We start from the raw sequence: 72,089 nt of genomic DNA, 5'->3' as shown, positions 1-72,089 counted from the left end.
GCTAGCTTAAATTAGTAGAGATATACACTACGGGCAAGCTATGGTACGACCGCGGGATGCATATGAATTCTTTGTGAGAGTGAGCGAATTTTGTTCAATTGTGGGATGTCCTTAATCTATATTCAAAAGTATATTTGAATGTGTGGACTAATCTATATTCACTCTTTTGTTTGTTGGTGAGGTCACATGATCTCATGAATGATTGGTAATAGTGTAAACTTTCTTGTTGGGTGAGTACGTGAATTGAGGTTGCTTAGTGGTTACAAGTCGGCTTGTAAGGTTGGGTGGTAACAAATAGGTTGTTGAAATTGATTGAATTGAAGGGTTATACTTGGGCATGCTTAACGGGAAGAATGTGAAATTTTGTGTGTTCATGCTTGTGTGCAAGTATTGATCATAGTCAAGGGTATAGTGTGTGGTTAAAAGTTAGGGGTCGTTTGGTAGGAGGTATTAGAAAAAATAATGCAAGCATTAGCTCTATGCATTACTAATGCCTTGCTTGGTACATTTTTTCAACATGTGTATAACTAATACTTGTATTAGTTATACATCATACTTGGTATTATCCTATGCATTAGTAATGCATAGAAAACCATGGCATTAGTAATACCAAGGCTATTAATGCATGCATTAGTATGTTTAAAGACAAAATTGTCCTTAAAATCCTTTAAAGCTAGAGAATATGGAGGGCATTTTTGTAAACAACTATTTTTCTTAAAAATTATGCAATGCATTATAATTTTAATACACCACACCAAACAGTAGATAAGAAATAATATATGTACAACTAATGCTTGCATTACTAACACATGCATTATTAATCCATGCATTACTAATACACCTTATTCCGCATTATTCTTATACATCCTACCAAACCACCCCTTAAAGTGCTCCTCTATAATTGAGACTTGTACGTAGTTGGGGGTTTATTGGATAGTCTCATTGCTCGAGGACGATCAAGAGTTTAAGTGTGGGGTGTTGATGTTGTGCTTAAAGTATATATATTTGTATGGATATCACCTCATATCTTGCTTTTGTTTCGTGGATTTGGGATGTGAAATGTGTTAATTTATGTTAATTTGATGTGTTTTCATGTGTAGGAATGATTCGGGAGCAATCGAGGGCAGAATGTGCGAAACTAGAGCCAAAACCAACAAAAACAGGGAAGGAGCATATTGCAGCGCCACAGGTGGCGCCCAGTCCTACCTGTGGCGCCAGAAACAGAATTTGAAATTTGGCAGTGCCGTGGAGGGTGCCTGGCGCTATCCAGGGCGCCAGTGACATGATTTTCTCTAATTTTACCCGGGACAAGGTTATTTCGGCCCTAGACCTACCCAACACGTATAAAAGCAAGACTAAACTTATTTGTGAAAGAGAGATGCCACTTTGGAGAGGGAATACACACAAGAAACATTCAGGAGCAAGAACATCTCAGATTTCTTCATATTTTCTTAGTATTTTCAATTATCCAAACTTATGCAATTGTTTGCTAGTGTCATGAGTGGCTAAAAAACCATTATTCTGGGGTTGTGATTTAGCCATGAATATTGTTGTTTAATGTTGACTTAACCTTGATTATAATTCACTAATATATGGTTGTTTCTTCAATTCTGTGATTAATTGCTTAATTGTCTGGCTAGCAGTTAGGTTTTATTTACTATCTATGCTATGCTTGGGAAAGTCGTGTTTAGATTAGAGAAGAATTGAAGAGAGCATGATCTTAACCCTTGGGGGGGAGGGGGCTGATTTGTGGTTAGGATAGGTGAAGGTGTTGGTTTATGTTTAGTCAACAATGGCATGCCAATTAGAAGAGTTGGTGGAAAGAGTTGGTGTGGATGCTAGGAGGAAGCTTCCTCCTTTGATGTCACCCATGACATCAAGAGGAGGTAGTTTGATGTCACCAATGACATAAAAAGGAGGTCTTTACCTCTATAAATAGATGCACTCCTTCATTTGTAGAAACCATCCCAAAAATAATACAAAACATTTTAGTGAGTAGAGAGTTAAGAGAGAAATTCTCTTAAGTGTAATTGGGAACTCTCCCCTTCCTTTGTTAATATTAAAAAGGCAACTGTTCTCTGGTGGACGTAGGATTATTTTGATCTGAACCATGTTAAATCTTGTGTTCTTTCTTTTACGTTTCCGCTAACAATTGGTATCAGAGAAACAGGATTCTTTAACGATCCAAGGAGGAAGAATAAGCAAAGATGAGTTCCATGAAGTTTGAAATTGATAGATTCAGTGGACGCAACAACTTCAATATCTGGAAGATCCAGATGATGGCGTTACTACGGAGGGAAGGTTCAATCCATGCTATTGACGGAAAGTATCCTAAGGATATATCAGCTCCCGACAAGGAGAAGATTGAAGGGGATGCATTGAGTGCAATCCAACTATCCCTTGCACCTAACGTGCTTTGTGAAGTGAGTACGGGTACCGAAGAGACGGCCAAACAGTTATGGGAAAAGCTAGAAGGGCTATACCAAGACCGATCAGTGACAACAAGGATGTTGTTACAACGGCGTCTTCACACATTTAAGATGGGGTCAGGTACTTCGTTACAAGATCATTTAGATGCGTTCAATAAACTTGTCATGGACTTACAGATTGCAGGAATTAAAAAGGGAGGAGGAGACGCTTGCATGTGCTTTGCTATTTTCATTGACTTCAGGATATCGTGATATTGAGAATTCAATGATGTATAGCAAGGAGCCTATCAAGCTTGAGCAAGTGCGGCAGGCACTTAACTCTAGTGATGTGCGGAGGCACATTGAAGGAGATAGAGATGACCAGGCAAGTGGGCTCTTTGTGAGAGGCCGGACTAGCCAATAGGGAAAGAGCAAATCAAAGCACAGATCAAAGTCTCGTGTGAACAAGAAGAATACAGAGTGTTGGGGTTGTGGCAAGAAGGGGCACTTTGAACGAGACTGCCCAATGTCAAAGTCCAAGGAAAAGGCGAGTGCATCCACAGTTGAACAGGTACATGATTTTGATAATGATTATGTACTAACAACATCGTGTAATAATAATAGTAGTTATGGAAACAAATGGGTGTTAGACTCTGCTTGCACTCTGCATATGACGTTCCGAAAAGACTGGTTTAGCAGCTATGAGAAAAGTGGAGGAACCGTAGTAATGGGCAATAATGCAACTTGTGCAATAGTTGGCATTGGCTCAGTTCGGGTTCGCTGCCATGATGGAGTCGTGAGGACTATTACACAAGTCCGTCATGTTCCTGATCTGAAGAAGAATTTGATCTCCCTGAGTACTCTGGATGAACAAGGCTACAGGTACATGAGCGAAGCAGGAACTATAAAGGTGACTAAAGGTTCTTTAGTCATGCTGAAAGGCAAGCTGGAGAACGGCCTTTACACATTGGCCGGAAGCACCATTGTTGGCTCTGCAAATGCATCTACAGTGCAGTTATCTAATGATGACAAGGCAAGACTATGGCACATGAGACTGGGTCATATGAGCGCACGTGGACTGGAGATGTTGAGCAATCGTAAACTTTTGGAAGGTGAGAAGATCAGCACGCTTGACTTCTGTGAGCACTGCGTTCTAGGGAAGCAGAAGAAGGTCAGCTTCAGCACTGGCAAACACAAGACAAGAGGAGTGCTAGACTACATCCATTCAGATTTATGGGGTCCTTCTAAACTTCCATCGAAGGGCGGAAAGAGGTATCTTCTCATTTTTATTGATGATTTCTCACGAAAGGTTTGGGTGTATTTTTTGAAGGCAAAAAGTGATGCTTTTGAAGCATTTAAAGAGTGGAAGATTTTGATTGAAAATCAAATGGAGCGGAAAATCAAGTATCTTCGCACAGACAATGGCTTGGAGTTTTGCAATGAAGAGTTTAATGAATTCTGCAAGGTTCATGGGATCTCAAGACATAGGACTGTCAGGCATACCCCACAGCAGAATGGAGTTGCCGAGAGAATGAACAGAACTCTTCTTGAAAAGGCTCGTTGTATGCTCCTACAAGCCAAAATGTCCAAAGTATTTTGGGCTGAAGCAGTTCACACTGCTGCTCATATTGTCAATCGATCTCCAGCATCGGCAATTGACTTTAAGACTCCGAATGAGGTATGGTCAGGTGAACCCTCTAACTATTCATACTTACGAGTATTTGGGTGTCCAGCTTATTATCACGTTAATGAAGGAAAGCTTGAACCAAGGGCTAAGAAGGCCATATTCGTAGGGTATGTGGATGGAGTAAAAGGGTACAAACTTTGGTGTTTGTCTTTACTCAAATTTATAGTTAGTAGAGATGTCACCTTTGATGAATCCTCTATACTTGATCCCCGTAAAGTTTCCGTGGAGTTTTCAGGAAACAAGAACGACGAGCAGGTGGAGCTTCCGGTGGAGCTTGCCAAGGAAAAGGATCAAGAGACTCAGGTTAAAGATGAGTCAGAAGATGTAGACCTTGAAGAACTTGCTGTCAATGAACCATACACAATTGCAAAGGGGAGGGAGAAGAGGCAAACACGAGAACCGGAACGCCTTATAGATCAAGCAAACTTGATTGCATATGCGTTCGTAGCTGCACAAGAAGAGATTAAGGATCTGGAGCCCTCCTCGTATATTGAAGCAACTTCTTGCAAGGATGTTGTACAATGGCGGTTAGCCATGACTGAAGAGATGGAGTCTCTTCACAAGAATCAGACATGGGTCTTAGTGAAAAGACAAAAGGGGAAGAGGACAGTTGGATGCAAGTGGGTCTACCGAAAGAAAGAGGGAATTCCTGAAGTGGAAGATGCTAGGTTCAAGGCGAGATTGGTTGCAAAAGGATTCAGTCAGAAGGAGGGAATTGACTACAATGAGATTTTCTCTCCAGTCGTGAAGCATAGCTCAATTCGCGTGCTACTAGCATTGGTTGCCCAATTTGACTTGGAGCTTCAACAGCTTGATGTCAAAACTGCTTTCTTACACGGTGATCTAGAAGAGACAATCTATATGGATCAGCCTGAAGGTTTCCTAGCTGAGGGAAAAGAAGATCACGTATGCCAACTAAAGAAGTCTTTGTATGGTTTGAAGCAATCCCCTAGACAGTGGTACAAGAGGTTTGATGCATTCATGACTACACATGAATTCTCAAGGAGTGCATTTGATAGCTGTGTGTATCACAAGAAGATGTCTGGTAACTCAATGATTTATTTACTGTTGTATGTTGATGATATGCTTATTGCTGCTAACAACATTACAGAGATAAATGCTTTGAAGAAACTGTTGAGTAAGGAATTTGACATGAAGGATTTAGGAGCTGCAAAGAAAATCCTTGGTATGGAGATTTCAAGAGAAGACGGTGTTGTACATCTTTCTCAGAAGAGGTATATTGAAAGGGTTCTCAAGAGATTCAATATGCATACGTGCAAGCCTGTAAGTACACCATTAGCTCCTCATTTTAAACTTTCAGAGTTACAAATGCCTCAGTCCGAGGATGAGGTGGAGCATATGTCAAAGATTCCTTATGCCAGTGCAGTTGGTAGCATTATGTATGCTATGGTATGCACACGTCCAGATATTGCTCAATCTGTAAGTGTGGTAAGTAGATACATGTCCAGCCCAGGAAAGAGGCATTGGGAAGCTGTCAAGTGGATATTGAGATATCTCAAAGGAGCTTCTGGTGTTGGTCTGACCTTTCGAAAAAGTGGTGGAGGTATTTCAATTCTCGGTTATGTAGATTCTGACTATGCAGGAGATCTTGACAGAAGAAGGTCCACAACTGGATACATCTTTACCCTCGTTGGCAGTGTCGTTAGTTGGAAGTCGACTTTGCAGTCGATTGCCGCTTTGTCTACGACAGAAGCAGAATACATGGAAGCAGCGGAGGCGGTGAAGGAAGTTATCTGGTTGAAAGTTTTAGTAGCGGAATTGAGTTTGGTTCAGCTGGAATCAACTTTTAGATGTGATAGTCAGAGTGCTATTCATCTAATGAAAAATTAGAGATTTCATGAGCGCACTAAACACATTGATGTCAGATTTCATTTTATTCGAGATGTTGTTGAAGAGGGAACTATCAAGGTCGTGAAGGTTATCACAGACGATAATGATGCAGATATGTTGACCAAGATAGTCTCACTCGCTAAGTTTGCACACTGCAAGGACTTGGCGGGGGTGTGCATCAACTGATGCAACTCCGAAGAGAACAGTTGTTAGGTGGATGTGGTATGTTCAACAATGGTTTGATTTTTCTTGTTTCTTACAACGGGGTTGCCCAGTAAGCTTAGAAGTTTCGGCCAGAGTTGTTCACACGCACGCTCGAAACGTAAACCAAGGTGGAGATTGAAGGTGTTGGTTTATGTTTAGTCAACAATGGCATGCCAATTGGAAGAGTTGGTGGAAAGAGTTTGTGTGGATGCTAGGAGGAAGCTTCCTCCTTTGATGTCACCCATGACATCAAGAGGAGGTAGTTTGATGTCACCAATGATATCAAGAGGAGGTTTTTACCTCTATAATAGATGCACTCCTGCATTTGTAGAAACCATCCCAAAAATAATACAACACATTGTAGTGAGTAGAGAGATAAGAGAGAAATTCTCTTAAGTGTTGTCACACCTCCTTTTCACCGCCCCCACGAGGGTGCAAGGGAGTTTTTCCCAATTAAAGGACAGTCGAAACGGGATTTATTTCTTTATTTCAGAGTCGCCACTTGGGAGATTTAGGGTGTCCCAAGTCACCTATTTTAATCCCGAATCGAGGAAAAGAATATGACTCTGTCTATTTAACAGTCTGTGCACCAGAAATCCGGATAAGGAATTCTGTTAACCCGGGAGAAGGTGTTAGGCATTCCCGAGTTCCGTGGTTCTAGCACGGTCGCTCAACTGTTATATTCGGCTTGATTATTTTGATTTGTTAAATACATTTTTATTGCATGATTTTATTGTTACCGCTTCTATTTAGATTTAAAGACCCTTCTTTGAATCGAATCACGCGTACGTATATTCGTGTTATAAATTATATTTTTTAAAACATGCGGAGTTGTGTCACGCGCACGTGTACACAATAATATAGATAATATTTTTATTAAAATAATTATTTTCGAAATTATGCTTTATTATAAAAATAGACTTAAGTTCGAAATTGTGCTTAAATAAAATTAAGAACGTCTGTCGCTCTTGTATGATTAAATAGTGAACTGCACATCTCGGGTTATATGAAATTAATATTGATGATCTCCGAAGAACCCCTTTTTATTAAAAATTTGCTCGAAGTTGCGCGAACGCATAATCCGAATCGCCTTTAGAAGTATAATCAAGTCACGCGAACGCATCCTTAATTATGCAAATATTCTTGACAGTAATATAAATTCTCTACAAATGTTTATTGCATCCATCTATTTTAAATGTAAGAGTCATGAGAAATCACTATTTGAGATGCCTCTAAATTCCTTGAAAAGAATTCACAATTCATTAAGTGTTGACCGCAAATTATATTTTTTACGTGTGAATTATATTCCTCAAAAACCATGAGTTTAAAGAGTAAAATAAAAATAAAATAAAAATAAACAACGTGTGATTAATACTACCATTTTTATGGTAAATACAATATTTATCTACCCAAAAAGCGAATTGCGTATAAAACTTAGGAAAACAATTGATTTAATAAATGAAGTAATATTTTTTGAAGAATTTTCATTGTTATATTTGGAGCAAACGCTATTTACACATTTTTTGACTTAAAAAGTTACAATCTATAAATCTCATCCTTCTTTTACACCACTTGTTTTTAGTCCGAGGTTATAATTGTTTGGTTAATTTTGCTTACGAAGATTGGGTTTGAGATAAATAAACCAATTCTTATATTCTGCCTATGCGAATATTTGCAAACACTAACTCTATATTTTGTAAAAAATCATTGACATTATTTCATATATTAAAAGAAATGAGTTGATCGCGTTCCTAAAATAACTAAGTCATTTGTTATTAAGAAAGAGAACTAATCTACCAATTGATTTAATACTATATTAACCAACTAAAACAAAACTGAAACTTAAACTAATAAAATTTAAATGAGTAGAAAACATCCTTATAATCAAACTTCATTTACTTGCCATGTTGAAGCTTTTCATGACATGAATTTTCAGATATGTACCTGATATTGGAAGCAAAAGAAAATGATGATGAGAATCAGCAGCAATAATAACAGTACAATAGCAACAACTGCCCAGCAACAGTAACAACCCAGTAACAGACCGGTGGAGTAGTAATCCCAAAAACAAAAGCTTTAAGCTTTAAATGAAACAACAACCATTAATACTAATTTCAAACAAAGAAAGAAAGCAGTAGATTTTTTTTAGTTTTATTTTTATTTTGAAAGCTTAAATATTTTTCGGAATTTTTCTCTCTATCTGTGTGTGTATTATTTTTCGTATCTCTCTCCCTATTTCTCTCTCTGTATTTCTGTTGTGTCTTGTGTTCAAGACTTCACATATATATAATCTCATCCCATAAATCTTTTAATCAATTAAATCAATACTTTTTCTCTACCCAACCCATTATCTTTCCACTCATCCCCATTACATTAAATAAACATATCACACCACCCCATTATATTTTGTCCCCCATGCTTTATTTAAAATAATGCAAGATTCCCCTTTAATTTAAATCTTGTCCCCCCTTTATATTAAATAATCATATCACAACCCACCCCATTTCATTTTGTCCCCCATGCTTCAAATAAACAATTTCAAAATGTACAATTCCTAAACTACCCCTTCCGACCTTACTGAAATTACCAAACTACCCCTGAACGTATTACAAATTTACCAAACTACCCATCAGCTATAACACATCAATTAATCAAACTTAACCAAAATATAGACAATATGATCAATTTCTAACAATGTTCAAACAACAATATGAACATGGATGAACATCATAACAACAATATCACATGAACACGATTTTAACAACATTTCAACAACAAATCACATGAACACAAATTGAACAACAAAGAACAACTAAAATTTGATTGAACAATATTTTAGCAACAAACAATCCTATTTTCGGATTCAACAACAACAACAAACAAAGTATGAAGATTTCTAAATTCAATCATATTGAACTTAACATCAACTCTAACAACATTACAACAAACAATTCTTATATTAAACTTTAAACAAGATTATGAGAACAATTCAAACAATAATCATAAATGGTAAACAAGAAATCAAACTATACAAAATTCGGATTCAAGATCATCCAAACAAAGTATGAACATGAATGAATCTATTTTAACACAAGCATGATGGATTTAAACGATTAAACCAACATATTTCTCTAACACAACTAAATTCTTTAAACAAATAACAAGATCGACGAAGAAACAATTATGAACTTAAACTTGAACTTAACAATATTAACAATTTCTAACAATACATAAACACATGAAACAAATTGAAGAAATAGTTAATTAAATTTCAATTTGAATCTAACAAACATCAAACTAACAAATTCTTACCTAAACAATAAAACAAACATGAAATAAACATGAAAAACCACTTAATTAATTTATCATTTGAAATCTGAAAATTAATTCAATCAAACACATGAACACACTAGAAAATTATTTCAACGATGAACAACGAACAAGACAAGAATTGAATCATTTAACGAGTTTGGATTCGGAAAATATCAAACAAAAATATGGACAAAAATAAAACTTAGAACAACTAACCGTAAATGACCAACGACGAACATCGAACGAACTCTAAATGAAACCAACGAAACTTTGACATAACGAAGAAGACGAAGCAAGAGCCGAAGCATGGAACGTGAAGCAGCAGCGCCGGCAGCAGCAACGACGACCCAGCTCCGGCGAACTAGCAACGGTAGCAGCAGCACGATGGAGGGGACGGAAACAACTACCACGACAAGACAGCCATGGTTACGAGCAGCAGCAGCATGATGGAGGGGACGGAAACAAACTACCACGACTAGGCAGCCATGTGCGATGGAGGTCGAAGCTAAGGCAGCAACTCGACGCCGGAGAAGACGAGACAGTAGCCATGGGGTCTGTTTGGATGTAGCAAAGCTGCTGGGCAGCGACTGAAGAAGGTGAAGCAGCGGACGACGTTACAAATCGTGGTTGAGCTTTGGTGTTAAAGGACTGTGGTCGTTTGGGGTTATGTCCGGCGGTGAGGGGTTGTTCGGAGGTGACGAACGTGGAGTGGGGTTTACTTGGAAGCTTGGCCGGCTGTGTGGGGGGGGGAGGAACAGCCATGGCTGCTTGAGGTTGGGGGTTGGAGGTTGGAGAAGATGAAGCAAAGGGAGGGGGGGCGGATGTGTTTCTTAGGTTTTTTGGTTTTTTCTTTTGTTTTGTTTTGTTTTTGTTTTGTAAAAAATGAAAAAATGAAAATGAAGAGGGGGAGTTGGGTTATGGACTGGGTCGACCCAGTTCGAAATGGACTGGGTCGTAGGGAAGATTGGGCCATTTTTTGGGCCTATGGCTTGAAATTGAAGAAGAGGCCTAATTCCGACTTTCTTTATATTTTCGCTCTCTTTTCTTCTTTTATTTTCTCTAAAACTAAATTATAAAAATACTTAAACTATTATTAAGAACTAAATTAAGTTATAAAAGCGCAAATTAACTCCCAATAACAATTAACGCACAATTAAGTATTAATTAAGCATAAAATTGTATATTTGGACATTAAATGCTAAAAATGCAAACGATGCCTATTTTTGTAATTTTTAATTTTTGTAAAACAAATTTAATTACTAACAATTGTAGAATTAAATCCTATATGCAAAATGCGACATATTTTTGTATTTTTTATTAATTTAGCAAATAAACATGCACAGATAAATACAAATAATTATTCAAAATATCACAAAACATCACAAAATTGCACACCAAGAAAAATTACTTTATTTTTTGAATTTTTTGGGAGTAATTCTCATATAGGGCAAAAATCACGTGCTTACAGCTGCCCCTCTTTGCCCGAAGACACGAAGGGTTTTCGTGCAAAGATAAAGCGAGCGATTTTTGCCCATTCGAGTACTCCGTTGAAGCATTTTTTTTTGAAAAAGATTTGGCCGAACCTTTGCTTCAAAGGTTTCCTACATATCCTGGGCTAAATAGGAATCAGGTCAATGTAGTTCGGGAAACTTTGGTAGCTGGGACTATCGTTGGACTGCACTGTTACTGTTGTTGCATGCTATTACTACTGCTTACCGATTTCCTTGTTACAACGTGCTTAAAAGAAAACAAGAAGCTAGGCTAGAGTACAATTTGTTTTTGTTGCCTTGCTTCCTTGTCTGCTTGCATTTCTTCCGGTACTTTTCTTCTTTTGACACATGCACTTGAATTTGTGCTGTGACCTCTTGTTGCAACCTTCTGCTTCCCGGTGCCGGGGAATTTTATTGTTTCCTGCTGGGGATTCCTATTGTAACCCTCTGTTTTATTGTTCTCTGACTTGATCTTGAAATGTATGCCTCTGTTATCTGGGCGGGCTCCCAACTTCAATACTTGAAAATTAAAGACTTGAAATGTATGCCTCTGTTATCTGGGCGGGCTCCCAAGTTCAATGCTTGAAAATTAAAGACTGAAATGTATGCCTCTGTTCTAGGCGGGCTCCTGACAACAACTTTGAAAATAATCGCCATTCCTCTCTTCAGGCGGGCTCCTGACTTCAAATCATACATCGCCATTCCTTTCTTTAGGTTGGCAAGATTTCAACAACTTTTTTTAAAAATGCCTTTCCTCTCTTCAGGCGGGCTCCTGACAACAACTTTGAAAATAATCGTCATTCCTTTCTTCAGGCGGGCTCCTGACTTCAAACCATACATCGTCATTCCTTTCTTTAGGTTGGCAAGATTTCAACAACTTTTAAAAACGCCTTTCCTCTCTTCAGGCGGGCTCCTGACAACAACTTTGAAAATAATCGCCATTCCTCTCTTCAGGCGGGCTCCTGACTTCAAACCATACATCGCCATTCCTTTCTTTAGGTTGGCAAGATTTCAACAACTTTTAAAAACGCCTTTCCTCTCTTCAGGCGGGCTCCTGACAACAACTTTGAAAATAATCGCCATTCCTCTCTTCAGGCGGGCTCCTGACTTCAAATCATACATCGCCATTCCTTTCTTTAGGTTGGCAAGATTTCAACAACTTTTGACAACGCCTTTCCTCTCTTCAGGCGGGCTCCTGACAACAACTTTGAAAATAATCGCCATTCCTCTCTTCAGGCGGGCTCCTGACTTCAAATCATACATCGCCATTCCTTTCTTTAGGTTGGCAAGATTTCAACAACTTTGAAAATAATCGTCATTCCTCTCTTCAGGCGGGCTCCTGACAACAACTTTGAAAATAATCGCCATTCCTCTCTTCAGGTGGGCTCCTGACTTCAAACCATACATCGTCATTCCTTTCTTTAGGTTGGCAAGATTTCAACAACTTTTAAAAAAACGCCTTTCCGCTCTTCAGGCGGGCTCCTGACAACAACTTTGAAAATAATCGTCATTCCTCTCTTCAGGCGGGCTCCTGACTTTAAACAATATATCGTCATTCTGTTCTTCAGGTGGACGCCTGACTTCTTCTTTAATTCTTCATCCTCATTCTCCAGGTGGACGCCTGACTTCTTCTTCAATTTTTTTTTTTTCATCCTCATTCTCCAGGTGGACGCCTGACTTCTTCTTAAATTCTTCATCCTCGTTCTCCAGGTGGACGCCTGATTTATTCTTAAATTTTTTTTTCATCCTCATTCTCCAGGTGGACGCCTGACTTCTTCTTCAATTTTTTTTCATCCTCATTCTCCAGGTGGACGCCTGACTTCTTCTTAAATTCTTCATCCTCGTTCTCCAGGTGGACGCCTGATTTCTTCTTTAATTTTTTTTTCATCCTCATTCTCCAGGTGGACGCCTGACTTCTTCTTAAATTCTTCATCCTCGTTCTCCAGGTGGACGCCTGATTTCTTCTTCAATTTTTTTTCATCCTCATTCTCCAGGTGGACGCCTGACTTCTTCTTAAATTCTTCATCCTCGTTCTCCAGGTGGACGCCTGATTTATTCTTAAATTTTTTTTTCATCCTCATTCTCCAGGTGGATGCCTGATTTCTTCTTCAATTTTTTTCATCCTCATTCTCCAGGTGGACGCCTGACTTCTTCTTAAATTCTTCATCCTCGTTCTCCAGGTGGACGCCTGATTTCTTCTTCAATTTTTTTTTCATCCTCATTCTCCAGGTGGACGCCTGACTTCTTCTTCAATTTTTTTTCATCCTCATTCTCCAGGTGGACGCCTGACTTCTTCTTCAATTTTTTCATCCTCATTCTCCAGGTGGACGCCTGACTTCTTCTTCAATTTTTTCATCCTCATTCTCCAGGTGGACGCCTGACTTCTTCTTAAATTCTTCATCCTCATTCTCCAGGTGGACGCCTGACTTCTACAACTTCTTCTTTTTTTTTTTTTAAATTCAAACTTCTTCTTTTTTTCAAATTATCCTAGGAGAAAATTCATCAAACTAGGATTTGATATCTTATCTTAGGAGAAAGATTCATCCGACTAAGATTTTATCTTGGGAGAACAATTTCATCAGACCAAGATTTTGACTCTAGGAGATAAATCGTCAGACTAGGTCCATTTTGTTGTGATCTTAGGAGAAAGATTCATCTGACTAAGATTTTATCTTGGGAGAACAATTTCATCAGACCAAGATTTTGACTCTAGGAGATAAATCGTCAGACTAGGTCCATTTGTTGTGATCTTAGGAGAAAGATTCATCCGACTAAGATTTTATCTTGGGAGAACAATTTCATCAGACCAAGATTTTGACTCTAGGAGATAAATCGTCAGACTAGGTCCATTTGTTGTGATCTTAGGAGAAAGATTCATCCGACTAAGATTTTATCTTGGGAGAACAATTTCATCAGACCAAGATTTTGACTCTAGGAGATAAATCGTCAGACTAGGTCCATTTATTGTGATCTTAGGAGAAAGATTCATCCGACTAAGATTTTATCTTATCTTGGGAGAAAAATTTCATCGGACCAAGATTGTATCGGGAGGTAAATTCATCAGACTAGGACTTTTTATCCTAGGAGAAAAATGTAGTAAAGATCAATGATTTGAGAAACTTACCTTCGTAATTTCTTCTTTTCTTTTCTCCTTCCTTCGCGCTGCTTTGTTCTTGCTTGCTGGGGATAATACCACTGCGGTAGTTTTCTTTCTTCCCCTCCTTCAAATTCAATTTTTTTTTCAGAATTTATTTTCTCTCAACACTGCTGGGGATAAAAGTGTTATCTTCTTGGGATAACGTCGTTGAGGATAACGTTGCTGGGGAATTTTATCCCTTCAAATCGATGCTTCATTCTTCTGGAAGCTCCTAGGGATGATAATGGCTTTTGTTTTTCTGAGCACAAATGTCATCCCTTTGTTCTGTCTGCTGGGGATCAATTTCCTCCATTGGAAACTTATTATAATGGGGCAACACTGGTTCAAAGACCACTTCCCTTGAGACTGGTGTTATTTTTTATTCTTCCTCAAATGGGTACCTGACTTCCAGAAAATTTTCCAAATGAAAGGAAAATTTTCTGCCCCAGTTTTACAGTCTCCCTTATGGCATGCATTTCTGTCATCAATGCCATTTCTTTTACCTGTTTCAAAACAAAATTTGTTAGCTTAAAGCGTGGTAGTTGGTTGTGATACTCCACTGGGACGGCTTTCCCCTTTCTCCTTCCTTGCTCTGCATTCCACAAGGGACGATATTATTTGCTGAGGATAATCCTTTTCTGCTAGGGATATCCCTCTTCTTTCGTGGCATGGCTCGGAGACTTGCATTTTTCCGACCTTTTAGTCTCGCATGAATTTTCCATGTCATGCTTATTGCTCTCCTTGTTTGTCCACGGGCCTTGGCCTTGAGGTTTTAATAACCTCTGATTTTGGCAAGGATATCCCTCTTGACACTCGTCAATCCTTTTGTCAATTCCCTTTTGCTGGGGATATCTTTCTTGACACTGGCCTTGTGCTCGTTCCTTGCTGACTATACCACTTGGATGTACTAGCCATATCTCATCTTGCATAATTGGAAAGCTGATGGCCTATTTTGAAGTCATTTCCCACTGGTTCTGACCAAACAGACTCTACTGGGGAATTTTCTATGAAAGGAGAAAGATAAAAAGGAACAGAATAAAAGACAAAGGAAAAAGATGACTCTTTAACAAAAGAAATTATAAATAAAAACCTATCAAACGCAGACACCGACTCTAATGGTCATGACATGCATATGTGGCCTATCCTCCGTCGTCAATCGTCTTTCAAGATCTTCCCTTGACTATCCTCCATCTGATTCCCAATCTTATTCGACTTGTAGTGCCCAAAAGGTTTTCACCATCAAGTCTCTCTCATTTTGGTTTTTCTCTCATCTTTCATCGCCTTATGGTGTCCGTGAAGATTTTCACCGATAAGACTCTCTCATTTATATCACTTTCTAGCTGGGGATTTGGAGTGTTTCCGGTATGACTCTCTCTGCTGGAGATTAGAGTCCTTTTTGCTGTGGAACAGAATATTATGTTCGCCGGTAAGACTCTAATTTGTCTGACTTGGCATCTTTTGCAGACTGATCAGAAGGTCTTTCTTTGGACCGTAATGTGGGTTTTTTGGATAGGCTTAGAAAGAAAGGGTATTAAAGGCTCAAAACAAATCAATTTGGGGTTCAAAATTACAACCTTCGAAATCATATTTGTTTATAACAAGCGCAACCCTTGCCCCAGTTTATTGCTTGGGGATTATTTATTTATTATATATATATTTTAAATTTTTTGTTACACGATGCACACCATGCATACTATGCACACTATGCACCCTATGACCGAGCCGTGAGGCGCCTACGTATCCTCTTTGAGGAATCAGGTCAAACGTAGTTCCCAATTCCTCTGTTTTCTTCTGACTTTCTTTTATCATTTTTCTTTTATTTTTCGTTTTTTTTTTTAATATTATTATTATTTTTATTTTTTTTATTGATTTTTTCTTTACCTTCCAGGCTCGTATTTCCTAGTCGTTGCTATTGATTCCGAACGAGGGGTATGAAAGAAAATAAAATAAGGCTCAAAAGGGGTAACGAAGGATAAAGTGTTTAGGTAGCAGAACAAAATGCCTTCGTCATTCCAGTCTTCAAAACATGCCAAGTGCAAACAACACAATTGAACATAGATTTATAGTCTCTTCCGACGGTGCTGGACTTGACAATTATGTTAAACACTTGCTTTTTCATTTGTCATTTCTAAAGCACTGCTGGGCGACACTCTCACTCTCATGCACGACCCTCATGCCAATTTGGCGAATCTTGCATTTAACGGTTTTCTTTATGTTTTACTTGCCCCAGTTCCACATGACTCGGGCTTCAAATAATCTCAAACCGTTCTTATTTCCTTTAAATGCTTTGATCACCTTCCCAGGGTTTTATGATTAACTTTATAGACTAGGCCCAAACTGTGTGCGCATGTCATGTCCCTAGAATCGGCATTGAACGAAAATGACAAAAGGACTAAATAAAAAGATGACTGGAAATAATAAAAGACCGGCTTTTGTATTAAACTTCCGGCGAAATGGTTAGAAAAACAAACAAAACAACCCGAATAAAATCTTAACACAACATTAACGAGACTTAAACAAACTGATACGACAAAAATGGAAAGATAAGAAGGTTTGACACAAGACAATATTCGGATTACAACCCTAAGAATAATCCGGATAACAGAAATGACAACAAAATAAACCACCAACAGCTTCTCTCTTGCTAACCAAGGAACGGAGCGTCCTCCCATTTTATCAAAATTGGCATCTTAGCCACTAAGCTTTGCATTAGTATTGCCAAGACCATTATCAGCTTCCATATCATCAACCTCCGTCAACAAGTTCTCGATAGGGTTCGAGTGCTCCATGTTACTGTTATCGATCACAATCCGCCCTTCTTGGATCATTTTCTCTACTTCCCTTTTCAAATTACGACAACTCTCAATGTTGTGCCCTATGACATTGGAGTGGTACGCGCATTGCGCTGCCGGATCAAAGTTTCTTGCATGTGGATCTGGAGTATATGCGGGGAGCGGCTCAATCAAGCCAGCATGCTTTAGCCTTTCAAACAGACTTGCATAAGATACTCCGATAGGGGTGAGAGCCTTTCCTCGTTTCAGCAACCTTTCGTTCCTAAATGCTTGATTGGGCCGGAAACCTGATCCAGGGGGCTTCCGGTAGGCTTGTGAGGGTGGATAGGCCTTCTGTGGAACTGGGTATTTGGAAAGTGAAGCCCATCTTTGGGAATCTCGTGGAGAGAAGTAGCATCGAGGAGGGGAGTAGCGTGGGCGAGTGATGGAGCTACTCAGGTAGCTAGGAAAACTGTCATAAGTGGGTTGGGATGGAGAGTATGGGGGATGGGTAATGCCAGAGTTTGAAAAGCTTGGCGGTGGTGGGGGTGGTGCTTTCCCAGTTATCCATGCTTGATACATGTCTGCCACATGTTGTCTCAGCATTTTCACTTCTTCTACCAACCCGTTGTTCTGTTCGACCAATTGTTGTCGGTCATCAGTACCGACCCATCCTGTTCTGAGGTTCTGTGTCATTTGCTTTGCGGGGAGGAGTTACCACAACCAACCACTTTTCTATATATGAACACAGCAAAGGGAAGCCATCATGTTAGTGTCAGGGCATTTGACAGATAATCATATATTAGAGATGCAATGCACTTAAGCAGTTAAACTGTTCTATCAGAAATGCGATGCACTTGCGCTTTCTTTTATTTTTATTTCTTCCTTTTTTTTTTTTTTCAGTGGTGGTCGAATCTTATAGAGATTGCCTACGTATCATGACCCCGCATGAATCAGACCTTGCGTAGTTCGGACCAATAAAATATAAACAATACTAATCATTTTTTTTCAATTTTCATATTGGGTTTCAAAGGTTTAAAAAATGACCTACAAACTTGAAAATCAAACGTACCACATATTCTAATCAAAAGATTTATAACCTCAAAACAAAAAAGGCCAGCTTCCTTTCCCCGTATGACAAATGCAACCAAACGGCTATTTTTGCAAATGTGACCCCTTCCAAATTTTGAGGCCGGAGAGGATTATTTTATGACACTTTACACACTTGTCCGTTCTTTTACGAAAATAGCCTTTCGACAACTGAAAGATACTCTGAGGCTATTTCGGCAAGAACGGTTTAAGACGCGGTCGAAGCTGGCTCGACTTATTTTGACCAAAAATCTAAACTGTATTCACCTGACCGTTGACTCTTTGTTTTTGTTTTTGTTTTTTTCAAATTACAATAAAAACCAGGTGTTGCAACACGACCCTTCAGCGCCTCGGGGACGAAGATTTTTTAAGGTTGTGTGGGTCAACTGGACCAAATTTTAAAAAATGACCCAAAGGTGGCTGTTTATGCAAAGTCAGCCTTCCGGCGTCCCTTTCGGGAACATTCGGCTATGTCTTGATAAAACAGCGTCACCCGACTTCTTTATGACAAAATTAAAATTTGACATATTTTTTTTTTGGCTATTTTTAGCAAAAGGGGAGGTTGGACACCACCCGACTTATTTATGACAAAATTAAAATTTTGACACGTTTTTTATTTATTTATTGGTTTTTAGCTTATTATAGCAAAAAGGGGGTTGGACCCGATGAGGGTTGCCTACGTATCTCACATCCGGTGAGAATCAAACCCGCGTAGTTCGGGCAGGTCATGAATAAAGTAAATAAACTGATTTTAAATTATGATTATTTTTTATTTATTTATTTTTTTTAAAAGAACTGCTTTAAAAGAAGAAAGGAAGTATTTTTATATTTTTTTTGGATTTTTGATTGATTTTCTTTTTTGAAAGAAAGACTTCTAAGAATTCCTTTTCTTTTGATTTGAACTTTGAGAATTTCAAAAGTAAAAGGAAGATATTTTTTTTTTGTTTTTTCTTATTCTAAGAAGAAAGAAAATATTTTTTTTTTGGAATTTTACCTTTAATAAAAGAAATGCTTTCTAAAAAAAATATTTTTTTGAATTTTGAATTTTATTTTCAATTTTAAAGAAGAAGAAAAATATTTTCGAATTTGTTTTATTTTATTATATATATATATATATATATTTTTTATAATTAAAAAGTCTAAAGAAGTCAATAACGGAAAAAAAAAATTTGGATTTTTTTTTTGTTTTGAAAATTGAGAGTCTAAAAAAAACTTTTCTAGACTTTTGGCACGACAAATATTTTTGCAACAAATAAAGATATATATACATTTTTTGGAAATAAAGAACAACTTTTTTGGATTTTTATATATATACATATTTGCAACAAATAATAAAACCACTTTCGACGCGACTCTTTTTATTTTATTAGTTATTTTTATTTTGGTATCTAAACAAATAAATAAATAAAAACTCATTTTAAAACAAGACTCTTTTTCATTTTCATTTTTTTTATGGCAAGACAAACTATTTTTTTTTCTAATTTGTTTTTTTAAAAACAAGACAGAACAACGACTCTTTTTTTTCTTTCTATTTTTCCTTTGCTTTTAATAAAACAAACTAATAAAACATTTTTTTTTCATTTTCTCAAAATTTCGGCAGAGTTTTGACAGTTATTTGGGCATTGGTTTTTTTTTCCAAAAATAAACAATCAATTCCCTAACCGCTATTTTTTCAATTTCAAAATATTATTCCTGATATTCAAAAGTCAGTCAACACAAAATTCCGAATCAAATAAATGCGCAAATAGCAGCAAGTAAGATGCATCAGGATGGTCATTTTCATTTTTTGGTACACCTGTCCTAGACAGACCCAACCCCTGTGTTGAGCCTCCAAAGTCAAATGCACGTGATGCAAACAAACGTTCCTACTAGGGATCCGGCATGAAGCTGAGTTATTCTAGGTTCATAACCTGGGTATTTGTTCTAGACTGTGTACCCGAGCGGACAACTTGAGCCGAAATGGGGGCAACGTACCGGGAGCACGAAAGTCTGTCCGGCCTAGTTACTTGTCTCAACTTCGTCTTATTTGGTATGACTTCTAACAGAAAGGTGGGTCACGCGCACGTGTACACCATAAATTTAGAAGACTCAGAAAGAAGAAGGGTTTCGTAGCAGTTTTATACACAATTCAGATAATATTAAAGCGGTAAAAGCATCATTTAGCATATTAAGCATAAACATGTAAAAATCAGATAATAAATAAAGCCAACTATAACAGTTATTTTAAGCTCGAATTTCTAACCCTGAACCAGTGGTTCTGGGTTTCATCCCCAGCAGAGTCGCCAGAGCTGTCACACCTCCTTTTCACCGCCCCCACGAGGGTGCAAGGGAGTTTTTTCCAATTAAAGGACAGTCGAAACGGGATTTATTTCTTTATTTCAGAGTCGCCACTTGGGAGATTTAGGGTGTCCCAAGTCACCTATTTTAATCCCGAATCGAGGAAAAGAATATGACTCTGTCTATTTAACAGTCTGTGCACCAGAAATCCGGATAAGGAATTCTGTTAACCCGGGAGAAGGTGTTAGGCATTCCCGAGTTCCGTGGTTCTAGCACGGTCGCTCAACTGTTATATTCGGCTTGATTATTTTGATTTGTTAAATACATTTTTATTGCATGATTTTATTGTTACCGCTTCTATTTAGATTTAAAGACCCTTCTTTGAATCGAATCACGCGTACGTATATTCGTGTTATAAATTATATTTTTTAAAACATGCGGAGTTGTGTCACGCGCACGTGTACACAATGATATTGATAATATAATTATTATTATTTTCGAATTTTTTTATTATTATAAAAATAGACTTAAGTTCGAAATTGTGCTTAAATAAAATTAAGAACGTCTGTCGCTCTTGTATGATTAAATAGTGAACTGCACATCTCGGGTTATATGAAATTAATATTGATGATCTCCGAAGAACCCCTTTTTATTAAAAATTTGCTCGAAGTTGCGCGAACGCATAATCCGAATCGCCTTTAGAAGTATAATCAAGTCACGCGAACGCATCCTTAATTATGCAAATATTCTTGACAGTAATATAAATTCTCTACAAATGTTTATTGCATCCATCTATTTTAAATGTAAGAGTCATGAGAAATCACTATTTGAGATGCCTCTAAATTCCTTGAAAAGAATTCACAATTCATTAAGTGTTGACCGCAAATTATATTTTTTACGTGTGAATTATATTCCTCAAAAACCATGAGTTTAAAGAGTAAAATAAAAATAAAATAAAAATAAACAACGTGTGATTAATACTACCATTTTTATGGTAAATACAATATTTATCTACCCAAAAAGCGAATTGCGTATAAAACTTAGGAAAACAATTGATTTAATAAATGAAGTAATATTTTTTGAAGAATTTTCATTGTTATATTTGGAGCAAACGCTATTTACACATTTTTTGACTTAAAAAGTTACAATCTATAAATCTCATCCTTCTTTTACACCACTTGTTTTTAGTCCGAGGTTATAATTGTTTGGTTAATTTTGCTTACGAAGATTGGGTTTGAGATAAATAAACCAATTCTTATATTCTGCCTATGCGAATATTTGCAAACACTAACTCTATATTTTGTAAAAAATCATTGACATTATTTCATATATTAAAAGAAATGAGTTGATCGCGTTCCTAAAATAACTAAGTCATTTGTTATTAAGAAAGAGAACTAATCTACCAATTGATTTAATATTATATTAACCAACTAAAACAAAACTGAAACTTAAACTAATAAAATTTAAATGAGTAGAAAACATCCTTATAATCAAACTTCATTTACTTGCCATGTTGAAGCTTTTCATGACATGAATTTTCAGATATGTACCTGATATTGGAAGCAAAAGAAAATGATGATGAGAATCAGCAGCAATAATAACAGTACAATAGCAACAACTGCCCAGCAACAGTAACAACCCAGTAACAGACCGGTGGAGTAGTAATCCCAAAAACAAAAGCTTTAAGCTTTAAATGAAACAACAACCATTAATACTAATTTCAAACAAAGAAAGAAAGCAGTAGATTTTTTTTAGTTTTATTTTTATTTTGAAAGCTTAAATATTTTTCGGAATTTTTCTCTCTATCTGTGTGTGTATTATTTTTCGTATCTCTCTCCCTATTTCTCTCTCTGTATTTCTGTTGTGTCTTGTGTTCAAGACTTCACATATATATAATCTCATCCCATAAATCTTTTAATCAATTAAATCAATACTTTTTCTCTACCCAACCCATTATCTTTCCACTCATCCCCATTACATTAAATAAACATATCACACCACCCCATTATATTTTGTCCCCCATGCTTTATTTAAAATAATGCAAGATTCCCCTTTAATTTAAATCTTGTCCCCCCTTTATATTAAATAATCATATCACAACCCACCCCATTTCATTTTGTCCCCCATGCTTCAAATAAACAATTTCAAAATGTACAATTCCTAAACTACCCCTTCCGACCTTACTGAAATTACCAAACTACCCCTGAACGTATTACAAATTTACCAAACTACCCATCAGCTATAACACATCAATTAATCAAACTTAACCAAAATATAGACAATATGATCAATTTCTAACAATGTTCAAACAACAATATGAACATGGATGAACATCATAACAACAATATCACATGAACACGATTTTAACAACATTTCAACAACAAATCACATGAACACAAATTGAACAACAAAGAACAACTAAAATTTGATTGAACAATATTTTAGCAACAAACAATCCTATTTTCGGATTCAACAACAACAACAAACAAAGTATGAAGATTTCTAAATTCAATCATATTGAACTTAACATCAACTCTAACAATATTACAACAAACAATTCTTATATTAAACTTTAAACAAGATTATGAGAACAATTCAAACAATAATCATAAATGGTAAACAAGAAATCAAACTATACAAAATTCGGATTCAAGATCATCCAAACAAAGTATGAACATGAATGAATCTATTTTAACACAAGCATGATGGATTTAAACGATTAAACCAACATATTTCTCTAACACAACTAAATTCTTTAAACAAATAACAAGATCGACGAAGAAACAATTATGAACTTAAACTTGAACTTAACAATATTAACAATTTCTAACAATACATAAAACACATGAAACAAATTGAAGAAATAGTTAATTAAATTTCAATTTGAATCTAACAAACATCAAACTAACAAATTCTTACCTAAACAATAAAACAAACATGAAATAAACATGAAAAACCACTTAATTAATTTATCATTTGAAATCTGAAAATTAATTCAATCAAACACATGAACACACTAGAAAATTATTTCAACGATGAACAACGAACAAGACAAGAATTGAATCATTTAACGAGTTTGGATTCGGAAAATATCAAACAAAAATATGGACAAAAATAAAACTTAGAACAACTAACCGTAAATGACCAACGACGAACATCGAACGAACTCTAAATGAAACCAACGAAACTTTGACATAACGAAGAAGACGAAGCAAGAGCCGAAGCATGGAACGTGAAGCAGCAGCGCCGGCAGCAGCAACGACGACCCAGCTCCGGCGAACTAGCAACGGTAGCAGCAGCACGATGGAGGGGACGGAAACAACTACCACGACAAGACAGCCATGGTTACGAGCAGCAGCAACATGATGGAGGGGACGGAAACAAACTACCACGACTAGGCAGCCATGTGCGATGGAGGTCGAAGCTAAGGCAGCAACTCGACGCCGGAGAAGACGAGACAGTAGCCATGGGGTCTGTTTGGATGTAGCAAAGCTGCTGGGCAGCGACTGAAGAAGGTGAAGCAGCGGACGACGTTACAAATCGTGGTTGAGCTTTGGTGTTAAAGGACTGTGGTCGTTTGGGGTTATGTCCGGCGGTGAGGGGTTGTTCGGAGGTGACGAACGTGGAGTGGGGTTTACTTGGAAGCTTGGCCGGCTGTGTGGGGGGGGGAGGAACAGCCATGGCTGCTTGAGGTTGGGGGTTGGAGGTTGGAGAAGATGAAGCAAAGGGAGGGGGGGCGGATGTGTTTCTTAGGTTTTTTGGTTTTTTCTTTTGTTTTGTTTTGTTTTTGTTTTGTAAAAAATGAAAAAATGAAAATGAAGAGGGGGAGTTGGGTTATGGACTGGGTCGACCCAGTTCGAAATGGACTGGGTCGTAGGGAAGATTGGGCCATTTTTTGGGCCTATGGCTTGAAATTGAAGAAGAGGCCTAATTCCGACTTTCTTTATATTTTCGCTCTCTTTTCTTCTTTTATTTTTCTAAAACTAAATTATAAAAATACTTAAACTATTATTAAGAACTAAATTAAGTTATAAAAGCGCAAATTAACTCCCAATAACAATTAATGCACAATTAAATAATAATTAAGCATAAAATTGTATATTTGGACATTAAATGCTAAAAATGCAAACGATGCCTATTTTTGTAATTTTTAATTTTTGTAAAACAAATTTAATTACTAACAATTGTAGAATTAAATCCTATATGCAAAATGCGACATATTTTTGTATTTTTTATTAATTTAGCAAATAAACATGCACAGATAAATACAAATAATTATTCAAAATATCACAAAACATCACAAAATTGCACACCAAGAAAAATTACTTTATTTTTTGAATTTTTTGGGAGTAATTCTCATATAGGGCAAAAATCACGTGCTTACAAGTGTAATTGGGAACTCTCCCCTTCCTTTGTTAATATTAAAAAGGCAACTGTTCTCTGGTGGACGTAGGATTATTTTGATCCGAATCACGTTAAATCTTGTGTTCTTTCTTTTACGTTTCCGCTAACAATAGGAATATACCTAATCACCATGCTTAATTAAATATCGTAGTCTTAATGCGTTCTTAATAGATTGATTTCACAGGAATATAGGCGTTAATTTATTTTGAATAGGCGAGTAGTACTTCGGGAGAAGGCTATGAGAGCAATTATCGATTAATTAGCAACCATGAGGGAATTGTATGAGAGGGAGAGTTAACTAGAACACACTAGGATTGGTGAATCGATCACAACCCTGGAATATTTGTCTCTATTGAATACATAACAATCATTTTACTGCTTGATAATTTAGTTATAAATATGAATTATAGTTTAGTATAATCACATTCTTGAACTTGATTGTGGCTTGACTTAATAACAATCTTGGTAATTTTAGTGGGTATACTTGTGTACGAATTTGGGACAAGGGTGGGGTGTGTAGGGATGCTTTTACATGCTAGGGAGTTTGGGTTTGAAGCAAAACATGTTCCTACACCATCTGTCTTATACCATGTATGTTGTAGAATCTTGTAAATTTAACTAATTTAGTGTAGGCTAGTAGTTGTGGAGAGGTGACATGATAGAGTTTTAACTGCTGATAGACCGAATAAATGGGGGATGAATGTCAACACACAATGTATATTGTGCCAGGTACAAGAGGAGACACGAGACCACTTGCTCGTGAAATGTGAACATACAAGGAGAATCTGGCATAAATTGTGGCAATGGATAGGGTTACAGGAAGAAAACAGCATGAACTGGGATGACTTCAGCCGATGGATCATCAAATGCGCGAAAGGAAAATCTCAACAAGCTCAAATCTTTAAATTGGCGTATACAGATACAAGTTATCATATATGGATTGAGAGGAATATTAGGATATTTGAACACAAAAGCAAGAGTTAGGAGGACATTGCCAAAGAGATAGCCTCTGTATGCTGTGCACGAGCCTCTTCTGGGATTGTCCATAAACTTAGGAATTGTCTGTTTTGAAACTTCTTTGTAGCTGAGTAGATAGTATATTGTGAAGAATAGTTCTTTTGTCTCAGTTTTAGATAGCTAGCTTTGTTGGCTTAGCTATGGCTTTGTAAATACTTTACATTGGTGATTAATACAAGTAAATTAGTTACCAAAAAAAAAAAAAAAAAGCTAGAAAGTTCATTTTCCTTCCCTGATATTCTCATGTGTTAAACGTTTTCAACTCTTACAGTAATACTCATTCTCGTAAGCCAATCCATTAAAACATACAGAATGTCAAATAAAGGACTATGTGACGCTTGCAAACTACTTTTTGGTTGTCCAAAAATGCCAAAAGAAAGTGGTTTCCCCAGATGTATAAATCAAATGTTAAATGAAAGCTTCACTTTTTAGAAGAATGTAGCGACACGAATAAGATAACAAGTAAAAACTCAGTAGGATCAAAGTGTTTAACTTTCTGATTGCAGCAGTGTGCAGACTTTAGTAGAGAATTCAAGTTGGCTCCTTTTCATGACATGTCTTTCTCTACTACTCATTCTCTCGTTACAAAAACTGTATGCCAAACACATATAGGGTTACAATTAACAGCTTCTACACATTGGCTGGTCTATGCTCCTAAGACAATCCCAGTTTCTAAAGTTTTGAAAGTCTCTTGTAAAAAATTAAAAAATAAAAAGAATACACTAGCGTTTCAGCTGCAACTTTTTTGTTCTACACGTCTATTTGCAGTTTTTATGACACTCCGCAGTTAAAAAACCTACTAAATCCATATGTTAGGAACCTCAAGAAAAAATTTCATCCATGCCTCTCTACGATATAATGTATGTAATAATGTTTAGCGCCTTCTTGTCTAGCAACTTCAATTGGAAAAACTCCTTCTCTGAGAATCCTACTTGAAACAGAAAAAATGATTTGACAGTTAAAATATGCAGAAATCGAGTTCAAACTGACAATGACAAGAATTTCGCATAGGAATACTCACTTCCAGCAAATAATATGACACAAAGGCTTAAATTCTTCAATCAGCGTCACCTAGTCCATCCTTACCATCACCTCTCTTAGATATAGGGGTAAGATGCGATTTAGGATTTTTCTTTTGAGAAGCAATTTCAGCATTTCTACGCAAGACTGCTCCAGGAGATGGGTATGGGCGCTGCTGAAAGAGAGGACCCTGAAATTTGAAGAACCGTTAAGATCATTGTTAAAGGTATAAAAGGAATAAAAGTATATATATATATATAAAGCAGGAAATTGGGAGCTCAGTGATATGAGGAAGCCACTAATGTCTGTAATGGAAGATGAAACCTTATAACTGCAGCCAAATGGTTGTCGCGCCGAATACAATGATAATAAAGATAAAACCAAATCAAGATTAGTGCAAATTGCAGTCTCAAGGGGTCAATTTTACTTTTGAACAGAATTTTCAACTGATCTCGACTTTAGCCAGTGGCACTCAAAGATATTAATACTTCAAGAATGAAATGTCATTAATTAACAACTGCTAGCAGGTTCCCCCACACATCAGAGATGTCTCCTTATCCAACACCTCTTATGGACGCCCATGAAGGACGTTCTTAATAAATTACAAATAGAACACACAAACCAGCGAGAAATTCTATTATCCTTTTCTGCATTCCTTTTTCTTTGTTTGATAAGTGCTGACAAAACACCTGGATAACTCTACAAAGCAACTACGATGCCCCATCAAAAGTTTTGAAGTCTTAATTAGATATTATAACTGTCTGGCCCATTAAGTGTATAAAATTGGACAAACATGCTCGTGCATGTCAAGCAGCCTAAATGCTTAAAGAATACTAAAGATACGTTAACTGTGTGTCCAGAATTGTTATACAGCCAGCACATGGATGCTTCAGAGAAGCTCCTGACCCAGCTAATGTAACAAGAAATACAGCAATTCAGACTAAACATGGAACGAGACGAACCGGCCTATTATTTAAAGAGCAGACAGTAGAATGGATTTAGTAAAGTATCTACTTCTATCACCAAAACACTTGACCCATTTTAACCACCCAATACTTATATATTTTAAATTATTCTTGATTTGCACCCTTCTTTACTAGAGTCTGCACTTCAATTGGATTTGCGCTTAAAGAACTAACATAGCCTTGTTTATGCTTTTCTCCTCACAATGTGACAAGTCATATCGCTTTCCATGGTGAAAGGAAACTTGGGCACACGACTCTTGGATCAATGATGATAGAATTAGTTGTGATAAAAGAATTCCAGTATCAAGTTTCCTGTACAGAGTACATGAAGGTCCTACTTATATGAGATCGAGTTCTTACCAATTTTAGATAAGAACTGCTTAGTTTGTGAAAACTTCCCAAATAAATCACCAAGAGGGAGAATTGCTCGGGATTAAAGAAAAAAGGCAGTGCTCGGGATTCTAGCACCATGCCTTCACTGTCAAACTCGAAACATTCTATCACCACCATCTACGTATCATGATTTCTAACATTCTATCACCACCATCTGAGAGCCAACACCGCTGCGACCCCAACCCAAAAAAACTTTCCGGCAAACAGTCCCCCACGCGCCCACACGCGCGGTCCCTTTCCGGCGACTTCCCGGCCACGCGCCGGCGCGTGAGCACTTTCCCGACCAGATCTGACCAGGCCGTCTTCAGACAGCCTACTCGTCGTACCATTCCGAGCCTACCCCTCTATTTTTCTCTGAATTCCGACGACTTTCACTATTTTCCGGCGACTGGGGCTTCTTTTTCCGGCAGAAACCAATTTCTCTTACTTCAATCATCCCCTCTGATAGGCTACGAATGAAGGACTCTACAGAGGGAAGTTCATACTTCTCTTTAGAATCAAGAAAGCTAGAAAATATGTCTTTTATCAAAGCTGTCTCTTGGCCAACACTAGAACTTGGGGGAAGATGTAATCGAAAGCTCAATGCAGGGCAGGAGCCGCATTTCTCACTGTCTGAGGACCATACTCTCAGGCGTAAGGGTTTCCTGAAGTCTTGTCTAATTGGGTCTTTTTCCAAATGGGTTGGTTCTCCAGAGGCTGTTAGGAACTAGGCACTAGAGGCATGGAACGTCAAGGACGGGCTAAAGATATCACAATTAGGGGATACACAATATCTCTTTCGATTTATTGACGAGTATCAAGCTTCAGAAATTCTCGTCAGAGGAAACAGATGGTTTGATGGGAACTTCTTAAAGCTAGACAGATGGGTGGAGCACGATGGGTGCCTTGACCCCCGTTTTGCTGGTAAAACTCTATTGGTCAATATGGTCGGTCTCCCGGTGCATCTTTGGTGTCTTGACCTATTCAAGAAGATGGGGAAATCTGTGGAGGTTTTATTGATGTCATTTGCAGCCTACATGATCTATCGCGAGTGAGGATTGTGGTGAGGAAAGGGGGCAGAATTCCTGTCTCCACCGTGGTGGAAGATGGCTACTTGAGTTACAGGGTTTGGTTGAGCCCTGAATTTCGCCCGATATTTATGCCAGTAATACTGGCGGAAGAAAAGGGAAGGTCAAACAGAAGGGAGGGGAGAGGTAATCAGTCTATGTATGGAGGGGAGAGAAATCAGTGGGCTAGCCCAGAAGCAGAATATAGAACTAGGCAAAATTCCAACAGAAGGGTAAGACGCGAATACCCCGGGTTAGTAACGTGGGCTGGAAAGGCAGAATGGGTCGGTCCTCTTCTAATTATCATAGAGCCGAAAAAGTTCCTAGCAAGCATAGGCCAGGGCCAACACACGGGACCGACAACTTTTCCCAACTCCATTAGAATTGACCCCAAAAAGCCGAGTTCATTTCAACATGCATCCTTTAAGGCTCCTAAGCATACGGGAACAACAGCTCCTTCTACTACTGTAAACGGTGCTTCGAATAGTGGCATTTCCTCACCGAGCTCCAGTGACTTGCATCCATCTGATCCAGAGGCAGCACCGGCCAAAGCTGGCGGTGTTGTCCAACAGCCCAAAGCCTCTGAGGGACCAAGCTACAACGCCCCCTTATCTCATCCGGTGATTAGACGTGCCGAGGATTCTCCTCATGATTCTCCGCCCTCTGTGGAGATTGTTGCGTTGACCCCAGCTGCGGCTAGTGCCGGGCCATTATCTCCAGATAATGTGACACACATGGCTCAGTGTACCAAATACAATGCTGGCCCTCACGGTCATCCTAATAGCAGCAAGGTGAAATCTCCAGAGGCTGGTGCGTCCCAACAAAAGGGTGAGATCCCTCCGGCACATAAGGTTGCTAGTGCTAGCAATGCCATGGTCCTGTATTCCCCAGATAGGGGTAAAGAAAGGGCATTAATAGAAGACGCATGTCCAATTTCATCATAGATGGGAGGTGGAGGCATGTCTTTCTGGATGGAGGATAAGCTGTTAAACTTTGGGAAGTTTTTAGGTGTTTCTTTTGAAGGGAAGGAAGATAGGGTGTTAGAATTGTTAAGGGAGATCGAGCAGCAGTCTCTTAATGAGGGCGTAAGGAGGGAGTTGGGTCAGGGTGATAAGCTAAATAGCAATGGGGGTGTAGTGGTGTACCAGAGAAGGGGCCGGGTGTCCGACATGGAGGAAGGGAGCTCGGCAAGGGGAGGTGTGGAGACAGGGGATATTGTTTCTTATGGAAGTTAAGATCCTTTCATGGAATGTGAGGGGGATGAATGACCCAAACAAAAGGGTCATCATCAAGGTGGGAGTTAGAGAGTAGGGTGTCAATCTAGTTTGTCTTCAGGAAACCAAAATGGAAGTCGTGTCGGACGCAATTGTTAGGAGTGTTTGGGGAGGTAGTTGGGTAAAATATGACTGGGTCCCATCAGCGGGAAGTGCAGGGGTATTCTTCTTATGTGGGATGATAGAAGTTTGGAGGTAAAGGAGGTCAAGAAGGGAGGCTTTTCCTTAGCGGCTCTTGTAAAAGATAGGGTGACTGGGGTGGAGTGGGGATTTGGGGGAGTGTACGGACCGGTAGGAGAAGGGTCCAAGGTACTTTTTTGGGAGGAACTAGCAAATGTTATGGGGAAGTGGGACATTCCATGGGTTCTAGGGGGAGATTTTAACACTATTAGATTTCCGGAGGAGAGAATAGGCTGCAATTTGATTTCGAGGGCCATGGAGGAGTTTTCTGACTTCATCAATGATCATCTTCTTATTGACCTTCCTCTGTCAGGGGAAAGGTTCACCTGGGCCAGGGCGGAGGATTCCAACTCAAGGTGAGACTTGATAGATTCCTGATATCGCCCTCATGGGACGAGCTAGTGCCAAATGTGCTGCAGATTCCTTTACCTAGGCTGATTTCAGATCATATGCCTATTTTGCTAGATGGGTGCAGAGGAAGAGGGGCACACGCTCCTTTTCGATTTGAGAACATGTGGTTGACAGTGTCAGGTTTTGGAGATAAAGTGAAAGAATGGTGGACAAGCTACGAGGTGTCAGGGACACCTTCATTCCGCCTTTCAAAGAAACTCAAATTGCTCAAGGGAGATATTATTAGATGGAATAAGGAGGTTTTTGGGAGGGTAGAGGTTAAAATGAGGGAGCTTATGCATGAACAGAGGGAGTTAGAGAGAGGGGAAGGGGTGAGAGAGTTAGATGAATCCGAGAAACAAAGATTGGGGGAGATTAAAAGGGAAATAGTTGAGTTAGCAGTAGCTCAGGAGACTAGTTGGAGACAAAAATCACGGGCGCTGTGGTTAAAGGAGGGAGATTTAAACACCAAGTTTTTCCACAGGGTTGCGGTTGCAAATCGAAGGAGGAATTTCATACAATCTGTAGTGGTGGATGGGGTGAGAATGGAGGGAGAGGAAGAGGTCAAAGGGGCGATAGTGGGGTTTTATGAAAAACTGTACAAGGAGAAAGCTAGCCGGAGGTCTACTTTAGGGGGAATAGAGTTCAACCATATAGGGGAGGGAGACAGTGAATGGCTAGAGAGGGCTTTCGAGGAGGAGCAGGTGCACGAAGCTGTGTCAAGTTGTGCTGGTGATAAGGCCCCTGGTCCTGATGGTTTTTCCTTTGCCTTTTTCCAGGTTTTTGGGACACCATTAAGGGGGAATTAATGGAAGTCATTGAATACGTCCACTTGAATGGTGTTTTCGAGAGAAGCATCAATGCTTCTTTTATTACCACTGTGCCTAAGAAAGAGGGTGCAACTTCTATCACAGACTACAGGCCTATTAGCCTAGTGGGGAGCATTTACAAGATTATTTCTAAAGTGCTATCTAATAGGCTCAAGAGGGTTCTTGACGTGACAGTGTCGTCCTCCCAGAATGCATTTGTGGAAGGAAGGAAGATCCTGGACTCAGCTTTGGTGGCAAATGAATTGGTAGACTCCAGAAGGAAAAATAGAGAACCCGGATTACTATGCAAGTTGGACCTTGAGAAGGCTTTCGACCATGTAAATTGGAATTTCCTGGACTTCATCATGATGCAAATGGGATTTGGGGCTAGATGGAGGGGATGGATCAAGTACTGCATTTCCTCAGTCAGATTTTCTGTTATGGTTAATGGTAGCCCGTATGGTTTCTTTGGTAGCTCCAGGGGTCTCAGGCAAGGTGACCCACTATCACCTATGCTATTCATTTTAGTGATGGATGCTCTGAGTAAAATGATGGCTCGCGCGGCAGGCGGAGGTTTCTTGTAAGGATTCTCAGCTCCGATCGAGGTGCCCAGTGCACAAAGAGTCTCTCATTTGCTTTTTGCGGATGACACACTGATTTTCTGTGACGCAGATATAGAGCAATTGACCTACCTGAAACATGTACTACAGTGGTTCCAGGTAGTATCAGGCCTAAAGATCAACCTTGGCAAGTGTGAGATTTTTCCAGTGGGTGACGTTGCTAACATTAATGCTTTGTCTCTCGTTCTCAAATGTAAGGTGGGCTCTCTCCCCACTAATTATTTGGGCCTCCCTTTGGGAGCTTTGCACAAGGATACTTCGGTTTGGAACCCGGTAATCGAAAGGGTGGAAAAAAAATTAGCAGGATGGCAGAAACGCTACTTATCAAAAGGCGGTAAGGAAGTGCTTATTAAAAGCACCTTATCGTCCATGCCCACGTATTACTTGTCCCTGCTGCAAGCTCCTGTGAGCGTCGTAGAAAAACTGGAGCGACTTCAAAGGAATTTTCTTTGGGATGTGGCAGATGGAACTAGAAAATTTCATCTGGTGAATTGGCAGACCGTCACTTCCCCAAAGAAGTGGGGAGGTCTAGGAGTAAAAGATCTTAGGGTATTCAATACAGCTTTGTTAGGGAAGTGGCTGTGGAGATTCAGGATAGAAGATCATGCTTTATGGAGGGAGGTCATAGTAGAAAAGTACGATTCCACGAGAGGGGGCTGGAGGACTAAGGCAATCACATCACCTTTTGGGTGTGGCATGTGGCGAAGCATCATGAAGAATTGGGAAGACTTTAATGAAAACATCACTTATAGGGTGGGAGATGGAGGGAGAATTAGCTTTTGGAATCATAGGTGGTATGGAGAGGATACTCTGAAGGTCTCTTTCCCCAACGTCTACAGAGTTTCGACCCAGAAGGAATTGATGGCCCAACAGATTCGCAAGGAGCATGAAGGGGGCATAGTATGGGACCTCTCATTTAGAAGGAACATGCAAGATTGGGAGATTGCAGAACTCCATGATTTGTTGGCACTGCTATATGGCCAACATAGGACACACACTTCTAGCGACTCTTGGAGATGGGGGCTGCGTGGAGATGGTTTGTTTACCGTCAAGTCTTATTACCAGAGCATGCTGGTGAGAGATGAGGCCAATTTTCCATGCTCATCAATCTGGATTCCTAAAATGCCCACGAAGGTGTGTTTCTTTGCATGGCTAGCAGCGAGAGGAGTGATCTTGACTGCTGAAAATTTGCGGAAGAGAGGAATTACAGTTGTTAGTTGGTGCTACATGTGTAAAATTTCAGGGAAAGAAGTTGATCACCTGTTACTGCATTGCCCTGTTGCAGCGGGCCTGTGGAGAGCAACCTTGTGCTTCTTTGGAGTTCAATGGGTCATGCCTAGCACTGTTAAGGAAATGCTATACAGCTGGGCCGGTTCCCGTCGAAGAAGAAAGCAAAAGGCGTGGAAGTTCGCCCCCTTAGCTCTCATGTGGATAATTTGGGGGGAGAGAAACGGGAGAGCTTTTGAGGGGATTGAGTCTAGTTTTTCTCACCTTAGGAATAGTCTTTTATCTTTAATCGCATTCTGGTGCACCCATATAGCACCTACGTGTATGGAAGATTGGGCTTCTTTTGTAGAGAATCATGTTCTGTTGTAAATTCTCTACTTTTTTATATACTTCTTGTACGCGGGAGTTCTATCCCTTTTGATTAATACAATTTACCTTATCAAAAAAAAAAAAAGAATTCCAGTACCTATGATGTAGTAATGGGATTCTTCTGTTTGCAGGTCCTTTTTCCCTTTGACTTTCTCTGTGGAAGTCAGGAGTACATTCTTTTTGGAAGCATCTACAGGTTTCGATATTTCACATAAAGGGTGTATCACCATGCCTTCAAAAACTGGAGTATGGAAGCAAATAAGTAGATTATGGCCTGAATTTCAGAAATTCATTTCATTAAAAGTTGGAAATGGAAGCAGAATCAGGTTCTGAACAGATGTCTGGCAAAGTGATGATAAATTGATGAACAAATTTCCTACATTCTATAGTTTAACCAGGAATAAACAGTGTACAGTAGCAGAGTGTCATACAGGGGAAGAATGGAGAATCAATTTCAGGAGAGACTTTAATGATTGGGAAGTTGATGAAATTGGTCAACTTTTACATTGGTTGGGAACCTTTGACCCTTGATGCTAGTAGGTTGGACACTCAGATTTGGGCAGCTGGGAATGATGCAAATTTTCAGTAAACAGCTGTGCTATAGTCTTTTGCAAAAACAAATAGGCCGCTGGGATTTGACTAAGCCATGGAAGATGTTATGGAAATCACAAGCACCTCAGTAGCTTGTTTTGGCTCGACTGCAGCTAGATATGCATGTTTAACTCAAGATATGTTGCAGACCTTTGACCCTTGATGCTAGTGGGTTGGACACTCAGATTTGGGCAGCTGGGAATGATGCAAATTTTCAGTAAACAGCTGTGCTATAGTCTTTTGCAAAAACAAATAGGCCACTGGGATTTGACTAAGCCATGGAAGATGTTATGGAAATCACAAGCACCTCAGTAGCTTGTTTTGGCTCGACTGCAGCTAGATATGCATGTTTAACTCAAGATATGTTGCAGAGAAGAGGAACTCCTTTGTGCAGTAGATGCTTTTTCTGTGAAAATTCCCAGGAATCTGCAGAACGTCTCTTTTTGCATTGCAGTTATACAAAAAAGATATGGGATCTGTTCCTGGCTCTGAGTGGTGTGCAACGGATGATGCCAAAGAATGTGAAAGATCTACTGGTTTGTTGCAGAATCAGAAAGTCAGAAAAAGCTGTAGCAAATCTGGAAGATCATACGTCTTTGCATCTTTTGGACCATTTGGTTGGAAAGAAATAATATATGTTTTGAAAATAAGAAGAACCATTTAGCTAGTGTTAAAAATAGTTGTCTTCATAACTTAATACTTTTGGTGTAGGAGAAGTTTGGCAGAAGACAGAACAGCACATGGATTCTACAGAAGTTTTGAGATTGTAACAGTTTCAGCTGTGCAGTTTTTGTATGCTTTCAGCACCTTCTTGGTACATTATCATGATATTTACATTACCTTAACAAAAAAAAAAAAGACCTTATATATATATATATAGACAGACACACACACACACACAGAGAGTTAAGACCTTATTCATTAACTTGAAAGGCAGTCAACATACCGTTGCAGTGGTATCTGCTGCCCGTGGTTGCACTCCTTTGAGACCTACAACCCTACAGAGTGGTACAGAAATAAAAGAAATCATCAGTTAATGACTTCAGAACTTCTAAGATCTGTGAAATGGGAAACTACGTATCGGAAAAACAAGCAGTACACGGCAAGTAGCACACTGCCCCAGAAGACGTACCAACCGCCCCTAGGAGCATCGGAATAAGAGCTTGGATCCATAGGATCCAATTCGTCATCTTCATCATGTGTGCGTTTCCGTTTGTCTTTTTTGTTACTTTTACCCATTGGTGGTTTGAAACTGGACCTGCAGTCCAAATGATCAGATAATCTTCTTAGAAAATTAAAAAGATTCTCCTCGATCTATATGCATGAACTTGGTTAAACAGAATTCTCAATTAGTTTCAGGTATTGCAGAGAAAAGTTTCCGCTTGAGCTAGTCCAGACGGGCAGTTACTTATTACTACACGCAACATGATGCAATTTTTCTGACATTTTGTTCTGTCATCATCTGTATCATCATCATTTGCCTAGCAAACTATTTAGCTCAAGTGGAAATAAAACAAGTATGAGAATTGCTCATGACAAACAAGATACAGAGCTAGTTTGCAGAAACTTTTTCAAGAAAAATTACTTCCATTGTCATAGATATCTACTGTATTTCACCAATATAAGTTCCAAAATAGTAATAAGGAAAAATGCAGAGATAAAAACATTTATTAATTTAAAGTTTAAAGGGATAAAGCAATTAGTTCATTCACCAACTAGCATGAAGATGCACCACTCTTAAGTGCAAAACAAACATGCAAGGCTTCCATATGAAAAAACTTAAGCATCATTATCGTAGACAAAAAGGACTAATGCTACATCAAAGACCTAAATTTCCTAATTGTATACATATCAGGAAGATTACCTACCGTCAGAAACAAGAAAGACCCCAACTGTGAAGAATCAGGATCTGACGCTCAACTTTAATATTCACGCATGCTTAGTTCCTCTCATTTTCTCTTAAAGATCCAGAAGAAGAAAAAAGTATACAAAAAGAAGAAAAATACGAGAGAAATTTGAATTCTGTGACCTTAATTGAGGACAAGAAACTATACTTTCTGAATCCATATCAGACTTAATATTCCTCCACTTCAATTTCCAGAAAAGGTAACAGGCTCTTTTCTTTCCCCTTCAATAAAATTATCTTCAGGTACACACCTCCCTTAATACCACCAACGAGCCCTTCCCTTGGGGATGTTGGGAAAGAAAAAAGGGATAAAGGAGAGGCTTAATAACAGTAATCAGCACCAGAGAAGCCCAAGGGTTTTCTTTAAACACCAGCAAAGCGTACCGGTAAAGTTGTTTAAAATATTATAGACTTGAACAGTGAACACGCAGCATACCTCTGTCCCTCAAACTTTTTGTCAGTGTCTTCTGTGGCACCTGCATTGCCAAGTGTTTGCTGTTGTCTCTCCACATTTGCTGACAGATAGTGGCTTTGAGGAAGCTTGAGAACTCTGCATCCAAAATAGTATCAACATTCAGAAGAATGATGCATCCTAGATAAGTATGATCGCTGAATTTGAGAAAACCACTCCTTTAAATGCTTAGCTATTAGCCAGGGAATACTTTTATTTATTTATTTATTTAAGTCTACAAAATGCCCCCTCAAATGTGTCTTAATTCTATTTCTCAAGCCAAGATTGTGGAGATATTTTTGTTTCTGGGAGACGGTAAAACTCAAACAGCCTCTCTACCTACACAAGGTAGGGGTAAGATTGCGTACACACTATTCCCCTCAGACCTCACTTGTGGTATTACACTCGGTTTTTTGTTGTTGTTGGTGGTGGTGGTGGTGACAGTCTAAGTTGCTCGGACTCGGGTGTGGGTATCCGATACGGGGACGGATCCGAGTATCGGATTCGGTAAAATCTAAATTTTAAGATTCGGGAGTGCGGATCCGGATATGGATACGGGTGCGGGGATTCGACTAATAAAAAATAGAGCTATAAAAATATTATAAATTTTGAGAGATATTCTGTGAAAAACTTACATGATTCTTTCATTGTCCTAAATCTGTTTTATTTTTGATTTTGAGAAATCAAAATCTCAATTTTTCTCCCAAATTTGTCGATGGACTCCGGTCAATACTTATATTTATTTGTTCAAGGTCAATGACAACGATGAAGTTTCAAATGATGCAAACTTAATGGTTTAATTGAGTGGACTATAACCATGTTCACGGATACCATGTTCCAAGGGTTTTACTGGCTGTTTTAAAATCTAAAGTACCACTACTAACAAGGGAGTTACAACACAACATAGTTATTTGCTATGGATTAGCTTTTTGATTCAGAGTTCTTTGTATAGCTTAAACAAGACAAAAGAGGAACTTGAAATCTAAACAAGCAGAGGCACTAGAATTTCTTTAACTTTATAAAGTAGAGTCTCAAACTTGCTCTTTTTCTCCTCAAACATAATACAGTGAGGAAGAAAATACACTTGTCCCTTGATTGTTCTGTAAGGGTTTCCAAAGGGATTTATGACGTCTTGAGGCACTCCACCCACTGCCTTAATGTCTTGGGAAAAATGCTGGAACTATTTCACCAGTATTTTCGAAAGCAAAAAGGGCCCACATTGTGAGAAGCAAAGCGCTCTCTTCATTGAAGTGAAAGCTTAATTTTTAATTCAATTAAAATAATCAATTATACAAAGTGAAATAGCTGAAAAGTTATCTTTAACACTATCTAAAATGCTGAAAGAAATTATACAAACTAATCAATTATACAAACTGAATTTATAACTATTTAATACAATTTTAAATAACAAAAAAAAAAAAAGACAAAGAAAGACATAGTAATAAATTATATAAATTGAAAAGGAGAAAATATAAAGCATCCACCTTCCTCTTCAGTTGACAGATTCAGAGAAGAAAAAAGAAATCAGCTTCTTTCCCACCAGTGAAATTCGAAGGTAGAAGAGAGGAAGAAAAAAAAAAAAGGGCAGCTTCTTCCCCATAAAAATTCTTACTTTTTCAGAGAAGAAAAATAATCAGTTTCCCAACCCAATCCATTGAAATTCGACGGAGAAGAAGAGAGGAAGAAGAAGAAGAAAAACATTTCTCCTTTGTTGAGATTCTTGAGAAGAATGCGTCTTCAAATTTGCGCTTTTTCTATAAAAAGAAGTGATTGCTTCACAGATTGAAGCGCCCGCGTCTTTAATGTCGCCTCGCCTCACCCACAGGAAGCAATGTACATGAGCTTCGCTTCATAGCTTAAGTGCCGAAGCACTCTCTTTTCACAGAAATGTATTTGACATGCTATCAGAGTTGAATTTTGGTAAGCCCATTTGCACAAAACGTCGTCTCTCTACCTACTTTGTTATTCTAGGCTTTTCTTGCAACTCAGCTGATTGAGCCACTAACTTTGTTCCGGTCGTCTTAGCATGTTAAGTGCTCTCACAACTAGAATCCCACTCTTTATCCTAATGAGTTTGATCTCTCTTTACATCAGGTCCACTCTTAAGTCTTCTAAAAAAATGACACAGAAAAGTCTTCAATCCACGTGACAACTCTAGAAATGAAGTGTACGCGAGAGTGCTAAAAAATACACTTGTCCCTCATTGGTTGTGCAAGGGTTTCTAAAGAGGTTTACAATGTCTTGGGCCACTCCACTATTCCCTTGAGGTTTTTGACTGGATACTCAAATTACTTCACAAAGCCGAAAACAGTAAACTCAAAGAACCCTTCTAATTCAATTGCCTGAAGTAGATACTGGATATAGGCGGTGCAGTACATAAACAACAAGCAAATAGGAGTGCAAAAACAAGAAAGTCCTAACAGCTGTGACAAAAGTGCAAGTTCCATCAGAATCATGCTCGAGAAGTACTTGTACGTGGTAGAATTATACGAGAACAAAGACAAATAAACATAAAAATGTCAAAAGAGAAAAATATATACATTGACAGCATACCGAGTGCAGTGTTTGCAATAACCCCAGGACTGTACAAGGCCCACACCCCATCCACCACATTCAATGCATCTCTGGAAAGTGGAAGCTTGGTTACCCCAAGTTACAATAGTTGCATTGCTGGAAACTGCTGTATCATGGTGCTGCGTGGCAACCTGCTGTGGTTTAGAAGGATGCACCCATTGTGATACATTCGTCTTTGAATTATAGTAGTACTTTTGACCTGCAAACACAGTTTGTAAAATAGAAAACACAGGTTCAATATGATATGAAAATGTCAGGATCTCATTCAACAAAGTCTGCACTTGGAGTACTTTGATGATTAGATAGTAATAATAATCAAAATCGTGACTAGAAGTCTGATACTTTAAATAAGATTCTTTTTTTTATTTGTCTAGCAGTAAAGGGACTCAAAATTACTGATAGTTACACCTCTCACCAGTTCATAAAGAGAAAGAAAAAACGCTTGTTAAACCTATGATGCACAGGGACCCCATGGTCGAAAATTCATGCATAGTTGGGCAATGACACAATAGAGATGTCTCATTATGATAAAGGAGAAATGTAACCGGACCTCTGGATTTAGGGGATTGGAAAATCAGCACATTCATCCTAAGTGTTACTGCACCTTCGTCTATTATTCTAAAACATAGCTTTTTAACATAATGTATCAGGATATACTTACAGCAAAATGCAAATGAGAAAAAATTAAACAAGAAAAAAGGAAGAATATCAAGATGATCGACAGTATGTCACCAAAGGTCGAGAGACAGAGACCGACTTATCAAATTGCAGTTTTCATATATGTGTTCTGTACACTGAGCAACTTGCCAAATTGTACTTCACATCCCAGTGTTTAAGGTTCATCACAACTTTAGTTGCTAGATTTACAAGTTGAAGCACTTCAGCTTCTTTTGGTTTTTACTTATGAAACAAAGAAAAAGGAAAAAGAAGACTAAGCCTCGCAAAACATACCATATCGAGATTATTTATGAGATATATACAGATGTAAAAGTTGTATCTGTCTCCAACTTAAAGGAATTTCTGTTCTAGCATTGAGAGTAGATTGTGTACACTGAGCAACTTGCCAAATTGTACTTCACATCCCAGTGTTTACGGTTCATCACAACTTTAGTCCCTAGATTTACAAGTTGAAGCACTTCAGCTTCTTTTGACTTACGAGAGTAGATTGCTTTTAAAGGGAACTATTTTGCATTGCTACAGAAAACACAAGTACTAATAGTTTGCTTTTTCTTTTTAACAGGTAAAGTATTTTAAAAGGCAAGCGCGAGATGGTGCTTGACATTACAAAGTCTAGGAACCCCCTATACAAAAGCAAAAAAGAAGGGCTCCCATCTGTACATAACCCTATTCCTGTAGTGATTTGATGAAATCTAACATGCTATCATCATCATTTACATCTTGATTGTTACATCTCTGTACTTTAGCAGCTGTACAGAGATCGCTTACCCTTCAAAACACCTACAAGCAGTACAAATGAAATCTAATCATTTTACTCTTAATGATCTCTTGTAGCACGAGTAGATAAATAAGGATCATTTAAGCTGAAGTTGTAAAGCATCAGAAAGTATATAAAAGGGTTGTGATTTGGTCTGAAATCAGTCCGCTATATCCCCAAGTCCTTCCATTAACGTCAAACGGTCAATGAGCTTCAGACTTACAAATAGGAAGTTGTCCATAATTCATCGTACCAATAAATATGACACTTTTGTGAGGAACAATAGTTTCATATGCTGTAACCTACAAATAAATGACCACTTGGATCTTGGCTTGGATCTGGTAGGTCAGGAAAAGTTAATGATAGTTGCCCCTGGCTTGAGCCTAGAACTATTCTTGTATAGTTCTTCACTTGAGTTGCCGGACTTGCCAGCAATCAGTGCCTCGCTTTTTGGTAGCATTAGAGATGATCATTTCTCTTTCTTCAGATCCTTTGAAATTATCAACTTTTACACAATCATTGTGCACTTAAGGTTTTCCCAATGTAAAAAGTAAAGGTAGTTCAGGAATATGACCCTAGCATTTATTTGTTGGTATGAATCACCCTGTCTTTCTTTGCTTCTTTCTTTGTTTTTTCTTTTTACATTTGAAAGGTCCTATATTTATCAACGAAGATAAATTACTATAGCAGCCCTTTTTCATAATGCTGCACTGTGGGCCGATCCCGAACCGGACCGGACCGGGCCCGCGGTCTTGACGGGCCTCACGGGCCTGGTGGGCCGGGCCTGGTGGGCCGGTCCTGGTGGTCTCTTAAAGCCCGAGGCGGGCTGGTCTTCTTTGGTAAGCCCACGAGCCCGGGACCGTTTAGCCCGGGACCGGCTGGCGGGCCTGGTCCGGGCCCAGCGGGCCTAACGGCTATAATTTTAAAAAAAACAATTTTTTTTTTAAGAAACAGCCCAACGGCCATATTTAAAAAGTAGCCGTTTGGGGCTTTTTTTGACCGTTTGGTAGTTTAGAAAATGGCCATTTGGCCCCCAAACTTTATATAATTACACTTTTCCCCATTTCTCAACTATAAATACCCCCTCATTCTTTTATTTTTATTCACCAATTCATCAATATCTCTCAATCTCTCTACTACAATTACTTAATCTATTGTTGAAATTTCGTGAAAAGTTGTGAAGTTGTTGAATTGAAGTTTTCAAGTGTTCAACGATTTTCAATTTTCAAGAAGTTGTTCGGCAATCCGGTAAACTCGTTTCAACTCTTACGTTTTAAGAATATATTTTTGTGTGGTTTAGATTGCATAATTATAATTAATATGGCATTTTCTTTGAAAAAAATGTTTGGTAAAGGAAAAGATAAAACCAGTGAAAGTAGTGGCCAACCAACTACCCTTCCCCCGGCTCCCCGACCTAGAAAAGATAAGCAAGTTGAAAGTAGTCGCCAACCTAGACGTCCTCCTCCTTCTTTAATTCTTGATAGTGATCACCCTTGTTTTCAATTTACCGATAGTGAATTTTACCATAATGTTGCACCAGGTGAAAGATTAGATGATGAAATTATGAATGCTCTTTATCCTAATGAAACTATCTTAGAAAATAATGAGGAAAATGAGGATGATGATGAAACCCAAGCACCGGATTTAGATGATACACCTACTAGTCCTCTTAATAACCCAACGTCGACCCACCTGTAGAAACTCCTACTTTTAATAGAGAACCTGCTAAACGCCTAGAAACATCATTAGTTTGGAATTTTTTTACTCAAGTAAGAGAACAAAATAAGGCTAAGTGTAAAACTTGTGGGAAATTAATGGCGCATAAATATACTGGAGACCGTAGCGGCACGGGTAGTTTGACTAGGCACATAAAAACACACCCTAGAGATAAGGCTAGATTTTTTCAAATGAAAGCGCAGCTAGAGGGGACAAGTGTAGATTCTGCGGTTAACCCTAGTACAGGTTCAAATCTAGTTCAACCAGGAATTAACACTGTCACCGGAGGTATTTTATATTACGATCCAAATAGAGATCGTGAAGAATTAGCAAAGATGATTACTGTTATGTGCTTACCTTATACTTTTGCTTCTAATCCTAATTGGGTTCATTATATTAGAAGAGTTTTTAATCCTACTTATAAAGGTTGGCCTCGCGCAACAGTTAAGAGTGATATTTATAAATTCAAACATGAATATGAACAATATTTGCGGTATTTATTTACTCATATACCTAATCGGATTTCTATTACTACTGATATTGGTAGAAGTGGTAATGATTGTGATTATCTAACTGTTACAAGTCATTGGATAGATGAGGAATGGATAATGCAAAAACGCATAATTGCATATAGAATAATTAATTCGCGTCACACAGGTAAGTTTATAGCTAACACTGTTGCAGATATTTGTAGATATTTTTGCTTTAGCGATAAAATAATGGCAATTTCTATGGATAATGCTTCTAGTAACACTAGTGCTATAGGCATGCTTACAACAACACTAAATCCTGCATTTACTAATATTTTCCATGTTAGATGTATTTGTCATATTTATCATTTAATTGTCGGTGATGGTATGCGAATATTAAACATAGAAATTGAAAAGGTTAGAATGGCTCTTAATTGGCTTTTTTATTCAAACCGTAGAAGTAGACTTAGAGAGTATTTTAAAAAATGTGATGAATATGGCCTTAGAGAAAGAAAGGTTCCTAAACCTTGCCCGACTAGATGGAATTGTATGTACGAAAGTTTAGTAGTTGCATATGAATATAGAAACCCAATTAATGCAACGTTTAATTCTCGGGTAGGTGGTGAGGATGATGATGAAATGCTTACTACTCAAGATTGGACGAATGTTAAAATTCTTTTAGATTTTTTAGAACATTTTCAAATTGCTACAAATGCATTTTCTGGGCAATATTATCCTACTATTTCAAACTGTTTAGTTTATATTGCAGCACTATCTGATTTGTTTGTTGAATTTGGTGAGGGTGGGGACATTTATGAACTTGCTATAAATGAAATGAAACAAAAGTTTAAAAAATATTTTTTTCCTATCCCTCCTATTTATGGTCTTGCTGCAATGCTAAATCCTACAATGAAATTGGGAGGTCCTCATTTTTGGTATTCAAATATTTACAAGGCTTTAGATCTTTCAAATGAGGAAGTTGCTACACTTGCAGATGCAAAAGCCTCAATTAAAATTAATGCTCAAACAGTTTATAATGCTTATCAACTTGCCTTAGAGCATGCTACGCCAACTATTCCAACCCCTACTTCGTCTAGCTCACAATCGTCTAAAAGAGCTGCGGGCTTAAAAGCTCTTAAATCTTGGACGGAGTTCAGGGGTTCTCAAGGTGATAATTATGATGAAACTTCACATCTAAATGAGCTTCAAGTTTATTTGTCTCAGGGACTTGAAAAGGAGAATCCAGACGGCTCTTTTGATCTTTTGGAATGGTGGAAGGCAAGGGAAAAACATTTTCCGGTTCTTGCAAGGATGGCTCGGGATATTTTATCAATTCAAGCTTCAACTGTTGCATCAGAGAGCGCTTTCAGTCAAGCAAGACTGCAAATAGGTGATCATAGAGCGTCTATGAGGGATAGCTTGGAAAAATCAGTACTGTTTAGAGATTGGATCCGCTCGGAAAGAAGAAACTTTGGAATTGCAGAAGCACAACCGGCGATAGATGAAGCTTATGAAGAAATGATAGCGGAACTTGCGGAGGATTCGGCTTCGCCCGGAAGTGGTGATGAACAAGCTTCTTTTCCACCACCACCAACGCAACCTCCTCCGAACCTTGAAGGATTTATGAGATTTGTTAGAGATAATACATAGACTAATATGTAACTTGTATTTTGGCACATCTTCCTTAGTTTTTTTTCCTTCTAATGGTGGTATTAGTACCTTGTTGTGCTCATTCCATTGGGGGAAGGATGACTAAGAAAGATATGCCATTTTTGGTAATAAAATTTATTGCTTCTACCCTTGAATATCTTTTCGCAATATTTCTTTGTCTTTACTTAGAATTATTTATAAGCTACAATATATACATAACATACAATATATACTACAAGAAAATATATAAGAGAATATATATACATAAGATACAATATATATACTACAAGAAAATATATAAGAGAATATATATACATAAGATACAATATATATACTACAAGAAAATATATAAGAGAATATATATACATAAGATACAATATATACTACAAAAAAATATATAAGAGAATATATATACATAACATACAATATATACTACAAGAAAATATATAAGTAATAAGTTATAATATATATACATAAGATACAATATATATACTACAAGACAATATATTATGCATGACAATTTAGTGTTTTACTATTGTTTTGTTTTCTTTTTCGTCAAGCACTTTAATAATTAGATCTACATATATACTACATATATATTTTTAATATACCCATGATACTACAAGAAATTGCCTTAAAAAAAAAAAAAAAAACCGCTAGGCCCGGGAAGCCCACGAGCCCGGCCCGTTAAGCGCAGGACCATGTGGGCTTAGGCCCGTCACGGGCCGGTTCCACCCGTTGAGCCCACGAAGCCCGGGACCGCCAGAGCCCAGGCCCATTTGGCCCAAGAAGGCCCGGGCCCGGCCCAGAATACAACACTACTTTTTCACTTATTATCTTCTTGAAAAGAGCATTTCCATATGTAACAAAACAATGAAATGATTCCTGCTAGAGCAATCATCCAGAAAAGGTGGAAGCCAAAATCTTTTGAGAAATAGCAATTGTATCAAGATTACATTAAAAAAAGGATCAGCCTACAAAGAAAACAACAACAACAACATACCAGTATAATCCCACAAGTGGGATCTGGGGAGGGTAGTGTGTACATAGACCTTAGCCCTACCTGGAGAGGTAGAGATGTTGTTTTTGAAGGTGCCAGGATTTGGTGACAAGGTGAAAGAATGGTGGACAAGCTACGGGGTATCAAGGACACCTTCATTTCGTCTTTCGAAGAAACTTAAATTGCTCAAGGAAGATATTATTAGGTGGAATAAGGAGGTTTTTGGGAGGGTAGAGGTTAAAATGAGGGAGCTTATGCATGAATTGGGGGATCTAGAGAGAGGGGAAGGGGCGAGGGAGTTAGATGAATCTGAGAAAGAGAGATTGGGGGAGGTTAAGAAGGAAATAGTCGAGTTAGCAATAGCTCAGGAGACTAGTTGGCGGCAAAAATCGAGGGCGCTGTGGTTAAAGAAAGGGGATTCGAATACCAAATTTTTCCACAGGGTGGCGGTTGCAAATCGAAGGAGAAACTTCATAGAGTCCTTAGTTGTGGATGGGGTGAGGATTGAGGGAGAGGAGGAGGTAAAAGGGGCGATAGTGGGGTTTTATGAGAACTTATACAAAGAGGAAGTTAGTTGGAGGCCGACTTTGGGGGGAATAGAGTTCAACCATATAGGGGAGGGAGAGAGTGAGTGGCTAGAAAGGGCTTTCGAGGAGGAGGAGGTGCACGAGGCTGTGTCGAGTTGTGCTGGTGATAAGGCCCTCGGCCCTGATGGTTTCTCCATGGCCTTTTTCGAGCTCTGTTGGGACACCATCAAGGGGAGTTGATGGAAGCCATTGAATACTTCCATGTGAATGGTGTTTTTGAGAGAAGTATCAATGCTTCTTTTATTACTATTGTGCCTAAGAAAGAAGGTGCATCATCTATCAGTGACTACAGGCCTATTAGTCTCGTGGGGAGCATTTACAAGATTATTTCTAAAGTGCTTTCCAATAGACTCAAGAAGGTTCATGACGTGTCTGTTTCGTCCTCCCAGAATGCGTTTGTGGAAGGTAGGCAGATCCTGGATGCCGCTTTGGTGGCAAATGAACTTGTAGACTCCAGAAGGAAAAATAGAGATTTCGGCTTACTATGCAAGTTGGACCTTGAGAAGGCTTTTGACCATGTCAATTGGGAGTTCCTGGATTTCACTATGATGCGGATGGGGTTTGGAGCAAGATGGAGGGGATTGATCAAGTTCTGCATTTCCTCAGTCGGATTCTCTATCCTGGTTAATGGTAGCCCGTGTGGTTTCTTTAGCAGCTCCAGGGGTCTCAGGCAAGGAGACCCCCCTATCCCCCATGTTATTCATTCTAGTGATGGATGCTTTGAGTAAAATGATGGATCGAGCGGCGGGCGGAGGCTTCCTGAGAGGATTCTCAGCTCCGATCGGGGTGTCCAGTGCCCGAAGAGTCTCTCATTTGCTCTTTGCGAATGACACCCTGGTTTTCTGTGATGCCGATATGGATCAATTGACCTACCTGAAGCAGGTCCTGCAGTGGTTTCAGATAGTATCAGGTCTCAAAATCAATCTCGGCAAGTGTGAGATTTTCCCGGTGGGTGAGGTTGCTAACATCGATGCTTTGTCTTATGTTCTCAGATGTAAGGTGGGCTCCCTTCCCACTACTTACCTGGGTCTCTCATTGGGCGCTTCATATAAGGATACTACGGTTTGGAATCCAGTAATCAAAAGGGTTGAAAAAAGATTAGCAGGCTGGCAGAAACGGTACTTGTCAAAAGGCGGAAAGGAAGTGCTCATTAAAAGCACTTTATCGAGTATGCCCACCTATTACTTGTCCCTGTTGCAAGCTCCTGTCAGCATCACAGAAAAACTATAGCGGCTTCAAAGGAATTTTCTTTGGGATGCAGCGGATGGAACTAGAAAGTATCATCTACTGAATTGGCAGACAGTCACTTCCCCAAAGAAGTGGGGTGGACTTGGAGTAAAAGATCTTAAGGTATTCAACAGAGCTTTGTTGGGGAAATGGTTGTGGAGATTCGGGGTGGAGGGAGGCCATAGTAAAAAAGTACGATTCCACGGGAGGGGGTTGGAGGACCAAGGCAATCACAACACCTTTCGGGTGTGGCATGTGGAGGAGCATGAAGAATTGGGAATCCTTCAGTGGCAACATCTCTTACAGGGTAGGCGATGAAGGAGAATCAGCTTTTGGAATCATAGGTGGTGTGGAGAGGATACTCTGAGGGTCTCTTTCAACCACGTCTTCAGAGTTTCAAACCAGAAGGAATTGATGGTCCAACAGATTCGTAAGGAGCATGTAGGGGGGGTAGTATGGAACCTCTCATTTAGAAGGATCATGCAAGATTGGGAGATTGCGGAGCTCCAAGACTTATTGACACTACTATATGGGCAAGACAGGCCTCAGCCATCATGTGATTCCTGGAGATAGGTTTGCGTGGCGATGGTCTGTTCACCGTAAAGTCCTTTTACCAGAGTATGTTGGTGAGAGAGGAGGTCTCTTTTCCATACTCCTCGATCTGGATTCCTAAGGCGCCTACAAAGGTGTGCTTTTTCGCATGGCTAGCGGCGAGGGAGTGATTTTGACTGTTGAGAATCTGCGAAAGAGGGCAATTACACTTGTTAGTTGGTGCTATATGTGTAAAAGCTCAGGGGAAGAAGTTGATCATCTTTTGTTGCATTGCCCTGTGTCCTCGGCTTTGTGGAGGGCGATCATGAACTTTTTTGGTGTTCAATGGGTGATGCCAAGCATTGTAAAGGAAATGCTATATAGCTAGGCCGGTTTCCGTAGAAGAAGAAAGAAAAAGGCGTGGAAGTTTGCCCCGTTAGCTCTCATGTGGATAGTTTGGGGGGAGAGAAAATAGGAGAGCTTTTGAGGGGATTGAGTCTCCTTTTTCACATCTTAAGAATAGTCTTTTGTATTTGATCGCTTTTTGGTGCACTCATATAGCCCCTATTTGTATGGAAGATTGGGCGTCTTTTGTAGAGAATCATGTTCTGATGTAAATTCTATACTTTTTGGTGTACTTCTTGTATACGGGAGTACCTTATCAAAAAAAAAAAAAAGAGGAAGAAGAAGGAGGAAGAAAGAAAGAAGGATGAGGAAGAAAGAAGAGGGAGACAAAAGACGAAAGGAAAAAAGGGAGAAGAAGAGAAGCCGCAAAAGAAAAAGTGGCATCAAATAGTAACAATAAGGGAAATACGATACACGAATGGAACGAAACAACAGGTAAATACTAGAGATCAAAGAATACAAAAAATACAAGAGTGCTACTAATACTACTAGTAAAGAACGGGGAACTCTCGACTACCTGCTAGTCGTCTACCCTAATTTCTCAACCTCCACACCCTTCTATCCTAGGTCATGTCCTCAGTGAGCTTGAATAGCATCATGTCCTGCCTAATCACCTCTTCTCAATACTTCTTTGGTCTACCTCTACCTCTTCTCAGACCCGTCATAGCCATCATCTCACACCTCCTAACAGGAGCATCAGTACTCCTCTTCACGTGCCCGAACCATCTTAGCCTCAACTCCCGCATCTTGTCCTCCACGGGGGCCACTCTCACTTCATCCCGAATAACTTCATTCCTAATCTTATCTCTCCTGGTATACCATGCCCATACATCTATCCCGGCATCCTCATTTCTGCTACTTTCATCTTCTGAATATGGGAGTTCTTGACTGGCCAACACGCAGCCTCATACAACATAGTAGGTCTAAACACCACTCTGTAGAACTTACCCTTAAGTCTATGTGGCACATTCTTATCACACAAAACACCAGATGTGAGCCTCCATTTCGTCCACCCCCACCAATACGATAAGAGACCTCATCGTCAATCTCTCTGTCACCTTGGATTATAAACCCAAAATACTTCAAACTATCCCTCCTCAGGATGACTTGAGTATCAAGCTTCATATCCACATTTGCTTCATGAGTCTTGTCACTGAACTTGCACTCCAAGCATCCCGTTTTGGTCTTGCTCAACTTGAAACCTTTAGACTCTAAGGTTTATCTTCAAACCTCCAGCCTCGCATTAACCCCGCCTCGCGTCTCGTCAATCAGCACTATGTCATCGATAAATAACATGCACCATGGCACCTCCCCTTGAATGTGCAGCGTCAGCACATCCATCGCCAGGGCAAATAGAACGGGCTAAGAGTCAATCCCTGGTGCAACTCCATCACAACTGGAAAGTGTTCCGAGTCACCTCCCGTAGTCCTCACCGGAGTTTTAGCACCATCATATATGTCCTTAATCACCTTAGTGTACGCTACCGGAACGCTGCTAACCTCCAAACATCTCCACAAAACCTCCCTCGAGACTTTATCATATGCCTTTCTAGGTCTATAAACACCATAATAAATATATTTTTTAATTCAATTTATTATAATGAGTTAAAAATTAGGCCAAAGTCATAAGCGGGCCCCTAAAGTTGTCCGCATTTTTCATTTTGACACTTGAATTAGCATTAGTACCTATTGAACACTTTAACAACTCAAAAAGAGTACCTATTAGACACATTTTGCTGACATGTTGAAGTGTGTAGGTTTCACTCTCTCTGAGCGCGTCCAGCATCTCAAAGTTGGTTAATCCATTTCTATTGCTTTTATGTTTTCCTTTCTCTTTCTCTTTCTCTTTCTCTTTCTCTTTCTCTTTCTCTTTCTCTTTTACTCTGCTTTTGCTTGACGCCCATCGACCACCTCATCGGAAATTTTCACGGCCGCTCTCCCTCACTACTACCACCACAACCACCATCCACGCTTTCCTTTTCTGATCTGGAACCACCAAGAACCACCACCGGCAGCACTTTGAGAGCATGCCAACAAAATACTCAATTTCACCAAAGAGCCATTGAAGAACCTAACTGACCATCTTCGGACCTCAAAGAACTCCACCCCATAACCTCTTCTTCCATTACAAACACAAACTCATTCAGTTATACACCTCACCACCTCAATTTCCTTACTTTATTCTCACAAGTTAAGACTCCCTCTTCACAAACCTCACTGTCCCCCCACCACCCCATCTTCTCATTTCACCAAAATAACCAACAAAAACATGAACCATGTGGGAAAAAACATGAATCTTTAGCTAATCGACAAATTGACACAGAAGAACTAGAAACAGAAAAGATTCTAGGCAAAAGTTTGGTCACCGGAGCTTTGATCAGAAAATCATTCCGGCGACGTCCCTACTCTCTTCATTTTTGTTTCCCTTTATCTCTTTTCTTTAACTGAACCTAAAAGAGGGAAGAGAGGGGGAATAATTGCTGGTGGGGTGGGGGAACGGCAGCGGGTGGTGGGGGGTTTCGAAGAGGAAGAAGAATAAAAAGGAGAGTTATTTGTGTTGGCGGTGGTGTTCCATCCTTTTCTTTTTTAAATGCTTTTTTTAATTAGTTAAATAGGTTCAAAAAGCTTCTCTTTTTAAAACCCAAAATGCATTTTTCTAATAATTACTTTTGGCACAAATGCCACATGTCATCGCTTGATCATCCATTTGCCACAATATTCGAGTGTGAGTTACACGCGCCGTATTTTTTTGACTGGTTTTCATTTTGTGTTTTATAGGTACACATTTGTTAAGGTTGGAGTGTCTAATAGGAAAATGGGTCCATTGAGGTGTCAAAGTGAAAAATGCGAGCAAGTTTAGGGGGCGCTTACGACTTTGGCTTAAAAATAAGGAGTGTTCTAATTTAATCTTTCTCCATCCACAAATAATGAAATAACTTGTAGCAAGTAAACAACTAGCAAAGTTGTGATACATAGCATACCAGTTGATTCATCAAAAACCTCCTGCCAATATTCAGGAAGTAACGAACACACCCCGGAAACTAGTGCAGGAGCCTCAGTAGGTCTATCCCACTGACTTTTCATAGTACTTTCATTATAAAAATATAAAGCACCACTTGCAGGGTCCCTTGCTTCAATCTGCATTCTCAAATTACAGAAAATTATCAACACTATAAACATAAGTGTTTTTAAAAGGGAAAAGTGCAAGTGACAAGATCTATGGTAATTAAAGTGAAAATCGACAAGTAAAGTGTGTGCTTCTTTGAAGTGAAGCGCACAGTTCATGGAAAATTATAACATACCAAATACATGAATTTATTACTACAAAAATCAAATTGCTGTTAAAATAACTTACTTCAGCATTTTATATACAATAATGACGACATTAATCAAATTCCTCAAAGTTGAGATGTAAAGAATCGAATGTTTCTTGTATGGATCATTTTGGCTTCATTGTTTGAAGAGCACACTTCTCTAAAGCGTTCATGAAGCGATAACCCCTCGTTTCGCATTGCTAAGTGATGGCTTTTTAATAACAATGTTAAACATCATGTTGACTTTCCCCAAAGAGTTCTAAATTGCTAAAAATCACATGTGGGTTCAATTTATATTTGAAAAATACAACAGAGACATAGTATCATTTATTGATGCTACTAAGACAAGTACAAGAACTGCTTTAAGGACATATTTCTTGGTTCACTACTGCCACTAGGTTTTTTATTCATTTTGTGTCATTGACTCATTTATTAGCAAAAATCGTGGAATGGAACCTTAACCCGCAAAGCACACTTTTGCTGAAGAAAGGCACAAATGAAGAAAGACGATAAATAACACACACATATTATATATGTATACTGTATTGTATATGTATCAGAAAGAGTAGGTATATTAAAACAACATTATATGCAGAAGGAAATTGTAAAAACTACAACTAAGTGAAATAGATGAAGCAAATATCATTTAAATCAAGTTAAAATAACATTATAATTTTTTGTTCAATGCAAAGACACAACATAAATTTCTTTCTAGCCATCTGTAAACCCACATTAAAACTCTCTTTCCACTTCAAACTTTCAGCTTAACATTGTCCCAAAAAAAATCCCAAGGGTTTTTTATTTGCTTCCAAACAGAGATCCCATATACTCCTCTTACATGGTTAGTGCACCACCCTTCAGTCTTTCCATACTTAACAGTACTATGATTTTACCCCAGGGTATTCAAGTGACAAGGGTTGAGGGGCTTGCGATTTTGGTCACAGGTTCGAGCCCTGCACCATGCAAATTAAGCCTTGTATTTAAGTGGAGACGGGTAAAGGGGCAGGCCCATTATCCCCGAGTTTCGAAGGTTGCAATTGGTCCTAAGGGTTGGTCCTAGAAGGATTTCTCGGTCATAAAAAAAAAGATTTTAACATAGCTCATTTTCCCATCTTTAAATCTCCAGTGCCATTTCAACAACAAAGTTTTTTCTGAAGTCTCAAATATTTGACTCCCTAGCCACCAGATTTCTTGTCTTTTGCCTTTAGCAACTGTACCCCACATAATCAAATGGATTCTCCTTTTGTCTTGACATCCTTCCTATAAAAAGTTACTGCTTCTTACATGGGGCCAATTTTTTCACATTTTTCTATCACTCCCTGCCATATGTTAAACATTCTTTAACTCAGCACCCAAGGGCATACCCAGATATGTACTAGGAAAACATTCAACTCCACAGCACAGGATGCATGCCAGCTTATTATTAGCATTGATAGAAAAGATGCTATTTTAGCCCAGTTAATATGCGATCAGGCTTCTCTTCTATTGAATAAGTGGACTCTGCCCTTTGACTTGAGCATTGAATTGGCTCTTTTTTTAATAGCTCAAGCTCTGAACCTGATCCAATTCGTTTCGTAGTCGTAGCTTATTGGCCCGAGATTCTCCAATGAGTGGCTTGTAGTCGTAGATATGGCTTTTAAGCAGAGAGTACAAATGCTCTAATTCCCAAAATATCAATCAATAAAAATCAAATTAGATTGAAGCTTTTAACAATCATAAGCCAATACCCCGTAATTATATTCAGGTATAGCTGTCTAACACAAAAAAGCAATAAATTAAGAACTTCAAAGGGAAAGCTTAAGCAAGTATAGTAAGCCATAACTCACCCATCCCACAGGCAAATTGGTATCTGATGTCTTTGATAATTGTTCCATTGAGCTCTGAAATGTGCAGATTATTTCAGAGAGAGTTGTTAGAAAAATTTCATTTGGAGACAAAGTATGAAGAGGATAACTGGATAATGAAAAATGAGCTCTCAGAAAACGGAGGTTGTTAGGCATTAACAACAAGTATCTCATAAGAACCAAAAAAGAAATCTTGGTTTATCACAAAAATTAGAAGACAAAAAGAAGTCTAATTCAGGATTCCAGTCGCCCAGGACCATTTGAAGTATGTCAAATTTAAACAGGGACTAGGAGGACAGTGTGTAATGCATAAATCATAATCAGCTTACATTGCTTGATATGGCAAGGTTCTCTATTTTTGAATCATCGTTCAGAATACCTCGAGCCCTCAACTTCTGCTTGAGGTATTCAGGCAACTCTTTACCAGCAGAATTATGTCCAGGACCCCCAGTAGGCTCTGTACCATGTTGATTTGTTCTGTGACCAGTGATTGTATTTGTCTCTGAATATGAAAAGGCAAAAACAAATAAAACAAGAGAATATAATATAGAATTTAGAACAAGATGATAAATACATTGGCCACAAAACAGGAAGCCAGTCTTACTGGAGATCGAGACATCGGGATTTGAAGCACTGTAATAAGCACCTCCACCTGGCACACCATATCCATTTCCAATTTCCATATTACCTGGCAAAGGAGAAATTTAACCATTCCTCATCCTGTTGTAATAACACAAAAATTTGAAGTCAAATCGAACTAACTCATCATAGGATAACTGAAGAGGATTATCCATCTAGAACTATTTAACACCTCTTGTTACACTTCCAAGTTTCATAATACGGTTCTAGAGCATAATATTTGTGAAAAGGAAAGAAGCAACCTGTCTCCCCAGTATGTGAAATTCTGCCTCAAAATGGGTGACGTTTGGCCATAATTTCCATAATTAATTTTTTCCTTTTCTTTCTTGTCAATGCCTAAATAAGAACACTTTTCTGATAAAAGTAATGTCCATACTAAGAACTTCATAAAGGGCAGAAACAGTGATTTGAATTTCGTGCTACTAATCATGTACGGGCACCCATGAAAGATAACTGTTTTACAAAGCCATGCCAAATCTAAAGCCCCGTCTATTTTGGTGACGCTATTTACCACGGAATACTCTAGTCTTTATTTGCTTGGATTATTCCAATTTTAGGCCTGCTGTGGATTTGTTCAATATAGAGAAGAGATGGAGTGAGCAAAATCTAAATCTCATTGACCCTACCATTTCTCAGAGTAAATTCCACAACAGTATAATATCACCATAGATAAACATAGTAGGGTCAACTATAAAGTGGTTCAACTCCCAAATTTTTCCAAACAAGAAACAAGATCCAGTTTCATACGAGATCTGGTAATCACTATGCTAACAGAATCAATCTATTACTTTTGTTCATAAGATAAGATAAGTAGAGTATCAATCTATTATTACAATCTAAAGAGAGCCTGAACTCTGAGTTGCAAAGAACTTAGATAAAGCTTAGGAGTTACAACTTTCAGTTTTGAATGTAAACTGAAAGCACATCAACTGATCATGACAACAGACATCATTGCCATTAGGACAAAAAGTTTGAAAAACTCTTCACCAATGAGTTAAGCTGTAGTGGGATAACATTTTCTCTAAATAACAACCAGATTTCATTTGATAGTCTGCATTAGCTTGCTCACTGTAAGCTAATTTTCCATGAATGCTTTCACTAGTGTCATGAACAGTGTCAAACAAGTCTTTGTTAGAAATAAACGTATATTTGCAAACAAGAGGCGAAATTAGAAGGTAAAGCAGTCCAATCAAAAATTTCAACCTTATAAACATCCTTAATTTAATGATATTACAATTTCAACACAAAACATATGATATTAAACTGTAACTAAATGATATTCTAATCCATGCCAATTCCCAATGAAATTTTTTGGGGGAGTTGGCATGCACAACCATTAGATGATCGGAGGCCCATGCAAAATAAAATTGAATGGAAAAAAGAGTTTTTGAGCATTGAGATAAATGGCTCCAACTTTCATTACATGACCAAGAAGCAGCCTGTTCAAGCTATTAGAAATTTCATGTACCTAACAAAAATATTTACAAATACAAGCCACCATTTTATGTATTAAATAGTTTTAAGTCTCCATTTCTTAGCTAGTGTTTGATGATTATTGATGTTGAAACTCTATGTGAGTTGTAGGGGAAAACCTTTTATCTCTTCAAATTGAATCTCCCTTGGATTCTTCAAGTAGGTAATCCATGTATGAGTTCACACTCTCTTTCCCATTGGGTTATAATCTTGTAATTGATTGTTAGTTAGTAGGGCTCAAGTTTAATATATCTGTGTTTGGCTAATTACATCTATTGCTTGATTCTATCCTTTATTTCTCTATTTCTATCTCTATCTTCTAATTTCTATCAAGTTTTGATCTAATTATTTTTTGATAAGGAATTTCTATCTAGTTTTGATAGCTTGTTTCATTTCCCTTTTCCCGCTGAGCTATCACACTGGAGTCACCAACTAGAAATGGCATGTTTGTTTGTAGGTTTTGGGAGAAATATAAGAGAAGAAATTCAAATTTCAGCAGCGATTTGGTGGTCTAAGTGGAAGAAAGAAAGTCAACACTTTCTGAAAATGAAAAGGAATATGTAATTAATGTCAAGCACAAATGCACATTTCTATTATCTTTTGGTGCAACACGGCTGTAGTAAATATGATGAACTCATGATTGGCTTTTGGGCAGATTACACAATCTCTAATGTTGCAATACTTTTCGACATAATTATTTCCAGCATTCACTGTTGCTGGCAATTAATAAAATACAGTACCTCTTTTTTTCATATGTAGAAATAAAAAACCTATTAACTCCTCCTCCAAGGTAACATGATGAGTTGTTCCCAACAAAATCAGCCAAAATTAGCACATAAAACAAAAGGTAAAAGAGTGAGGATCATGCAGATAAAGCCAATAGGTGTTAAAAATTCATCTTGTTGACTTTCCGTGCCTTCATACGGTGCAAATAGACATACATCTATATTTGGGACTTGGGAGGGAAAAGGTTTTTTTTTTTCCAATCACTGCCAAAACATTTCAAAGGGACATTGTTTCTGGCAGTAACCATTGGTAAAATGTATATTTCAGTTGTTTCATGGCATGAGAAAATATTGAAAGTGGAAAAAAAAGGTTTTAAATATATTTATTGCATGTGTTGATTTGTGACATCATTACAAGGATATCAACTGTTCCATATAAATTGCACCACGATACAAACCTTCCTCGGGCTGTGACGCCTTGCCACGCTTTAAGGCCATTTGCACTCGATGGTCTGCCGTCATTTGGAGTAAATGCTCCTATAAATTGCAGTTAGCAGATAGATTTAGAACGGGCAACTAGAAAATGTGCTACCGTGAGAGATATCACAACAAAGGTAACAAAGAGTCCAAAACAGACTCAAAACACCTTTAAAGCATTTGGGTCATGACGACCAGAGAAAATATCTGAACTATCTTCAGGTCCGCTTGCAGCCCTTGCTTCTCTGGATTTGAGAAGTGAAATTTTCGTAAAACATCCATTTGTTTAGTATAGTTTTAGCTTCATAAAATTTTAAATGGAAGCCAATTAAGACAAACCTTTGACTTTGTATTACTTTCTGAGCTGCAATTTCCTGTGCAGGCAAACAAATATAGATCAATAAAAAAGAAGAAAGAAATAAAGCACCTATCAATAGGGTACAACAGACCTGTTCATGCAAAACAGCATTCTGAGCAGCACTCTCAAGATCATTAGTACTTTGTGGCTGCAACTTTAATCCGTTAACAGATTCCAAATTGGACGGCAACGTATTGAGTACAGCCTCAGAAAACTCTTGTCCAGAGGTACGAAAAGCTTCAGAGCAAGGTTGTATAGAAGGGGCCACAGGGAAAAGAGTGCCATCGCCATTGCCAGCATTGTAATGAGAATTAGCAGTTTTCTGAAAGGAGTGAGTCAAATGGGCTGCAGGATTATAAGTTGGCACAAGCGGTGAAGATTTTGACATAGAAACTCCAGGTGGAAGTGGCTGTTCAGTATGGTCATCCATAAGCTTCAAATATCGAACATAGATATCCAATGTCTCCCAGTTCCAAGACTTTGAAGGGTCAAATATTAACACGATACCAAAGCTGGCCAAGAATCAGTCCATCTGCATACAGAAGTCTTTGAAGGATGAGTTCCATAGACACATATTATTGCTGCACAAGTTGACTGGTGAGAGAAGGATCCATAGTAGGTCATAACCAATGTCTTCAATAAGCAGAAAAAGGAAGAAATAGATAAACTGAGGTGTGGCTTTAGCATTGGGTGAACTGATCCAATTCAGGACTCCATTTTTAAGAAGAATGGAGAATGTTCTCACAAAATGCTTTTCTGTCAACCCATTTTTCTTTTTCCGGGGAAGCTTCCCCCAAGTTGAGAAAATTTGAGAAACCTGTTCACAATTTAATAGATCACTAGAAGACATGGTGTTTCATCCTAAAACTCTTAAAGAAACAAACAAAATGCAATGACTGTTCTCTCATTGATCTACCATTCGAACTCAAGTAAGCACCTGCATCATTAATCAAGAATAGAATAGATGATTGCTACCGTTGAGTCCCACATTGGGTGGGAGTTAACAAATATGATCTTGGGAAATCTTCACCTAATGAGCTAGCTTCTAGGGTTGAGTTAGGATCAAAGTCCATTTCTTTTCTTTAACATGATATCAGAGCCAGGTTCATCCCACTTTACCCAATGTTGGGCCCTCAATTATATTGTCCACGCTCAAAATGTCCAGTCCTAGGCGTGCGAGGGGGTGCTGAGTCCCACATCGGGTGGGAGTTAACAAATGGATCTAAAATTATATGGTCTTGGGTAATCTTCACCTTAGAAGCTAGTTTTTGGGGTTGAGTTAGACCCAAGGTCTATTTATTAAATAGCTACTCATGCAACCAGCAGAAAAGATTTGATCTGAAACAACATGGAACAGTTAACCCTCAGGGGTTGGCCTGGTGGCAATTAACTTGAGCCTTGGGTTTTGCTCCCTTTCAAGGTCTCAAGTTCGAAACCCACTGGGTGCAAATAATTTCTGAGGGCCATCGGACTGGGTAAAACCTGAATTAACCGTGGTGCACTTGCGGGAAACTCCTTGCCGAGGGCCTGTGCACCCCCGGGATTAGTCGGGGCTCGTAGAGACTCGGACACCCGGTGCAAATCAAAAAAAAAAAAAATAGGGAACAGCTGGGAAGGTGATAAAATTCTGCAGAAAGTGGTCCTTTTCTGAATGCATATGTCATTATGCATGTGGTCTACCTTTTAATTGGAAAAACTTTCATGCCAAATACTCTGGTTGTCTTGAACTGAATCTGATAATTTCAAACTAGATGGACTATTCTAAGGAAGTATCTCTATCTTGAACTCGGGCTACATTCAAAAGATGACACACTTAGAGTTGAAAGTGTAGTAATTGAGAGCAAGAATTTCAATAACACTGTTTCAATATTCTTTGTAAGTAGATACACGAATTAGCTTGAGTCGTGCTGGGCACCGTCCAAAGAAACTATTTCAGCAGTGTGAAAGGTTTCTCCAGGACTAAACAAGCTTACCTCTATTTTATTTAGAGGCTACAGGAATCAGCAAAATATTTATATTACAATAATCCAACAAGATTGAAAAGAGAATAGGACAAAAAAATGGAAATAAGAGAAGTTAAGAAAGAAAGAGAAGAAGGCTAAGTAGAAAAGCACTTCTGATGGTGGATGAATTGTGCAGCCAAATGATGGTTATTTATAATTGTAATTGTATGTAAATTTGTTGTGCATGGCAAGAAAGTGGCTGATCAAGTTTGCCACTTAGCATAGCCTTCTAGAATGGCTAAGACACTTGTCCAAAACCTTTAAAATATTGCCACAGAAAGCAGGCCCGACACTAAATCCTAAGAGGAATATTGGTAAATGTGCCTTCCATCCTCTTTCGTCAGTTCAAATTTCTACCTCTTCAATGCTACTTCTCAAAATCTTCCAAAACACCCTTCCTTAGCAAGACAACTCAGCATATCCTAGATTCATTCATTTACAGCATTAATTAAAATGCCAAATTGTAGAAGCTTTAAATGGCTAAGAAGCAGTTTAGAAAAAAACTAATTTGTATCAGATGATTAGCTAGTATGCACAATCCACAAAGGACAATAATAACCTGCAAAATATTCGATTCACAGAAGGGAATGCAAGGGAGGAGCAGAAAATGAGAAGGGGCCAATTTGGGGCCAATTATTTTGTTCCATAGAAAATTATTATCCCTCCTCCCCTGATATTATTTTTGCGACTTAATGGCAACTAAAAAAGAAAGTCTGCTATTCAGATCCAGATTTATAGAGATTGAAAACACTCTCCAATCGTCCCGTACTTTGCTTCCTTAAATCCTTCCTCTTCTCCCCCACACTACAGTAATGAAGGAATGTGCACTTACTCGCCAACCCTTAAACGTAGAATATTAATCCTACTTTACAACATAGAAAATGGATTCTTCACTTCAGTCATACATGATTAAATCGTTAATACTGCATGCCAGTCCAGCAGAGACATGGGGGAAGTCTTGCATAGAGAAGATATGGAATCGCCGCCTAAACACCTAAGTGAAGCCACGTCAAATTGGCCCAATCCATAGTGTCTTTAAGTGACAAGGATTTTCATCGAACACCCAACGTGCATACTGAACAAGCTCAAACTAACATGTACCAAGACAATAGGATTATGTAGGAATCTATTAGACAGTGTTTCGAGGCAAATGTTTGTTGACCAGGTACAAAGATAATTTCTTTAGCGCAGTTCTCAGGAAGATCCTAGAGTAGCGAGTCAATTATGAGATAGAAACACTAGGTTTGCCGTATTATGATGAAGTCTAGTACAGTTCTCTCATTAAAAGGTGTATGAGAAATTTTAAAGTTGTAAAAAATTGGAAGCTGTAATTAGATAAATACAAGACAATATTTGTGGAAATCTTACCTCAAAGGAGTAGAGATTGCGTTGATTGCTGATTGAGCTCGGGCTTTTGCTGCTATGTTGGAAGTTGAGATGACCAGAAAGAAGCTGTCTGGATATGGGACGTAGGGAGTTTGGTTTATAGGAGAGCGTATAAGCAGTGCGGTGAAATATATAGGCTGAAAGAACGAGAGCGGGGATGAAGAAAAGAAAAACCTTTGTCAGACCCTCACCGGCTCCAACTCCCCGATTTCAACCCCTGAATATTCTAATACACCAAAAATAGTTACGGTAAAGGGTCAAAATTACGCCTCTTAGAAAATAATCATTTATACCTTACTAGTTCATTACCCTCCACGTTATAAAAATAGTGCATACCCTTTATTAAACTAAGAAAGGATATTTTTGCACTACTTTTATAACATTGGTGTTTACCATGAATATGAAAATAACAATTAAATTTGTTGATGGGACTCTAAAAAAATGTGATATATTTTTATGCTAGTTGTTAGAGCAGTGGATGTTAGGTATGTGAAGCTTAATCAACGAAATACGAACTAAAATGAGGTAGTAATCAAACTGGGGGCTTGTTATCCGGTCCTAGACTGACCGATGAGGGGCCTCGAGGCCAATGCTTGAGCTCGAGTTCGAGCTATCGGGGGTAACCGAAAAGGGAATAATAGTTAGAATATAATTGAAGGAGGCTCTTTATGGCCAATATGAAGCAATAAATGAAGAACAAGTATGAAGACAATAGATGAAGAGGTAGCCTCGAGCGAGTAAGTTAGAGAGAAAAGTGAGAGAGAGAGTTGTTATTGACTTTGCGTAGAATAATTGGAGTAGTTGGAGCAACAGTAGCCCCTTACAAAGTGATGAGGATCCCCTTTATATAGGAGGGGAATCCCGTAATAGTACAAAATACATTAATTGTAAAGGCGGGGAGATGGGACGGCTGGACGTGACGCCTTGGCACAGGTTCCGGGTAGGTCGACTTTATCAGATTTAGCCATGTTCCTGGGGAGTTCCCCATTTGACTCTAGCCTCGATCTGTATCTTCTTTAAGTCGGACCTTGACGAGCTCCGAGGGAGGGAACTCGGTCACAGCTTCGCGTCCTCGGGGTTTCGAGGTGTTCTTCTGAAGTGACTCGATAGTAAGAAATTAGGCCTTCTAGTTTCGCCGCATACAGATAGTCTCCGCGTTTCTCAGAACGAAGTGATGGAAAACGATTCTAATACCTGACTCCTCGAGCTTCCTGTGACGACATCATACCGATGACGCAACCTATGGCGCGAGTTTTTACGATAACTGGGATATCCCCTGGACTTGCCTTTTCGACATCATTCAATGCATTGTCGATTCCCGTTCTCCAATGTGAAAGTACCGCTGTCGATTCGGTTTTTCAAGAATGCAGTAATTGCGTCCGCCGAGCAGTCTTCCAAAGGCCTCGACGACCGTGTCATTATCTCCTATAAATGGGGTGTTCCGGTGTCATTTTTCTATCCAAGTGTCTTCATTTGTTCATTCATCCCTTTCTCCTTACCATCCTCCTCTATTGTTGATCACCATGTTTGGAGTTTATGGGCTCAAGGTCGTTTGGCAGCGCTCCTATAGGCTGTATTGTGGCCCCTTGCCTGAGCTTCCCTTTGTCGGTCGAGATTATATCGTTTTGTCGTCGCTGCCGTTGTTGTTGCGATTGTTATTGTTGTCCTTATTGGCTCGAGGTGACGACAGACTGGGAATCGACTCTCCCCTTTTTTAGAAAGTTATCCGGACTATGCACCGCTGCTCACTCTCCTACCTTGGCCTGGTGTGGCACTTCATCCCTTGGGTTTTTTCTTTCCCGAGGGATAAAATGGCACAACCGGTCGCTAAGGCTAGGGCCCGCCGAATCTTCAACCTTTGGCTACGGCGGGCTATGTCTTTTTTCTCTGCCTCTTCTGCATCCCCCCCTTTTCCTCTTCTTCATTTTCTCCCTCGGCGAGGACTTTCTGCGGGATTGAGCTGGGAACCTAGAGGAGATGACGGTCAAAGGAGTTGCCTCCGAGGATGCGAGCTCGAGGAGGCGACGCTCGGGGATACTGATATCTGATATGAACCTTTAAGGATGGACTAGGTTCTTAGGTTTTCACTATGGGTGTATACCCCTTTGTTTCTTTGTTTCTGTGTAAGGACCCCTTGCGGGCTTTTGTAATTATATGTAAGGACCCCCGGGGGGCCGTTGTAAGCCAATATTTATGAAATAAAAGGACATCTTCTTTACTTCTGCTTTTGATATTTGCCATATTCTTGTGTATTCTTGTGCATTTGTGGGGATCTTGAATGTATGTCGCTATTGAAGATCGTCGATATTCTTTTCGGTCTTTGGTCGATAGAAATGGCTCCTTTCCAAGCTCATCGTTGTTCCCAGGATCAAGCCTGAAGCAATCCAGTAAACTTGGATCATCGGGGCCCTCGAGCCTCGTGGAGATAGAGCACCGAAGCGAAAGCCAACTTCGGGCACTTGGAGTTTTTACTTTGAGCTTGATGTAGATAACCTTTTAAGGTGTTGTAGGCGGGTCTTTGAGGAGGGGTTATTCATACTTAGGCGACTTCCTGAGGTCGAGCCCTCATAGACGGATCTCGAAGTGCTTATTTTTCTCCTTGAGAGGAAACCTTCAAGGCCGGATACCTTCTCGGGACTAGAGACGATGTCGCTGATCTTTTGGGGCCTAACTTTCTTCTAACGAAGGTCCTCGGGGTCAAGCATCACCTCGGGATCCATACCGAAGCCGTTGGACACCCCGGGCCTATCCTGGGTAGGCAAATCGTTGTTGTTCCCTACATATATATGGGGTGGCTCCCGTTTCTTGGAAGATTCCATTATTTTAGGTAGTTATACTTCTGCCCTGGCGTCGAGTCCTTCGTTACCTTAAGCGCAAAAGCGCTTGTGTAGGATCCCGCTTCAGTTTGCTAGTTCTACCATAGCCATGATTGCTACTTCATGGCCTGCCCGGCAGGGGGAGAGTTCCACTCCCAATGCTCAGGATCTACGAGAGTTTACTCTGAAGACTACATCTTCAGTAAGAGAGGAATATCTAGAGATAGTGAGGAGAGACTGCGGATGGGGCGAGGGGGTAGTGTTGCAGGCGCTTTCCCCGGATGAGGGTATTACGGACCCCGCTGATGGATTCCTAAATGTATACTTGTACCCTTTTGCACTAGGCCCCCTTGATAGGGTCGTGCTTGATTTCTGCTTAAAGTATCGGGTTACTTTGGCGCAGATACATCCGTTATTTTGGTGATTAGTACTGATGATGAGATTCTTTGCGGAGAAGGTTGGACTTGAATTCACGCTCAGTCACCTCGTCAGGTTGTACCGACCCTTTCATCATCGAGGCCTGCTAACCTTGCGGTGTTGTTCGTCCACGCCCTTTGTCGTAGATGATGAAGAGGATGGGGATCGAGAGTGGGTCAGTGATTCGTCCGGGTCCGAACGACTGACGTTATCCCCATGGAACTTATGCCATTCCCGAGGAATGGAATTATATGCGTGAGTGGAGTGCTGCGTGCTTTCTCAAATTCACTCATGGCGAAGGCCAGTTTAGTAATTATGTTTCCTCCTTTTCTGCAGTAACTTCATGGGTGCCGGGTGAAGTTCCCGATATGCCCGACTGGGTCCGGAGGTTGGCGACCCATTCGACTTGCGACGAGCGTAGGTGGTGACCTATGTCCTGGGGCAGATGGGAAGCGAAATACCAAGGTATGTGTGTACGTTGCTTCTACATTGGCCTTCGTATATTTGAGATGACATTTTCCTCTTTTTATGTACTGACCTTGCCGTCGTAGGTATCAGAAGGTCCCCAGGGGTGAGGTTGTGCTCCTCCGAAAAGGGAGGAGTTGTCAGCTTCCGAGCCAAGGGATGATGGTGATAAATGGGATATGCACTCGCAGTGTGATGGAGCTTTTAGCGAGGCTGAACGGGTCCGCATCTTCGGGGAGAAAACATCGCTCGAGCCTGTTTTTCCTAAAGTCTCCAGTTTTGGAGTGGTGGTTCCTCCGAGTGATCATGATTCGACCGAGGTTGGTTCTTCAAGGACCGAGGGGGCTGGACCAACAGAAGTGTGCTTGGCCTTCGAGGAAGTCCGCCGGCTTCACTTCGCGGTGAGTTTTGGCATAGGTCTTCCACATCTCGCGTCTTCCCTTCCTTATCGAGTTTTTCTTCTGCAGGCCTTTGACAGGCTTAGGTCTGAGTTGCTCTGTCATGGGGCTACGCTTTGGAAAGCTCTGGACGAGGGTAAGTCCCTTAGGCTCCTCTACGAGGAGAAGGAAGTTGAGTTGATGCACTGGCGGTTTGAGGTGTACCGGATCTTGAATTACGTGAGCTATTTGATGGAGCAGGTAACTTCTCGTGGTATGCGTTTTGCCTTTTAACCTTTTAGGTTAACTTTTTGCCTATCTCAGTTGTAGAAAAAAACGGAGGCTCTAGAGCACCTTAGGGGTGAAGCCGACCGAGCTAGGAATGACCGTGGCGAGCTAAGAGCTCAGATGCAGGCTCAAGCTTCAGAGGAGAAAGGTGCCTTGGCTAAAGTCCCTGCCTTCGAAGCCCAACTCTACTTGGCTCATGACAATGCTTCAATTCAAGCGGATATGATCATGAAGCTTGAGTCCGAACTTTCGAAGGTTAGGGCTGAGATCGTTGATGCTCGGGCTGAAGCAGCATTGAGCCGGACTAAGGTTGATCAGGAGATGGCGATTCATTTGAAGGACGCTACTAATGCCCAAGCCGAGTTGAAGAGGGCCCTTGATCGCGAAGAGAGGATTGAGGAATATGTTCATTGCAGGTCCCGAAAAAAGGTACTTGAAGAGATTGGCGCCAGGGGTTTTGTTCTCTCGGAAGAGCTGGCTCGAGCGAGGGCGGACGAGCGTGATGCTCGATCACTTCTGCCTAATGTTGAGGAGAGTGAAGATGAGGCTGATAGGTCATAGCCCTCAGGGGTGGGGCGTAGATTTTTCCACTTTGCATGCGATACCTTCTAGTTTGTAGATGGGGAATGTACCTTTTCACATTTTGTAAATAACAACGAACTTGAGGTTTTGTTTCTTTTGTACCCCTTTCTGCTTTGTTCTTGACCAGGCGGACCGGTTTCAGAGTTGGTGAGAATCCTTAGATTTGTAATATGGCCCTGGGGCTCATAAGGCAGGCCCGGAGACTCTTACATGCTCGATTGATGCGGCCTTTATCGCAAACTGGCGTTAGAGCTCTTATGCTTTGCTCAACTGTTTTGGGTTTAGTCTCCGAGTCAGGTTTTGACCCGAGCCTACTCAACCCTCAAGCTTTTGTATCTGCATGGGTGGGTGACAATGGCTCTTACACCTTGCCCTTGGGCATTTTGCACTTTAACTATCTTGGGTTCAGTCTCCGAGTCGGGTTGTGACTCGAGCTCAATTGACCCTCAAGTTTTTTTTCTGCTGACAGTAGTGGCTCTTACGCCTTGGGTTGAAGCGACCTTTTAGGTATGTGGCCCTGAGGCTCATGAAGCTGGCGACAATGGCTCTTACGCCATGCCCTTAGGCATGTATAGTTAACTATTTTGGATCCGATCTCCGAATCGGGTTACGACTCGAGCTCATTTTAATCCTCAAGTTTTCAAAATTTAAGCTGGTGGCGGTGGCTCTTACGCTTTTGGTCATTGCGACCTTTTAGTGTGCGGCCTTGAGGCTCGTTTGGCTGGCGACAATGGCTCTTACGCTTTTGCCCTTAGGCATATGTAGGCTTTGTTTTCCTCTCGTTAAGGACTTTTTTGAAATGATTTTGCCTGACCCATCGTCGGTTTGGCTCTTGAAGCTCGTTTGCCTGTCAAGGGTAGCCTATTTTAACCAGTTCTTTTCGAAGTAGATTCGAAGTAATGGCCTGTGATTTTGTAGCGACGGTCGGGCATCCTCGAGTCGCGTTAATTTGGCTAGTGCAGCCATATTGACCGTAGTTATTTGTGTTTGGACGGAGCCATTTTGATCCATAGTATGGTAGTTTAAGCATCTACATCGAGGGTATGCCCTTTCGGGAGTCTTACAAATGCGATATATAACCTAAACTTCGGGACCGAGTTTTATGCCTGTAGTAAGGTCTTACAAAATTTTCATGTCTGTTGAGGTCTTACAGTTTTGTCATACCGTTGAGGTCTTATAGTTTTTTCATGCCGTTGAGGTCTTACAGTTTTTTGTTGTTATGTAAAATAGATCTCGCTAGACTGAGTTTGCCCGCTCGGGGTCTTATGGCCTCAGGTTTTTTAGTGAATAGTGATTGGCAACAGTCTCCGAGTCATCCAGTTGGCTTAGGCTTTGAAGGCCGTTAGTCGTGAGCTCGGAATTTCCTCATTAAGGGCTTATATTTTTGGAGATTCCGACCCTGTGGTCGTGTGGGTGCCGAGTTATTGACGCTAGTCTCTGAGTATTTCAGAGCGTTCTCAGTGGGGGAATCCTTGCTGTGAAAATATTGAACTTTCTTTGGAGTACGAGACACTTTGGCGAAGGGTATTCTTTGATTATTTGGCATAAGTACATGTTGTTTTGTTGTCGTGAGCCCAGCTTGTGTGGACACGGCTTTTTTGACCGTTTGGTCCGGTACATTGTTTCCTGTTGGAACTTAGTCCGTCGTTCCCCGACTCTTCCGAGCGGATGGCCTCTCAAAAAGGATGCCCTCCAATGTTCGGGGTTGATTGCAAAAGGAGCCCTGCAAGCTTGTCGGATCCTCCATAGGCGAGGCATTGCCCCGTTAAGAACCTTGCCGGCGGAACCCTCTTCGGGGCGAAAGCTTAGCCGAGGAGAAAGAGTGCAACGGGTGCCAAGGCCTTGGGATCTTCGGGTTGAGTTAATACTTTTGAATGCCCCAACTGGGTGCCTGCATATGTGTTAGTGTAAAATAACGAAGGAGGGGGGGTGGTCTTACCTTATCACGGGGTGTGCAGGCGATGTTCCAAGGTCTGACGTGTCCCTGCTATTTTGGAGCGAGGATTCTGTATGGCCCTCCACTATGTTTAATCGGGCTTAGCCGAAGACATGGGTTGATTACCCTTCGACTCTTTCGAGAGTGGAGATATCGGTGTCCGCGCTACATTACGTAACGCGGACACTCCCCTTGTCGTGTGCTGCTCCCCATTGACGGTTTTAATTTCGTCCCTTGGTGGGGATTTCATCATTTGGCAAAGAGGGGACAGTACTGCCTTTACGCGGTGCGTCTGCGGCCATCTGAATAAGGTGTTTATACCTTGTGTCTCCTTTGACGATATGGAACTCAGCGTTCCGGTTTACGCCAGCCATGCTGACAGAGAATGGCCTCTCCTCTCATCGTTTCGATCGTCATGTTGAATCCGCCGAAGATTTGAGAGGCAGGCGTGATTTTATCCGGCAGTTCGAGCCGCTCTATTAAATTCGACGTGATAATGTTGGTTGAGCCACCTGAATTCATGAGCACATATTTTATTTGAAAATAAATTGAACGAGGAAGAAAGTTACCAGCATGTTGTTACGAGGTTGGGGCGAGGTTTTGGAGCCTTCCTCGCCGAATGCGAGGGTATCTTTGGATACATATCCCCGGGTCCGTTTTTCTCTTGTGATGGACATTTTTGTCCTCCTCTTTACAAGTTCCTGGAGAGTGTCATTGCTCCTCCAATATCACAGTAATATGTCGCGGCCCATTTGTTTCGTTCTTCTTGGCCACTTTTCTTACTCGGAACTGAACTCGAGCCCGATCGCTCAAAAGTTCTCGGCGGTGATTTTTATTGAGTAGCTTGGCTATTTCCTTTCAGAGCTGATGGCAATCTTCGGTCCTGTGGCCGTGCGTATTATGTAGTTCATATACCAAGCTGTGATCCTTTGAGAAGGATTCGACTGAATAGGCCTGGGCCATTTGGTATCCCTGGTTTTGCTGACGGTGAACATAATGTCTGATACAACGATAGTGAAGTTGTATTCTAATGGGCGAGGCGCCCCCGCTGGCCTCGTGTCTCCGTCGAATCTAGCTTTGTTTATGAGTCCTCGAGGATATTGTCCTCAATCCATTCTCCGATCGTTGCGAGGTACGTTGCATCTTGGGGCTACTTGGGTATACTAAGCCCGAGGGGGCTCCCAGCCAGTCATCCTTGACCCTGATTTGCGACTGGTACTGGTTGTGGGCATCCAACCATGTCTTAACTAGATACTCGATCAAGTTTTGATTCAACTGTCGTGAAGCCACCTCGCTTCGTTCATTCAGGCCTCAAGTGAAGGCCCGTATTGCCCAATCATCGGAGACCGGGGGTAGTTCCATTCGTTCCGTCTGGAAACAAGATACGAATCCTTGCAGCATTTCATTCTCCCTTTGCTTAATTTCGGATGCGTCGGACTTTCCTGTCGCCACTTCGGTGGCACCAGCGTGTGCCTTTATGAAGGAATCTGCCAATACGGTAAGTGAGTCTATATGGTTGGGAGCAAGGTTATGATGCCACATCATGGCCCCCTTCGAGAGCGTTTCTTCGAACTTCTTCAGTAAGACGGACTCGATCCCGTCATTCTTTATATTGTCGCCTTTTATCGCACTGGTATAGGTAGTAACGTGTTCATTAGGGTCTGTGGTCCCGTTGTACTTAGGGAGTTTCGGCATTCTGAACTTCTTTGGAATGGGTTTTGGGGCCGCTTTTTCGGGGAACGACCTTTGTAAGAACTTCTTCGAATCCACACCCTTAAGGATCGGGGGTGCATCCGGGATCTAGTCGACCCTAGAGTTGTAGGTCTCGACCTTCTTGTCATTGGCTGCTATCATTTTCTCACCCGATTCGATCCTTTTGGTGAGATCCTCAAGCATTTTTACTATGGCAGGGTCGGCTATCGATCCGTTATTGCTCGATCTCTCGAGTATTGGTTCGGCTGGGGGAGCTGTTTCCGGTACTGCTGTACTGGGAGTCTTGGGGTGGCTTTGCAACTGAGCGATAGCCAACTGTTGTGCCTGCAACATTTCGAAAATAACATGAAGATTAACTTCCCGTTCTTTCCGAGCTGGGGTCTTTTGGGCTTCTTGTTGGTCGCCATGTCGTATGCTTCTGTCGGTGTGTGAGGTTTCATCGACCTGCTGCGCGTCTTGCGAATCCGCGTTTGTTGGAATCGGTCCAAGCGCGTTATTGGGGTTCTACGGTGGCGCGCCAACAACTGGAACAACCACACCGTTTTCTCTGTGGTTTTCAAGGTTGTCGTTCTCGACTCTGTTTATCGAGCCAGACATTTCGACCTGAAATCGAAGATCTTGGACAAGAAAAAGTATGAAAGATAACTTGCGTTGTGTAACAAAACCAGCAAGAAAATAATCACTATTATTTTTAGCCCCACGGTGGGCGCCAAATTGTTTACCGTGGAAATGGTAATGACAATTAAATTTTTTGATGGGACTCTAAAAATACGTGATCTATTTTTATGCTAGTTGTTAGAGGAGTGGATGCTAGGTATGTGAAGCTTAATCGATGAAATACAAACCAAAACGGGGTAGTAATCAAATCGGGGGCTTGTTATCCGTGCCTCAGACTGACCGATGAGTGGCCTCGAGGTTGATGCTTGGGCTCGAGTTCGATCTATTAGGGGTAACCAGGAAGGGAATAACAGTTAGAATATAATTGAAGGAGGCTCTTTATAGCCAATATCAAACAATAAATGAAGAACAAGTATGAAGGCAATAAATGAAGAGGTAGCCTCGAGCGAGTAAGTTAGAGAGAGAGAGAGAGAGAGAGTTGTTATTGACTTTGCGTAGAATAGTTGGAGTAGTTGGAGCAACAATAGCCCCTTAAAAAGTGATGAGGATCACCTTTATATAGGAGGTAAATCCCGTCATAGTACAAAATACATTAATTGTAAAGGCAGTGAGATAGGACGACTGGACGTGACACCTTGGCACAGGTTCCGGGTAGGTCGGCTTTGTCAGATTTAGCCGTGTGCATGGGGAGTTCCCCATTTGACTCTAGCATCGATCTGTATCTTCTTTAAGTCGGACCTCGACGAGCTCCGAGGGAGGGAACTCGGTCACAGCTTCGCGTCCTCGGGGTCTCGAGGTGTTCTTCTGAAGTGGCTCGATAGCAAAAAATTAGGTCTTCTGATTTCGCTGCATACAATCGGGAATAATAGTAGACCAATAATATAGCGGAAGATATAAATAATTCTTTTCGCATAGTATAAGATCGCCAACTATTTATAACATTCGAAACAAAAAAAACTATTCCCCCGTCTCATTTTAAATATTGCTTTAACCAAAAAATTTATTCCAAAATAATTACCCTATTACTTTAGAAATTTAAGACTAAATTTATTAATTATCTAACTATGTCCTACACAAAGAAGTAATAGTTCTTTTTAATACTGCTAAATTCTAAAAAAATATCTAATAAGAGAGAATAAAGCTATAACAATCATTAAAATAAGACGGAGTGAGTATTTACAAACAGGGTCAAATTTATCCCTCTACTTTGATATATTATTTACATGTACTCTCCGTTATACTATCGAGCCAAATCTACCATCACCGTTAGCAAAGTTTTCAAATATACCCCTCTTATCTAACGGAAAGCCCCAAAGGCCAAATCCCAAATTCCTTTTATTTACTACTATAATTTTTTCTCACAAATTAGTCATCTCCTATGGGTGCTCTACTAGCGAAGAAAAAATCTTGGCAAGTTGATTCTTCTGTTTGCACTTGATTAATTAGAGTAGAAAGACTATAGAATTTTCCAAATTCGCCAACTCCAGGTATGAGAAGACGAGTAAATATTCATTTGAAAGTGTGTTCTGAAGCTGGACACAAACTAAAACAGATCATTTAATTTAGGATCTCAGACAATACTAAAGAATCATACATCACAAATTTTATGTAAAAGTGCTTGTGCCAGTAAAATTTGCATCAAATGACATGCCAAATTCAAATCCGAAAGGAATTACATGGATACCTACGACCTTGTTATGCATGTAATCCACAAAAGATAAATATTAATTAACAACTTCATAAGTGAATGCATTTCAACCACCTGAAGAATCAAATAAATCTCTTCCAAATTATCTACGAACTTTCACTCATCTTTTTTCCGTTAAAGACATACTCATAAACGGTGAATTTTGCTTTTCCTTTATAGTTTAAGTATAACCAAAGACAAAGGGAAAAATAATGTTGTAACTCCACACTCCCATTTCTCATTTTTAATTGAGCAAACTATGTAATAATTTAATTCCACCCCCTCCCCTCCCCCCAAGAAAAATCGACTTGATGAGCGATTGACCTTTTTTCTTTTTCGGTGGAGCACACGAAGGAGATTACTGATTTGTGGGGAAGAATTGCAATAAATAGAAGGGATTTGAGATTTGAGGCTTTTCGTCAGATTAGAGGGTAAATTTGAAATTTACTAACGGTGAGGGTAGATTTGGCCCGATAGTATAACGTAGGGT

At 39.7% G+C, this 72,089-nt stretch overlaps 1 protein-coding gene across 2 annotated transcripts; it reads right to left on the bottom strand.

The window, feature by feature from the left end:
- Positions 1-26,120: 26,120 nt before the first annotated feature.
- LOC104234057 (uncharacterized) lies at positions 26,121-60,917 on the bottom strand. Of its 2 annotated transcripts, XM_070172129.1 has the most exons (16): positions 60,683-60,917; positions 59,672-59,736; positions 57,403-57,843; positions 57,293-57,327; positions 57,123-57,198; positions 56,935-57,013; positions 54,244-54,327; positions 53,969-54,141; positions 53,622-53,675; positions 51,463-51,619; positions 39,441-39,660; positions 36,873-36,986; positions 35,663-35,788; positions 35,477-35,528; positions 26,668-26,856; positions 26,121-26,574 (listed from the first exon to the last, which is right to left on the bottom strand). In XM_070172129.1, exons 3-15 carry the CDS (start codon positions 57,739-57,741, stop codon positions 26,704-26,706), a joined length of 1,662 nt encoding a protein of 553 aa, XP_070028230.1. In that variant the 5' UTR covers positions 57,742-57,843; positions 59,672-59,736; positions 60,683-60,917; the 3' UTR covers positions 26,121-26,574; positions 26,668-26,703. The 2 variants fall into 2 exon arrangements, with proteins under 2 accessions (XP_070028230.1, XP_009785853.1); XM_009787551.2 differs by lacking the exon at positions 59,672-59,736.
- Between the last annotated feature and the right edge of the window lie 11,172 nt (positions 60,918-72,089).

This window comes from Nicotiana sylvestris, chromosome 4 (genome assembly GCF_000393655.2).
Source record: "Nicotiana sylvestris chromosome 4, ASM39365v2, whole genome shotgun sequence".
NCBI lineage: Eukaryota > Viridiplantae > Streptophyta > Magnoliopsida > Solanales > Solanaceae > Nicotiana > Nicotiana sylvestris.
Note: the sequence above shows the minus strand (reverse complement) of the source record. Positions and strands in the feature narration are given on the sequence as shown.

What these genes read in the sequence shown, in the direction of transcription:
- LOC104234057 (XM_070172129.1), bottom strand. Translation starts at nt 57,741, where the DNA reads ATGGATGACCATACTGAACAGCCACTTCCACCTGGAGTTTCTATGTCA. An exon ending in AAAGTAATACAAAGTCAAAG is followed by an intron (nt 57,199 to 57,292) that starts GTTTGTCTTAAT and finishes TCTCAAATCCAG; the next exon opens with AGAAGCAAGGGCTGCAAGCG. An exon ending in GATGCTCCTAGGGGCGGTTG is followed by an intron (nt 35,529 to 35,662) that starts GTACGTCTTCTG and finishes ACCACTCTGTAG; the next exon opens with GGTTGTAGGTCTCAAAGGAG.